This window comes from Rhinolophus ferrumequinum, chromosome 10 (assembly GCF_004115265.2).
Source record: "Rhinolophus ferrumequinum isolate MPI-CBG mRhiFer1 chromosome 10, mRhiFer1_v1.p, whole genome shotgun sequence".
NCBI classification, from domain to species: domain Eukaryota; kingdom Metazoa; phylum Chordata; class Mammalia; order Chiroptera; family Rhinolophidae; genus Rhinolophus; species Rhinolophus ferrumequinum.
Genome location: NC_046293.1, coordinates 3,249,528 through 3,313,479, shown reverse-complemented (window position 1 = coordinate 3,313,479; position 63,952 = coordinate 3,249,528). Strand labels below are relative to the sequence as shown.

General features: G+C 59.4%; 1 protein-coding gene and 1 long non-coding RNA gene across 2 annotated transcripts; both read right to left on the bottom strand.

The window, feature by feature from the left end:
* Positions 1 to 4,490: 4,490 nt before the first annotated feature.
* Positions 4,491 to 48,154, bottom strand: WNT7B (Wnt family member 7B). Its single transcript, XM_033116244.1, is given in 10 exon segments — positions 4,491 to 4,526; positions 4,528 to 4,569; positions 4,572 to 4,603; positions 4,606 to 4,626; positions 4,629 to 4,716; positions 4,718 to 4,813; positions 4,815 to 4,976; positions 10,843 to 11,114; positions 26,906 to 27,132; positions 47,786 to 48,154. Coding segments are annotated over 10 exon segments (1,059 nt in total). The 5' UTR covers positions 47,869 to 48,154.
* A 1,754-nt stretch (positions 48,155 to 49,908) lies between these two features.
* LOC117028090 (uncharacterized) lies at positions 49,909 to 52,563 on the bottom strand. Its single transcript, XR_004424065.1, has 3 exons — positions 52,139 to 52,563; positions 50,936 to 51,046; positions 49,909 to 50,660 (listed from the first exon to the last, which is right to left on the bottom strand). It is a non-coding gene; the product is annotated as an uncharacterized LOC117028090 (long non-coding RNA).
* Between the last annotated feature and the right edge of the window lie 11,389 nt (positions 52,564 to 63,952).

Genomic DNA, 63,952 nt, shown 5'->3' with positions numbered 1-63,952 from the left:
GTTGGGCAGTTCTGGAGAGGGGTGGCTTCCTGGCAGCACAGGGGGCTCTGTGTAGGGATGGGGTGGAGGGGGGGCTGCAGGAGACGAGGCAGAGGGTCAGGAAGAACTGCCAGGCCACACCAAGGAGAAAGTCTCTGCCCACCAGGGCCACAGGAACCCTGTGAGCTCTGGTCACCAGACAGAAGCTGAGTGGAAAGCCTGGGGAGCCCTAGGCGGGAGCAGCGTGGAGGACCCGATGCTAAAGCCCAGCTTGTGTAGGCAGGGGAATCCTCTAGACAGAGAAAGGGGAGCTGGGCCTGGTAGGGTACAGTTCCTATCCTATGCCCATTCTACAGAGGGGGAAACTGAGGCAGTCTAAGTCCTTTTCTGTCTCCTAGGCTGCCTCAGTGAGCAGTTGCAGCCCCAGAATGGGCTGCCATTCAAGGCAGGAGTGGGGTGAAGAGCTGGAGCCCCTAAGGTAAGGGCCAGGGATGAACCACCCCTGTCCCCAGGGACCAGCCTAGGGCCTGGCCTCCAGCACATCTGAACAAGCCAATGAGCAAGTGAATGAATGGATGAACGACGGGTGGTAGGGACGTGTCCCAGAACTCCAAGCTTTCTCGCCAGTGTCCCCAAATCCTACCCAGAAGAGCCCACGTGACCTGCTCCTGCCTCAGTGGTTCCATGCTCTCTAGGAGGAGAGCGGAGGGCAAGCCTGGATAAGAAACACCCTTGGCAAATACAGAAGCATAAAGACCTCAGCATGGCTAGGGGCCAGCTAAGAGCAGAGCGGGCCAGAGCCCAGGGAGTCTCTCTGGGGGTAATGAGCCAGGGTATGCAGGGCACAGGACCGCCCGGGGAAATGCTTCTGAAATATTAGCCTCAGAGGCGGAGCCTGGGGCTGGGGGGTCACATGGGCCCCCAGTCTTGGCCGGCAGTGTGGGCTCAACGCCTGGGGCAGGGCCCCTTGGAGGATGTGCTGGCAGCCCTGGGAGGCTGGGACTGGGGTTGAACTGGGGCCAAAAAATAAGTAGAGTCTGGGCACCGGGGCCGTGGCATTCTAGCAGCTCTTTCCTCATTCCTGGCCCTGTGGGAGTAGTCGGACCCTGGCGTTCCACTGTAGCCACCACCTCAGATTTGCTTACCGTCTCACGGGGAACCAGGGCCTCCTGCCAAAAAGCCCAGCCCAGGCCTGGGCCCCATGGTCCCTGCTGACCACTGAGTCCTGGCCTGGGCCACCTCCTGCTCTCAGATGGGGAAACTGAGGCCATATATCAGGCAGGACCACCCCAGAGACTGCCTGAACCTGGGTGTCAGGAAGAATGTTTCCCGTCTGTCTCCCCTTTTTCCACACCCTGGAGGGGCATGCCCCTTGGGAAAGCCCACATGGTGGCCCCTCCATCGGGTCTGGGGCCAGGCTTTGTGGGTGCCCAGGCGGGCACAGTGCAGACAGGGGCTGTTTGATCTGTGATTCCACCCGATGCCAGGCTGCTGGGACAGCGGGCAGTGGCCAAACCGGCCCCACCGCATGCCTTCCGGCCCTCAGCAGGAATGCCATTCATCCTCCTCGTGCACGGTTACCGCAGGCACGGAGGCCGGGCCTCCGGGGAGAAGCAAGCCTGGTGGCTGCCCAGGGGCCTCGGGCTGCCTTCCCACGGCCAGAGAGGGCAGGGAGCGCCCCAAGGGGGTGCTTGAGCCAAAACCCACCCAGACACAGCTGGATAGACTCACAGGGACCTGAGGCCAGCTGGGGTCAGAGGGGAAGGGAGACACTGGGGGAGACAGATGGGGCCAGGGTCTCTTGGTTGTGGGACCCCAACCCCAGGCTCCCCGTTCTCCTGAGAGCAGCCCCTACCCAGCCCCATAAGTCGGTTCTAGCACCAGGCCCCGGCCCCGTCTTCCTGCAGCCTGAGCCCAGGCTGTCCAGGGAGGCCTCAGCGTCCGTGTCTAGCCCCCACCAGTGGCCCGAGGGACGTCAGCGCAGTGCCAGCAGAGGGGAGAGGAAGTCAGAAAGGTAGGGGGACACGTGAGGGCCGAGGGGACTCGGGGCTCATTTTCGGTCGACAACACGTGTCTCTACCCCCAGGGGTGTCGCATGGGCTCCACACACACTCATGTCTTTGATTCCAGCTTTATTGGAGCTGTCGCTCCCCTTCAGGGAGGCCGGACACAGCCCGTCAGAAACCCACCGGCTCTCCTGAAGTGGAGGCACTGCAGGGACACGCAGCGCCTCAGCCACTACTGCCCCGCTCGGGCCACACTCACCCCCTCACCCAAGGGAAGGGCCGCTGCTGACAGACTGTAAGGGAGGGCGGGGTCTCGGCGGAGCGCTCAGCGGCCGAGGGACAGTGCGTATGACTCGGTGGCATCAGGGGCCCCGAGAGTCTGTTTCAAGCAGAAGGAGGAGCCTGTCTCAGGGGACAGCACGTGGCCATTCCCCCCCTCCCCAGTACCCAGTGTAGGTCACAATAATTTAAAAGACACTATAGACATTTTGACACTATATAACAATATAAGTTAACCAGGTTCCTTGGCAGAGGACACCGGGCCTGTGGACTCGGGGTTGTCCTGGGACCCAGGGGGTAGGGACGCAGGGGGGCATTCACGTTGGCCTGGAAGTTCCCAGGACAGCAGCTAATGGAGTATCCTGGCATCACAGGGGGCACACGGGGTGGGCACCAGGGGCCAGACAGTGTCACTCACCCCAGGCTAATGTCCAGTCCACTTGACTGGACAGTCGCCCGAGGACACACTTCCACGAGTTTCTGGGAGAAAATACCCTAAATTCAGGGTGGGGGGCACATAGGCAGTGGAGGGTGCACCAGAATGCACACCATGCTTTCTGGCGAGTGACTTCCTCTGTGCCTCAGTCTCTCCAGGGAGGGGTGGGAGCGTTCTCAGAGGACACCCCCAGCCCTGAGACCCAGGTTTCTGACCTCTTCCCACCCCACACATGATTTAGAACTGAGCTGGACCCCTTCCTGTTCCTGTCTCCCAGGTTTCGGGGTGAGTCGGACTTCCAGGGAGGGTCTGCATGGTATGGGACCCTAGGGGTGGTGTCTGGAGGGCAGACATCTGCTGGGACAGCAGGTGGGGCCCTGGCAGAGTGAAACCCTGGATCCAAGTTTTCTCAGCATTGGGGTCAGAGTGAAAGGACCAGGACCGGGCAAGGAGGCCACCAAGAAACCCTCAAAGGCACCCTGGGGGTGGTGCAGACCCCAGTGAGGCTGGCAGCAGGGTTAGGAGTCCTGGAGTGGGGCTCAGGCTGCCTAAGCCAAGGCAGGAACCTCCACTCGTGGCCTTGAGGTCCCTGGCTAGTGTTCCATTCTAGGCCCCAGGGTCCCCATCTGTCAAATGAGGCAAACACCCTAAACTATCCCCGCCCCACCAGCCCACCCCTGGCACAGTGCTATCCTGGGGATCCAGGCTGGCTCCAGGGTGGGAAGGGGCCTCTGTAAACTGGAAGGTGCCAGGCTGGCAAGGGGCTGGGAGGGCAACAGCTTTAGGGAGGGGACAAAGTACTCCTGGAACCTGACACGGGTGGCATTTTCATTTGTTTGATATGATTTTCTAAAAGAAAGAAAGGAGGCTGGAGGTCCCTGTCCGGGCTCTCCAAGAGGCCCTCTTGGAGCCGTGTTAGCTGCCAAGCTCCTGCCCAGCTCACCTGGGGACCACACTCGCACGGCCACCTCCCCCAGAGCACAGCTAGGAAGGTGCCGTGCACAGGGACGCTCCCAGGTCAGGGAGAAAAAGCGGAGGGCAGAGAGGCGATGTGTTAACACAGAGTACGGAGTTAGGACTGGCTAGGCCTTAGTGCTAAGAATCCTCTTCTGGTACTAAGAAAACATAAATAATTTTTGTCAACATCTGCCCAGGGCCCCAGTGGCTGATGTGGCCTGGGAAACAGTCTCGCGTGGGCCTGGCCATCATGGCATTTCCAAGTCTGAGCCACCAGGCGGGGGAGGGGGACACTCAGAGTCTTGTCACTTTGCTTTCCGGTGGTACATGTGTCCTTGAGATTCACTTTCCCAGAGAAAAGAAAAGGAATTCACTGGGCCTCGTCAAGGACACCAGTGCCATTGGCCTTGCCTTCTCGGCTGGTTTATGGGCACTGTTCTGCCATAGGGAGCGACAGGAATGGCAGGAAGGAGACCCTGGGGACAAGGAGAGGGTGACGGGCCCAGTGGGAGCCATTCTGCGTCCGGAGCCCCCACCTTCTCCAGCCACCTCTGCCCCCAGCCGGCCGTGTGCAGCAGGGAAGGCAAGGAGCCCATGTGCAAATGCATGCCGCCGGGGGGGGGGGGGGGGGGGGGGGGGGGGGGGGGGGGGGGGGGGGGGGGGGGGGGGGGGGGGGGGGGGGGGGGGGGGGGGGGGGGGGGGGGGGGGGGGGGGGGGGGGGGGGGGGGGGGGGGGGGGGGGGGGGGGGGGGGGGGGGGGGGGGGGGGGGGGGAGGGGGGGGGGGGGGGGGGGGGGGGGGGGGGGGGGGGGGGGGGGGGGGCTGCCGCCGGGGCTCACTTGCAGGTGAAGACTCGGTGCGCTCGCTGGCAAGGTGTTGCACTTGACGAAGCAGCACCAGTGGAAACTTGCAGTTTGCACTGCCAGACCTTGGTGTACTGGTGGGTGTGTAGCCGCTGCCGCAGCACATGTGTCGCAGTCGGCCCCGGGGGAGGTGCGGTTGCACGGCGGCCCTGGGTGCCCAAGCTGGCCCGGGGCGGGCCGTCCTCCTCCGCAGTAGTTGTGGCGACTTCTCGATGTACACCAGGTCCGGCTCCATGGTGCTTCTGGTAGCTGCGCAGCTGCTTTGATGCCGCAGGAAGGTGGGCTGCCGCAGGCGGGCTGGCCCGCACGACCTCCACCTGCACGGCGGCGTTGTACTTCTCCTTGAGCAGGTGGCCCACCTCACGGAACTTGGGCAGCGTGGTCCAGCACGTCTTGGTGGTGCAGGAGCCCGACACGCCGTGGCACTTGCACTCCAGCTTCATGCGCTCCTCCAGGACCTGCCGGAGACAGAGCAGAAGGGGGCTGAGAATGGGCGTCGCCGGGGCCTGGCCGCACCCCTGCTCCCACCTCCAGCCTGACCCCACTCTTCCCGTTGTGTGACCACAGTCTCCTCATCCGTTAAAGGGGGCTGCTGGCATAGGTCCCTACTGCACAGGGCCTCGTGAGGGTCCAGAGAGAACACCCAGAACTTGGTGGAGCTGGGCATATGTTGACCAAATGTGTTTCATTAAATTCTCACAACAACCCTTCAGGGAGCTGGAGGTCAATGCACTGGGAGGAAACTGAGGCTCGGGGCACCGTGGGGCTGGCTGCAGGCCCCAGGGCAGCAGCTGGTGAAGCTGGTGCTGGCACCTGCCAGGCTGGGGAGCAGGTGCCTCACTGTGGTACCAGGCCCCACAACAGTAGGTGCTTAATAGGTGCGGTCTCTCACCCGTCTCTCCCACTCCCCTGCCCTCATGCCTGGTGTTGGGTCTGGCATGTAATCGGCACTTAATAAATGGCTGTTCAGTGAAAGACCGGCGTGCACACGGAGCTGTGTGCACCACGTTTGCTGAAGGACGGAGGGGGAGGACGAGCCGGAGGTGAACACATGGGTCAGTGAGGCCCAGGCGTGCTGTCTGCTGCGACGCCGTCACCACCCGTGTTGTTCTTTCTCCCCGGCTCCAAGCGAGATGGGTGCAGCCCTGTGTTTTCCTTGGGCCTCCCTCCCTGGCCCCGGAAGGCAGATTCCCAGAGCCAGCCCTGACCCCAGGTACTCATTTACCCGGATCGAAAGGGCCCTGCCAGCGGGGCCTGATTAAAGATGGGGAATCATTAGCTGCGGCCCACGGCTGCCGAAGGGCCATTTGTCAGCTGTCCTGGCTCCCCCGGCCTCACTTCCGCAGCCCAGCCCTGAAGGAACTTGGCTACTCTCTGCCCCCGGGCCAGAACCCAGCCCTGGCCCAGAGGAGGAGACCCTAGCGAATGAATGAATGAAAAAGAGCAAGAGGAACATCACACAGGCCGGTGGCTGTCCCGGTCTCTCTTCCTGCCCGTCTCATGGGACCCTGGACTTCGGTGAGGACGTCAGGGGCTCACAGTCTAGTGTGGGAAACAGAAGGAAACCGACACACAAAACGGCAAAGTACAGGGGCTGTGAGAGCCGAACCCTGCCCAGTGGGAGGGTGTCTGGGGTGGAGGGCTTCCTGGAGGAGGGGGTACACGCACTGGGTGTCCATGGAGGAGCAGGAATTCATCGGACAAAGAGGAGGGGTGTTCCAGAAGGAGTGCAGCAGGAGCAAGGCCTGGAGAGTTGTCACCATCACCACAAAGGAAGATTTGGCTGAATGAGCATCCATGGGTGCAGGGGGGGCCCTGAGGCTGGTGGCCTGGAGTTTGGGGGGTGGGGTTCTCTGCTCTTGCATGGATGACATCCTGGGGTGGAGAATGGAGAGGGAGGAGGAGAGAGCGGGAGGGGGGAAGAAGGAGGGGAGAGGAAGGCGGAGGGAGGAGGGGGAAGGAAGGTGAGCAGGCAGGGGTGGAGAAGGACAGGCTGATGCTGTACGAGGGGAGAGCCAAGAACGGGAGGGCCCAGGGTCCGGAAGAGGAAAAGGGGGCAGGTTTGGGGAATATTCAGAAGTGGAATTGCAGGGCCGTGGGGTGTCTGGCTTGAGGGCACAGAAGTCTGGTCTGTGGTCTGGGTGGAGGGGGACACCCCTTCCGGGGAAAGCATATCTGGGCCTCCTCCCTGCTTCCTGCCCCCTCCGCACTCCTGTCCATCATAGTCGACATCTCCTTCCCTCCCTCACCCCCACCCCATAGTCATCTTTGCTTGGACTCCCCCCTCCCCTGAAAGCCATTCCCTCCACTAACCTGCCCTTCAAGGCCTGGAAACTTCCTCTGCCCTGGCCACACTGCCCACCGAATATGCCCCTCAGACCTGGAGGTGACCAGATGAACGGCCCTCTCAGAACCTCTAGCCAGGGAGCAGTTCACCCCACCCCAGGCTGTTGGCCCAGAAGATGCCTCCTTAGATGGGTCGTGATGGCCAGAGACTGGGCAGGGGTGTCCAGGCTAGAGGTTGTGCAGGCCAAGTGGTCCAGGCTTAATTGCCAGCAGGGTGTTCACTTGGCCTGGTGAACAGCAGCTGCCTCCCACCTCGCTGTGCCACCTGCCCCGAACCCCTTCCCTCTGCCCCATCTCCCCGTCCCCTAAGCCAGACAAGCCTGCTTGGGGACCCTGTGTAGCCAGGCCAGTGACAGTCAGCAGATGGAGCTGATTGGGCATCTGTTTGCAGAGCCAGGGGCTGCATCCTCGCTTGGCTGGGTCCCCCGGGCCTGAGCCTCTCCTGGGAAGTGATCACAGGATTCAAGAATGTGCCGTTTCTGTCTCCAGTGCCCTCAAGATAAGAGCGACAGCGAAGGTGGCGCCAGCCCCACTGCCCCAGAAAACCACCTGGGACTGTGCAGAGTGACCCGCCCTGCCCTGAGGAGCTGGGGGCTGAGCAGGGTCCTCCCTCAGCCTCGGTCTCCCACTCCTGCTGCCCTAGGTAGTGTGGGGTGCATGGGGGCTCCAGGAAAGGGCTGCCTTGGGGTTCTTTCTGGAATAGGTGTGCCCCACACTCTGGGAACAGTGTTTCATTATAGCCAGGTTTGGAGAGTCACAGGTGGGTGTACTGAAGTCCCGAGGGAGCCTGGGGTCTGGTGGAAGCAGATGGTGGGCAGGGCTCAGCCTCTCTGACCCTGGACAGCCAGGGATCCAGAGCCATGTGCCAGCCTCGGGTGGGCTGCATAGTGTCCCCCTCAAATACGTGTCCATTCGGAACCTCAGAATGTGGCCTTATTAGGAAATAAGGACTTTGCAGATGTGATGAAGGTAAGACTTGAGATGACATCATCCTGGACCAGGATGGATCCTAAATTCGAGGACACATGTCCTTATGAGAGACAGAGGAGGAGGAAGCACACATAAAGCAGAGGCCATGTGAAGACAAAGCACAGACTGGATGACATGGCCACAAACCAAGGGACACCCGGAGCCCCCAGGGGCTGGGAGAGGGAGCACAGCCCTGCCTACTCCTGGATTTAGGGCTTCTGGCCTCCAGACTGGGAGAAGGGATTTCTGTTGCTTTACGCCACCCAGTTGTGGGACTTCGTGTGGCATCAGTCAACTTGCTTTCCTCCTGTCTTGTTCAATTTCATGGCTCTGAGGAAGTGGGAGGGGCAGAGGCAGGCCTGTTCGCTCTGTAATGGGGGCCAGGGGGCCCCAGCACTGGGGTGACCCATGAAGGTCTGGACTCAGTTCTTATGGAAACGTTGAAAGCCATGCTCCATCCCACCGCCCTGATAAGCTCCGTGCTCCTGGGAGGAGAAGGACCCCGCCCCCCAGGGACACGGTGCTGCCAGCACCCTTGGCCTGGTCCAAGAGCTCAGACCACCTTGTGTGCTATCAGCTCCCTGCAGAGAGGCAGTGGGGAGCGGGAGACAAGGTGCATTGCACCCACTGTGCAGATGGGGAGACTGACTCAGGTCCTCACAGACCATCAGGGACAACACTGGCGGCTGACCACTTTATCGCCCTTTCCTACAGCTGCCCTGTCCCCAATGGGCCCTCACACTGTTGATCCGCTCGCCCTTGATGACCTGCTTCTCCTCGGTTCACAGAATCTTGGATCAGGGCTTCATCCCAGTGTCACTCCTCCCCCAAGTGCTGACCCTCCTCTGTCCTGGACCCCATCCCCAGCCTCCCTGTTCTCCTTCGCCATCTCCCTCGGGGCCCAATCCTGCCTATCTCTATTTCCTGATGCCTTTTTACTACTACTTGTCAGTATCCAAGCACCCCCAAGTCCCATGCCAGGCCAGCGTTGGGGTTCATACAGGACCTCAGAGCTGGATCAGACACAACCCCTGGGCCTCAAGCTGCTCAGTCCCACTCTCCCTCAGGGGCCTGCAATGGCACCTGTGCCCAAGAGGCCCTAATCCAGCCTGACTGTCACAATCCTTCACCACAAGGCCCATCCAACCATGCCAGCCTCCTCGCCCACCCCAGCCACCCTGAGCTGGGCTGGTGACCTCAGCGCACTGCACACGTGACCTGAGCCCCCGCCGTGCCTTTGTCTTTTGAGGGTCCCTTCATCCTTCACATCTCTGCTGCTCACGCAGACACATCCCCATGGAGCAGTGACCAGAGCTCAGGCCTCGGGGCCGCCATGGCTCTGCAGCTCACTTTGGGCCCCACTGTCCTCCTGTGTAAAATGGGGACAGTGAGACCTTCCTCCCAGGGGTGTGGGAAAGCCCCCACTTGGGACCCAAGCCACTACAGAGGCTCCAGGGGCAGTGGTTCCATTCAGGGCTCAGCTACGCTTCCTCTTGCAGGCAGCCCTCCCAGTGCCTCCAGGTAAGTGAATCTCGCCTCCCTTTGACCTCCCAGGCATAGGTCTCGATCTGCCTATGCCCAGAGAATGGTGTCTCCATACTATCTGTGAGCTCCTTGGAGGCAAAGACTGTGTCACTCGTTCCTTCATTCACTTCTTCATTTGACAATAATAACCGCCTGCTGCATCGCAACCCCATATCTACAAGATGAAGTCAAACCCTTGGCCTGACGTTCAAGGCCTGTTTGGGGCTGGTCCCTGCTTACGTCTCGAGCCCTGTCTCGCGCACCCCTCCTGCTCCCCCCAGCCTGAGCTATCTGTAGCCCTGACCCCCACCCAAGTGCCAGCTCCTTGTCTCGGCTCTGACATGTCCTTCAAAGCTCCACGTGGACATCACCTCCTCCACGAAGCCTCTGCTCCCCTTCCCGTCGGTCCAAGGGGCCCTGCGCCCCCCATGTGGACTCAGTTGGTGCTGGAGGAGCTCCCATGGCCAGGGTCTTGTCTTAATCCTTCCTGTCCCCTATGCCCAACCCAGCACCTCGTACCGAGAAGGGGCAGGGAGCGTTTGTTGAGTGAATGAATAAGTAACCGTCGCCTCAGCTATGGTCGCTGGGACAGAGGGCAAATTCAACTCCTCTTTGCCTGGAAAGGCAAGTCTGTCCCATGCCTGCAGAACCCCTCAGGCCCTGGTGCCCTGGGTGCAGCCCCCAGGGCTGGGGAATCAGACCCAGAGAAGCGTTCTGCTCTGCTGCCCACCCTATCTCGGGCCATCTTGCCGCCATGGCGGCTGCTCCTCCCAGCCCAGTATCTGGGGCCCTCATCTCCCTGAGGCAGGGCCGGCCGCCCTGACTTCCTCTCCAGTGTGTCCCTGCCTGAATGTCCTCCATTATCACGCACCACACTGCATCCCACCCCACACATGAAACAGCTACTCCTCAAGACCCCCCAGCTCAGTTTCCACCCTTCCCTAGGCTGTGCCTCCCTCCTGGGAACCTCCTTTCCATAAGCCTCTCATGGCAATCTGAGCCAAAGGCCACCTCCTCCAGGAAGCCTTTCTGGATATGTTGGCATGATCCCTCTGGGACCAGGACACACATTGGACTGTGGCCCGAAAGTTCCCCCCCTGCCCTTGGGCCCGAGCCAGTCCTGGGCCCACCCTGCGGGAAAACAGGGCCCCTGTCTCATCCCTGCCTCCCACCAGCTGGGGGACACCGGCACACACCATTCCTAGCCTCAGTTTTCACACCTATGGAATGGGAACAGTAAGGCCCGCCTGCTGGGAGGGTCACTGGTGACAGCCGTGCTCAGCACCACTCACCCCGTACCTTCCGGGTTTGGGTTCCCAATTCTCTCCGCTAGGAGAGGCTGGCAAAGTTCAGGGAGGTGGAGACACCAGGAACCAGCGTCCACCTTTGACACCTGCCCCGCGACGCCCCGCCCCTACCACGCCCCGCCCCGTGCCCTCCCAGCCACGCCCAGCTACGCCCTGCCCCGCCCCTTGCCGGCCCTACCTTCCTGCCGGCCTCGTTGTTGTGAAGGTTCATGAGGCGCCGCGCGTTCTTCTTGATCTCGCGGGCGTCCACGAAGCGCCGGGAGAAGTCAATGCCGTAGCGCACGTCGGCGGAGCAGCCGCCCCACTTCCAGCCCTCCGCCTGGTTGTAGTAGCCCTGCTTCTCGCGGTCGCACCCGCAGTTGCTCAGGTTGCCCTGGCTGCAGGCGGCGGTGACGGCATGGGCCACACCGGCTGCGGTGATGGCATACGTGAATGCGGCCTCACGGCTCCCTGCGGGGAGGGAACGATGCAGACGGTGAGGCCCCGCAGGTCTCAGCCTGGTGGGCTCAGGGACCCAGAGCCTGGCCAGGGTTCTGCTGCTGGTCGGCTGTGTGACCCTGGGCTTTGCACTTGCCCTCTCTGAGCTTCTGACTCAGCAAAGTGGGGTCCACACTTCTGCCCCCTCCCTTCTGCCAGCTTCCTCATGAACCAGCCAGTTCTACTGACCCCAGTGGGGGCATCCTACCCCATCAGCCAGGAACCAGGCAGAATCCGTACAGTTTGGAGCCCACTGGCCTCTGTTGCCACCTCCCTCTCTCTGACTACCCACCATCACCCCATCACCAGGCCTGGCCTCCTGAGTCTCCCTTCTCCTCCAACACCCCAGCCTACCTCAGGGGCCCCTGAACTGCCCAGACCTACGTGCCAGTCCTCCCTTTCTCCCTCACTCCCAAACCGCCTCCCTATCCCCCTCCCCCTTCACCCTCCCGACCCCGCCTCCAGCCACCATTCCAGAGGGGACAGTGAGACCTTCCTCCCAGGGGTGTGGGAAAGCCCCCACTCAGGACCCAAGCCACTACAGAGGCTCCAGGGGCAGTGGTTCCATTCAGGGCTCAGCTACGCTTCCTCTTGCAGGCAGCCCTCCCAGTGCCTCCAGGTAAGTGAATCTCGCCTCCCTCTGCCCTCCCAGGCATAGGTCTCGATCTGCCTGTGCCCAGAGAATGGTGTCTCCATATTATCTGTGAGCTCCTTGGAGGCAAAGACTGTGTCACTCATTCCTTCATTCACTTGTTCATTTGACAATAATAACCGCCTGCTGCACTGCAACACCATATCTACAAGATGAAGTCAAACCCTTTGGTCCCTTCCCTTCCTGCTAGGGGTCAGTGCATGGCCACCTGGGGACCTGCCGACTGCACAGGCTCTGCCCCCCGGGACCTGCACCGCTCTGTAAGAAGCCATCTCTCAGCACAGTGAATGGCTGTTTGAGGAGCCAGTGAGGCCGGCTGGCCAGGGACTCCCAGACAGACAAAGGGACAAGGACAGGGAGAATATGGGAGTTGACCTCTTTGGCTCTAAAGTAGGTCAAGATGATCTGAAGGGGAAGTCCATAGGGTGTGAAGTGGGTTATTGAACTCCTTGTTTGTATTGCCCAAGTCCAGCAGGGCCTGCCGACAAGCTCACACACCGAGGCTGCAGCAATAAACTAGGTGGGGGATCCCAGGAAAGGAGGTGACTACAGAGGGGCACAGGGACTCATGGAACCTCAAAAGATGCCCTAACCTGCTTCTGTGGTAGGTAGTCTAGGAAGGCTTCCTGGAGGAAGTGACGTCTTAAAGTCTGGGTTAGAAGTATGAGTTAACTCCCTGTGAGTGTGTGTGGTGTCAGTGTGTGTGTGTGTGTGTGTGTGTGTGTGTGTGTGTAGTGTGTGCATGTATGGTGTGTCTATGGTGTATACAGTCCTGGCCACGCCTAGCAGAAAGGTGCAGAGGTGTGAAACAATTTGGTGCTGCTAGCACTGGAAGTATGAGGTCAAGAATTAAAAAAAAAAAGAAAGAAGAGGTGATTAAGGTCTGAGGGAGCCAGACTGTGGCAGGCCGGAGATGTCCTGTGAAGCAGCTGGCACTCTGCGCAGGAGCTGGGCCAGATGCTGTGGGGTTCGAATTTGAGAGCTCCCTGGCTCCACGGGGGCCGGGGGTTCTGGGACTGTTTAGAAAGCAGATCAGCAGAGCTGGGGCCCTCATCACTATCGCTCACCAGCTCTCATGGCTCGCCAGCACCCGTCTAACCCTTCACGTGCATTCTCATCCAACTGTCACAACAGTCGTAGGAGGTTTCATTATTGTTCCCGTCTCACAGATGAGGGTAATGAGACACAGAGATGAGCCGTTAGTGGCTAAAGCAGGATTCGAACCCAGGCAGTGGAGTCAAAGCCCAAAGAGGTGGAGGGAGGGACTTGAAGCCTGCGGCTCAGGTCACTGGAGGCCATCCTGCCCCCAACGTGGCCTCTTTACTGCTAAGTGACCTGGGCAGGAGGAGACAGGAGAAGAGGCACACGGCACGCAGCCCCCTTGGGGAGGAGATGCTACATTTGGGCCATCTGTGGGCCTTGCGCCCAGGGGGATGGTGGTTAGCCAGCAGGTGAACGCTGGATGGGAGTTGTGGGAGAGCCAACCGGTCTCAGACAGGGAGCATGTTACAAGCTGGGCACCCAGCAGAGGAGGGTGGGCGGAGAAATGTCAGACGGTTGTGCAATCCTGCCAAGAGGCCAGGCCAGCGGATTGAAGAGTCCCCACAACCAAGCCCTGCCTGAGCACGGATGATGTGGGCGTTCCCTCAGAGGCCTGGAACCTGCCCGTGACCCTCTTCTTCCCCAAATGCCAGTCTTCCCAACAGGAGCCAGCTGGGGGACTCCCATGTCTTGCTGTCCTGACGTCCCCAAGCAGGAAGCAGGCTACGTAGCTGGGCCTGTGCGTTTGGAGGGCATTTCATGGAAACCTCCCTCCCGTCTTTGTGTGAGTTCCTGCTCCCACCTGGCTATGCCCATACCCGGCTCAGACTCTCAGTTACTCATCAGTTACTCACCGGGCTGCCACTCCCGCTAATTCCTTTTTTATTTGGTTTTAATGAGCCAAACCCTCTCGTCTCGCCATGGAGACAAGGTGGGGGCTACTGCAAGAGAGGCGTAGTTTGGGGAGAATCCAGGAAGGTGACATTAGGTCCTGGATTGAGGGGTTCCCATGCGCCCACTCTGCATACGCATCTTGTTTAATTCTCACAACAGCCCCATGCAGTGGGGGTGACCACACCCCAGTGTCCAGACCTGGACGCTGGCTCAGAGGGCCTCATAATCTGCCCAGGTCACAGTATGCCTGGGCGTGGAATGGCGGACAGGGTCCCCTCCCAAAATCACTCATGGGCCGTTTGGCCAGTCTGCAGAGAGCTGCCTGCAGGTCCTCCTCCGGGGCAAGCATGAGCGAGGGCTGAGAAAGACAGACCCTCCAACCCATGGGCCTTGCTTAGCAACCATCACTGGCTCCCAGGTCTCAGAGATGACCTCAAGGCCTGACCCCACCTGTCAGCACTACCACTCCCTGCAGCCTAGCTGGGCAGGATGAACACGTGGCCCACCTGTGTGCAGGTGCAGCTGCCCCCAGAGCACACCACTCCTTGAATAGAGGAACAGCCTGGGTCTCCACCTGCCCTGGTGGACGCCAGCCCTCCCTCTGTCTGGAGCACCCGCCCACATTCCCACATGTCTGCAGCTCCCCCACGCTCCTGACACTGCTGGGACAATCCCCTGCTCCCAGCAGCCTGGTCAGGGTGAGGTGCTCTCCTCTGGGCTCTTACCAGGTACCCTGTGGGCTACAGAGGTGGTGGGCAGGAGCCACATCTTCTTCTTGTGTGTACCCCCACCTAAGGTTTCCTGAGTCCAAGCAGACCTGGGGCTGGGGCTTTAGTCCCATTGCCACCTTTTATCCCCATGACGACCCATAAGATAGACCCTCATGAGGAGACCCATCTCACAGATGGGAAACTGAGACTCGACGGTGGGAAGTGATTTGCTCCAGGTGGTAGTGGCAGCAGCCACCTGAGCTCAGCAGCTGTTTCCGATGTGCCCGGTGATGGGGGTGGGGAGTTGGGTGAAGGCAGCATGGGTGGTCTGTTTGGGGCTAACAACTATCCTGGGGGCGCACGTTGGTCTCAGGAGGCCTTGGTGTCCTTGGTGGAATCAGAGCCCTGCCCAGCACAGACCTGCACCCCTAGACACTGGAGTCAGCAGCAGCATTGGCTGTATCCCTGGAAAATGCCAAAGGCAGGCAGGCAGGTCGCACATTGGTCACCCCCCACCCCTCGGCCCTCAGGAGCCCTGGGTGGGTCCCTGAGCACACCGGCCTTGATGCAGGGCCCAGAGTTTCAAGGACAGTTTGTCTCTGGTACCTGGCAGGTCAAGGTGAAGACCGTTAGCTCCGAAGTGCCCCTGAGCCGAGGGTTCAAGAAAGAGGGGGTGGGGAGGGGTGTGCCAAAGGCTGGGGCAAGCAGAAGAGCACAGGACCTGGAGTCTCACACCTGCTGTGTGGCCCCAGACAAATCACAAGCCCTCTCTGAGCCTGTGTCCCTATTTGCCAAGTGGGGCTCCAAATACTCACCACACTGCGTGGCCCAAGGAGCAGCCCTGAGAACAAACAGGACAAATGGACATCGGCCTCACCCTCCCTGAGTGGCCAGCGGGCCAGGGACGACCGGGCATCTCTCTGTGCTTGTCCAGAGCCTCCTGCCTCGGGCCGACCCAGTCAAACCTCCCCAACCACCCTCCATGCATTTTCTGGATAAATCCAGAACACAGAACAGCAGAGCCCTCAGAAACCACTGCCACGTGGGTAAACTGAGGCTCTGGGCCATTCGGGGCCCATCTGGCTCTGCTCTCTCCTTCCTATGGGTTATTCAAACTCGAGCCCTCACTGACCCTGCCGGGCTCCAGGCTCAGAGGAAGCAGAAGCAGCCCCCGCTCTGCTCCACACCCTCGGCAATGCCAGCCAGACCCACCACTCAGGGAAAGGGGGCCTAGTGTACCCATCATCCCCTCACCCCGACCCCAAGCAAGATCCTGGGGACCAGGCAGATCTGTGTGAACAGGACCTGGAGGGGCCAGGATGCCTCCTGAGCAAATCGGGGCCTGGGCAGAATGGAGCCCCCCTTGTCCTAGGGCAGAGCTGGGGCTATGCCCACCCCTCATGCCAGAGGCTCCTCTCACTGTCCACTCAACATGACTTGCCCCCTCCTAGTATCCACAGGGGGCTGGCACACTATTTTTAGAAAGCCACAAAAAGCCATAACTGAGCTCAAAAATGACCCGATTACCAGCAGGCCTGGGAGGGAGGTGGGAAAGGCACTTGGTTCCCTCTTAAAAGGGGAGCCAGAAATCTCAGTGCTGGGGAGTACTGAGCAGTACTACCCCACAAGGACCCTGAGGCCCAGAGAGGGGTACACACTACCTGAGGTCACACAGCGGCTCAGAAAGTGGGGGAGCTCCTGACATTCTGATATGATCTGGGACACACATGGTCCCAGAGAGGGGCTCAGAGTCTGACACCTCAAGTTTAAGTCCAGACCCTGAAGTTGGCCAATTGGGTGACCTCGGACCAATCAAGGGGCATTTCGTTCTCAGTTTCTCCCCCTGCAAAATGAGGATAATGGTGCTGATATGGCCAAGTCACTGTGCCAGACGGGCCCATGTATGGTCCCGGGGGGCACGCCTGGCCCCTGCACAGAGGGTGGCTGAAATGACCCTCATGCCCACACATGTGACACATACAACACACGGGCTCTCCATGGGCATACACACGTTTGGGCATCTGTCTGCATGGCCCTGTGTGTGTGTTCCCTAGGCATATACCTGGGCTCGTGCACGAATGTGGTTCCTGTGAGTGTGAGAGAACACGCACACCTGAGTCTGTGCCCGTGCCCACACAGTTCCATTCATCCTGCCACTCTGCCAATCTGTACTTGCCCCTTTTTTGAAAAGCAAACAAACACACAGCATTTTCTACAATTCAATAAGAAAAAAAGCAAACAACCCAATTAAAATTGGGCAAAGGATCCAAATAGATATTTCTCCAAAGAAGATATGAAAATGGTCAATAAGCACATCAACGTCGCTAGCCATCAGGGAAATGCAAATCAGAACCACCAAGAGACAGTACTTCTTCACTCCCACTAGGACGGCCAGTGTAAAAAGACAGACTGTAACAAGTGTTGGTGGGGATGTGGAAAAATCAGGACCTTCCTACACTGCTAGGGGAAGTCAAATGGTGCACCTGCCATGGAACAGTTCGGTGGGTCCTCAAAATGTTCAATATAGTTACTGTATGACCCAGCAATCCCCCTCCTCGGTATATACCCAAGAGAAATGAACACACGCTTCCACATGACTTGTAATGATTAGTCAAGGCAGCGTTAGTCACAGTAGCCAAAAGGTGGAAACATCCCAAATGTCCATCAATGGAAGAACGGATAAAGAAAATGTCGTATGGGATATTAAGCCGTAAAAAGGAGTGAAGCACCGAACCGACACACATTATGGCATGGACGGACCTTGAAAACACTGTGCTCAGAGAAAGGTGCCAGACACAAAAGGTCACTCGCCGTGTGAGGCCATTGACATGAAATGTCCAGAATAGGTAAATCCATGGCGAGAGCTGATGACTGTCGCCAAGGGCTGGAGGGACTGGAGGATGATAGCTAAGTGGTACGGGGTTTCTCCTGGGGGTGATGAAAATGTTCTAAAATTGGCTGTGGTGATGGTTGCACAACTCGGTGAAAACACTACAAACCACTGAAGCACACGCGTCAAGTGGATGAATTGTACGGTATGAGAATTACAGCTCAATAAAGCTGTTACGAAAACAGACAGCATTTGATGGTTTTTAAGGGATTGCGTACAACTTGTCCTACTGGATTTAAATCCTCACAGGGCCTCACCTCAGTGAGGATGTCCTGCTCAGAAGAGACAGGTGACTGGCCTGAGGTCACACCCGGTCGGCCACAGAGCTGAGATCTAGCCCGGGACACCAGGATCTCTACTCAGACCATGCCCAACCCACTAGGACAGGGACACCGAATGGTCCTGCCGCCCACCTCACTGACCAGGCCTGGGTCCCGGGGTTGCCTGTGTCAGCCCCTGGCACTCTAGTCACTGTCTCACTCCTTCCTTTCCTCACTCACTCTGTCAGCACCCAAGTGTCTCCCTAGCACCAAGCACAACCCACCCTCCCGACCAAACCCCAGAGTCCCAGGGGTGAGGCCCTCAGCCCCACCCATCCCCAAGCCCAAGGCCACGCATATAGCAGGGCAAGACTGACACATTGCAGCCCAGCGTGATGGGGTGGGAGGAGGTTCACAGAAAGTGCAGGCAGGGCCACCGTAAGAATCATGGAGAGGTCAGCAGCACAGGGTGGCTGGAGGCACTGGGGCAGAGAGCGAGCAGTGAGGGCCCCGCTCAGGAAGGGATGCTGAAGGCGGGTCCTGAATGAGAAGAGAAGTGAGCCGTGCGCAGGCATAGGGAAGAGTGTTCAGGCAGAGGGAACAGCAATGCAAAGGCCCAGAGGAAGGCATGAGCCGGGTGTGTGTGGTCTGACCCAGCAGAGAGAGTGGGAGATGGAGGGGGACACACTACAGGGACTCTGGGAGCCCAGGGGGAGGGTTTTAGACTGTATGCTAAGATGAGGAGCCCCTGGAGGGTGCTGCTGTGACTGACATTGTAAAGGACCCTCTGGCTGACAGTAGGGGCACGGTAGAAGCAGGGAGACCCACGAGGAGGCTGTCGCAAGGGTCAAGGTGAGAAATGCTGCTGGCCTGCCAGGTGGAGAGAAGGAGTGGCCAGCCTTGGGCCACAGTCTGAGGGGGAAGCCAGTGGACTAGCAAGTAGACTGGGTGAGGGGGTTTAGAGGAAGATGAGCCCCAGGGGGCTTCTGATGTGGGGCCTGGGTGGCGGGTGCGGCTGCCGCTGAGAGACAGGTGGAAAGGATCAGCTTTGGGGGAAAGAAATCAAGGAGCTGCCTTGGCCAGGCAGTCTGGGGCACCTGGGGGACAGGAGAAGGCAGGCGGGGCAGCTGGGCCCTCAAGGCCATCACCACCCCCAGGAGCCAACGCCAGATGGAACTGGGGCTCCGTGGTGACCCCGGCCGTCATTCATTCCCCAGATTACAGGGGGATGAGGCTCAGTGCAGTGGGTTCCAAAGCAACAGGTCACAATGGGGCTGCTGGGACTGCTGGGGCTGACGCGGGGCAGAGACACGAGACGGGGGGTCCCTGAGTCCTCCAGGCGCCTGCTGGCTGGTGAGCTCCCTGCTCATCTCAGCACCCACCCCCACCCCATCCGGCTCCAGGCTCCCACAAGCCTAGAAGTGGGTGAGAGAGTACTGCTCCCACACACACAGCTTAGGGCTGGAGAGAGTGAGGGCAAGGAGGCCAGGGGACAACCCTAGGCCACACAGGCAGTTCCTAGTGTCACCCAACTGAGCAGGTACAGTGCCCATGTCCAGGTTTTGGGGGGCATAAGGAGCTGGGGAGAGAAGCCCAGGGGCCCCGGGGGGGGCAGCGAGCCCCTTTTGACTGCCCATGTCCCTGCCTGGCCCCCAGGCCTCAGCCTGGGTTCAGTCCCAGGGCTGGGGGTGCAACTCCTTGCCTGAGCTGCCTCCCAGCACACCCGGGACTCAGGCTGGGGGAGAGTGTCCCGGGTGAAGCAGGGAGGTGTTGGCAGCAGCAGTGGGGGTCAGGCAAGCCAAGAGATGCCCCCAGGCCCAGCTAGGCCACAAACCCTGATTCGTGCACTTGAAGAATCGGAAGCCCAGAGCCCTGGATCACTTGGGTCCAGTCGGGCTCTGCCCAGTGACGGCTGGGCACGCTCCTCCCGCCCGTTTCTGCACCTGCCAAAGGGAGGTCATAACAGCACCCACCTCGCAGGGGCCTGGCAGTGTGAGCACATTAGTGCCACTCAGGGCTTAGGACGCCGGACACGGGAAGCGCAGGACACACGTGGCTGCTTTTATTACCCATCTCCGAGCAGGTTTAGACCCTGGGCCTGGGGCGGGCGAGTGAGGGTGGGAGGCGAAGGCCCATGCTGGTTCTGTGTGTGTGCACACGCCTGCGTGCACATGTCTCTGTGTGTGTCTGTCCTTCCCTCTCAGTTTCTGTCTCTCTGTCCCTCAGCCCCTCTGCGTCCCTGTCTTGCTGTAGCCCCACCCCAGCCCCCACCCGGCTCAGCTCCGGCTGAGTCAGTGTCTCCACGCTAAGCTCTTCCTTGCTGTTGTCATAAACAGAGCATTGGAAAAAGTCACGCCAGGTCCAAACACGCCGACACGCCCGCACCCCAGGCTTTTGTTCTGACCCAGCGAGGCCCTCACACGCTGCGTACAGCCCTCCAGGTGGGTCGTGCTCCAGCCGGGCATGGGGAACACCAGGCCCAGCGTGGGCAGAGCCTGGCCCAGGGCCACAAGGCAAGGGGCAGGGTCTGTGTCCTGAGCTGGGCGGGCTTTCCAGGAGCTTCCACCCCTGCCCCATAGCTCTGGGGGAGGCTGGGAAGGCCTCTCCTGCAGCCCCAACTTCCGGCAACCTCTCTTGTCAGGGAGGTCAGCTCTGGGCAGCCTGCCCTTGTGAACGCTCCCTGGTCCAGGCTTGCAGCAAAATTAGCAACTGCGTCTGTGTGGGGACACGATGGCCTAGTGTCCCTTCCTCCCCGGGGTCAGCACCTGGACCCCCACCAGGGTGCAGAGCTGAACTGCCAGGTTCAAATCTCTACCTCTTGCCAACGTGTGACTTGGGGCGAGGCGTGAGCCTCAGTCTCCCCACCTATGACGTGTAGACAGTAGAAGCCAGGATTTGTGAGAGTGGGCGTTGGGAGATGGCTGCAGTCATAAAAGAAATGATCCTCCCAAAAATGGTGGCAGGAGGAGTGGGGCACGGAGACGGGCTGAGGGCCGCACTGGGCCTCGCCCCTGGGAGGCTGAGGGTGGAAGCCTGGCCACCCCGTACTCTGTGTCCTGCCTCCCTTGTCCCCGGACCCCTTGTCCATGGAACCCTTTGGCAGAACCCCGATGTAGGCTCTGAGAAGGCAGAGGGCCTTCCTGCCCCCCATTCTGAGGAGAAAACCCCAAGTCCTAGCTGAGTCTGGGCCCCAGCCTCAGCCCCTGGTAGAGATGGTTGGACTGAGGCCCAGAGAGAGCAAGGCTGGGCCCAACGTCACACAGTGAGACCTGAGCAGCTGGCGCAGGTGGGTCTGCATCCCTGACAGTGCCCCCTGCCCCCGAGCCCCACCCCATCCCACGGCCTGTCCTGTCTGTGGGGGCCCTGCCAGGGAAGCTGGAAAATGCCCATGCTGGCCGAGTTCCAGGCAGCCTGTGAGAGGCCGTGTGAAGGGATCAACCACCGCTCAGCCCACGGCCCCTAGCTGCTCAAGGGCCCACTGGTCGGGCTTCCATGCCACCCACTGGGAGGCCTAGAGCCTGGTCACTCGCAGGTCACCTCGGGAACCGCCCCTCTCCAGTGCAAGCTGGCCTTCCAGGGCAGGGGACAGAGCCTGGGCCCACTTGGAGTGACCACAGCCTCATCACATCCTGAGCCAGGAGAGGGCTTGAGTGGCTTCGCCTCCTGGAAGGTCTTTCTGACTCTGACATGCAAAGCCCCAACCATCCATAGTGTCCTGGCTGCCGAAGCCCCAGAGCCTTGGAAATGTGTGTTGTGCTACCTCAGGCTGAGCCCCCAGCCTGGGGTAGGGAGTGACAGAGCCGACAGGACAAATAGGTGCTTCCCTCAGATAAGGGCCTGTGTGCACAGCCCAGAGCCATCGGCTCCCCGGGCCATCCTGGGTGAAAGGCTCCCAGAGCAGGGCTGGTGACTTTCACTCTGTCTCTGTCTCCCAGGGCCCTGTCGCAAACTTGACATTCAGCAGGCGCTCACTGCATGTAGGCTGAACAATAACCGACTGCCAAGGCGATCGGCCCTCACCGCCTTGTGCGGCCCCAGGCAGCAGCGGGTCAGCTGGGCTGGAGGACAGTGTTTTGGGAAAAGACAGTCAGATCTGGGTTCAAATGTCCACTCTGCCCCTGACCAGGGTGACCCTGGGCAACTCCTGACCCTGGTGACTGCCGTGCCACCCAACAGAAGACTCACACGAGCCACATAGGTCATTTCAAATTTTCTAGCAGACACATAAAGAAAAATGAAAATAACCATGTGAACTTAATTTTAGTATCCACTTTTATTTAGCCAATCTATCCAAATATTACCATTGTAACACGTAGTCAATGTAAAGATTATTAAAGAAATGTTGTACTTGCTTTTTCCTTTCAAAGTCTTCAAAACCTGAAATCTGTTGTGTACCTTAGTCACGGCGCATCTCAGTTTGCACACGCCACGTTTCATTCACGTGCTCCCCTGCCAGCCAGGGCCTGTGGCCGCCGGAGTGGACGGTGTGGCCCTCAAGCCCTTATCCCTCCTCGGGACTAATGCCAGGCCTTCCTGAGCCTGGTCTGCAAAGCCTCAGACAGGGGCCCGGTGTCCAGTAGCGCAGGACCTGAAGTCGCCCTCTGTCCTCCAAGGCCCCTGCCAGTGGCCAACTTGGAAGCCTCCAGACCTCCCCTCTCAGACACCTAGATGTGAGTCACTCTGAGGCCTCAGACTGTCCACAAATTGATGGCATTTGCTGAGCCCCTACTGCGTGCGGCTGGTGGGCTCAGGGCTCACTCCCAACACAAATGTCACCCATAAAGCAAACCAGTGCACTGACAGCGGCCCAGGGCGGCCACGTGAGCCAGGATTAGGGGCGGCCCTATGCCTGGTCATGTCTGAGCGGCACATGATGGGCAGGACTCAGTGTTCCATGGCCGCTCGAGGTGGGGGGTTGGAGCCCAGTGCAGGTGGATCCCAAGGGCCCAGGTGGGGGGGGGGGGCAGTGGCTGGAGGGCAGTCCCTCTCCTGCTCAGAACCTTCCAGGCTTTCCAGGCCACCACAGCACTCACAGGCTGGGTTCACGGCTCCAGCCCTGGCCCCTCCTCTGGCCTCAGGTCTCCTCACAGTCCAATTCGCCCTCCATGTTCCCACAGTTCCTGGAAAATACCATCTGCTTTCTGGCCTCTGGGCCTTGGTGCATGCTGTTCCCTCCACCTGGGGGCCCTTCCCTGCATTCACCTCCAGGCTGGTCTGGGTCACTCTGATCCTCCCTCGGGTCTCAACTGACCTGTCACCCTGCCAAGGAAGCCCTCGCCAACAGTCCTGACCGAATACGGGACCTGTTGGAAACACCCTGTCCTGCTCACGGCCCCTGGGGGCCCTGAGTTTCTAATAAGCATTCCTGGAATACCAGGTTCACCCCTAACTCTTGTGTTCCCCCTCCCCCATCCCATGGCAGAAGACAGCTGCGTTGAGGACACATTCACCACCACCCCCAGCTCATTTCCAGTTAACAGAAGAGGCAGGTCAGGAGGGGCCTGAACCACAGGTGTCACTCAATAGATGAGGAAATAGGCCTGGGGCAGGCTTGGGTGGCCAGAGGGTGGAGGCCACCAGGCATGAGGGGAGACCATGTCGGTTGGGGGAGGCCTAGTGTGGGCCTGGACTAGGGAACAGAGCAACTGGCACCTGGAGAGCCCCAGGGCAAAGCCAGTCCAGAGTCGTCACAAGAAGGTCTAGCTTATATGGAGTAGTGAGCTCCCCACCCCTGGAGGCATAGAAGCAAGAGCACCAGGTGCTGGAAAATATAGGGCTTGATTTGCCCCTGTAAGAGGTTTCCTTCAGCTCTCCAGATTTAGGCATAGCCCAAGGTCACAGGCAAGGCCTAAAGAGGGCCGTCCCACCCACCCAGGCCAGTCCCCGTCTCGAGGCCAATCATTAATTGGCATCGCTTGAGTGGCTGCTCCCACGAGTGCCCCCCGGCTTCCTGCCAGCTCAGGGCCCGGCTCCCATCCCGTGCCCAAGCCACCGCATGCCTCTGACAGGGGCTGGCCGTGCTGCCCGAGCCCACTCCCTGCTCGTGACTCCCAGCAGTGAGTCCTGGGAGGAACGAGGAACCTGCTCAGACCACCATCACAGCATCCAGGGGGACTCCGTCTGCCTACAGGACGAAGCCCAGAGCCCTCCTAGGTACGGAGGGCCAGTGGAAGACCTCGGCCTGGGTGGCGGGGAGCCCACCCAGCAGGGCAGAGTACAGGGAGGGCCCGAGGCAGGTGCTGAGCGGGCCTGGGCTGAGAGATGCGGGAGCATGAGGCACTAGGGATGTGACTGGGCCCGGCTGTCGTCAAGGAAGAGCCAGGCAGGGGTGAAAAAGCTTCTCCCGGAAGGAAGTCCCATGTGAATCAGCAGAGCAGAGGGGAAGGGCCTCCTAGGGCGAGAAGCAGCAGGAACAAAGTCCCAGAGGAGGCAAGGGGCCTGACATGCTCAGGGAAAAGGAGGGCGTCAGCTAGAGCTGAAGCCCTGGTTCTGAGTAGGAACAGAGGGAGGCAGAGGGCCCGTGCGGCAGGGCCTGCTGAGACTTCAAGCTGAGGAGTTAACTTTATCCTGGGCAATAGGGAGTTACTGCAGGTTTTAGAGGACGGGAGTAACATGGCATGGCCAGGACGGGGTGGGAGGCAGGAAGAGGCACTGACAGCTGCCAAGGGAGGGCTGGAGAGGCAGGCCCTGCCGTGGCCATGGGACAGTGTAGAGGGCTGGACAGGGGAGTAACACCAGGCTTCTGCTGAGACGTCTGGTTGGTCAGGCGAAGGCTGGACACGGGAGATTTAAGCAGCAAGATGCTGAGCGTGTCGAGCCAGAGGTTGCCGTGGGTTGGCCTCACTGTGAGGTCCACAGGGAGTGGCCATGCTGGTCTTGGCCCCCAGGGAGAGCCAACTGGAGCGGGCTGAGAGGAGCAGCGGTGACATAAGAGGAAGCCCAGGCGAGCGGGGCCCAACTAAGGAAGGGGTCTCTCAGCCACATGAATGTCACAAAGGCCTGGGCACTACTGGTGGGAGCAAGAGAAGGTGAGAGACGGGGACAGTGGGTGTGGACAGCTCTGCCAGGGCGCTTGCCTATGAAATGCTCATGAAAGTGAGGGGGGTGTCTTAGATGGGCTCCCCAGAACCAGAGCCCCAGACTCCAGGTGCCGAGGGAGCTCAGGGCACAAGGCGTACCTACAGCAGCCCCACCTCGAGGCAGGGGGCGGCCTGAACACTCCCCGCCTCAGTCCGTCCTTGGCTGCGGCTGCCCCACCCTGTGGGCAGAGCTGCGGACCCTCCCAGGTCCCCGTGGGGCTGAGGGCCAGTTTCCAAAGAGGAACAGGTGACATAAGAGGAAGTGAGCCGATAGCCACGATCCCACAGCCCCAGGGGCTGCGTGACGCTCAGTTAAGGTAACCTGGACGGGCACTGACACAGTGTCCCCTGGGGGGCAGGTCACTGGCGGGGCCAACACCACTCTGGGCTTTGGATGGTCCATAGGAGTCCGGCATTTACTGGGGTACTGATGGTGAGTCCCCCCGCCTAGGGCCCGAACCCAAGGAGAAGCTCAGAGTGCCCACGTCTCCCTCACCACCTGAGTCTCATATCTCAAATAAAGTCCAAGCTCCCAGCCACTGTCGGGCCATGTCCACTGCCCGTCTCTCTCGGCACAGCGAGGCAGCAAGGACTTGCAGGAAGGAGACCTGGACCTGAACCCAGCTCTGCCACGTGCAAACTGTGTGGCTGCAGGAAACCTTATCATTCCACTGGGCCTCGGTTTCCTCAGCTGTGCCGTGGGGGTACTCACAGCTGCTTCAGATCCCCAAGTCTCAGGGCTGAGGGGCCAGACAGACAAGTGGGCACCTGGCACCAAGCGGGCCTGGTGTCAATGCCCTCCCCACTACACTGGATGAGGGGGCAGCTCCACCTCCCCAGTTGGCACCTGCAGGGAGGAGCTGCACTTGGGTGGTGGGGCCCCAGGGAGGGGTGGGGCCACCTTGCTAGCTGTGCCAGGTGCCACCCACAGGCTGCTCACCGCAAATGGGCCCCCGGGGCTCTCCCCACGCCACCCCCAGCCCCATGCCAGGCGTTCCAAGCCCTGTAAAGCGCTGCCTCTGGCCTGGGTTCCAGCAGCTGTGGCTCCTTGGCTCTCTGGGACCGGAAGGACATGTTGTGCCCACACGTTCAGAGGCTCACCTGTGCCCGCAGGCTGGGGTCTGAAACAGGGCACACCCCACATGCCCGGTGCTGCACCCCTAATTACTACTCTCCCCATCCAACCCTCACAGTCGTCTAAACAATTCCTCATACCTCACAACGGTGTGACTGATTCAATAGCAGTTTATTGAGCACCTACTGTGTGCAGGCACTGGCAAAGGCACTGGGGACCCAGCTGAGGGCCTGCTCACTCAAAGCTCATGTTACAAATGAGGAAACTGAGCAGCCCTGAGTGCCATGCCCAAGGTCACACAGCTGGATTCAAATCCAGGTCAGACTCCAGAAGACACTTTTCCCTTTGAGCACCTCTCTGGGCTTCAGTCTCCTTGCTTGTAAAATGAGCACACTGGAGCCTCCCCAGGGCTGTGAGGGGACTGTACACAGGGCAGTGGGGCACAGCCAGCAGAGCTCTTGCCACCCCTGCCTGATGTGCTGCAGTGGCTGCCACTGGCCTTGGAATTGGAGACCCACCCACCCGCTCTCCAGCCGGTCACACTGCTCCGTGCTCCCACATGAGTCACTCTGCAGCATCCCTCACACCTCTGCTCACACTGTTCCCGCTGTCTGGAATCCCTGCCACTCGCGGGATCATGACAACAGCACTGCCCACGGGCCGGGAATCATGCACATCAAGCCCCCAAACAGCCCCATGCAGAAAATACTACTGTCCTCCCATTTCCAGGGACAGCAGTGGAGACATAGATGGAGGAAGGCCCTGGGTGCACACAGCAGCGGGGCAGCAGCAGGAGGGCACGCCTCCGACCCTGTACCCGACTGGACGCCACCAACCTGCCCAGCTCATGTCCATGCCAGGACGACATCCCCAGCCCCAAAGCCCAGAGCAAGGACCCTCGTCCACTCAGACAGGCTGGCTGCCATCGACGCCATCCTTGTCCCAGATGCGGCAATGCCCCAGAGGGCGAGGCCAGGTCTGAGTCTCCCTGGAATCCCAGGCCCCCACCCAGGCCAGGGAAATGCTGGGCAAAGACACTGGTCAGAGCGAGACAGCACAAGACAGCCAGCGTGGGCGGCCTGGCCTGGCTTTTGGCGGGCGGCCCGGCCCCCAGACCCCGAAGGCCGGCTGGAGGGTTCCCGCGAGCCGGGAGGTGCCCTTACCTACTCGGAGCTCCTGCCCGAAGACGGTCTTCTCCCCGAGGGCGGAGCAGTTCCAGCGCCCGAAGCGAAACTGGTGCTGGCACTCGTTGATGCCCATCTGCGCCCCCTCCCCAATCACAATGATAGCATCGGGCCGGCTCTGGCAGATGGCGCGCTGCCGCGGGGCCAAACCCGGAATCTTGTTGCAGATGATGTTGGCTCCCAGGGCCACGACGGATGACAGCGCTCTGCGGACAGACAGGGAGAGGACACGGAGGTGAGCGACAGTGAGTGTGTCCCCGACGCCCAGCACAAGCCAAGCTCTGCCCACCAGGGGACAGAACACAAATCAGTGCCCTCCAGGAGCCACTTTCCATTGACAGTCATGCGTGATCCTCACTCGAAAAGGCACACACAACCTTGAAATCGCAAGACGCATGAGATCACAGGACAAGTCCCACGAATCAAGAGTCCCACGGAACTGAGAGTCCCACGGAAGGCAAGAACCATGGTCCCCTGTGCCTCTGAATCAGATACACAGACCCTCTGGGGATGTGACAACCATCAACTCCAGACAGTACGCAGTTTCCCCCAGTAGCAAACCCCAACTCCCAGAACTGGGGCGCCCCCATCATTGTAAACCTGGCTCCCCAGAGGGTGCCTGGGCCGTCTAGCCCACTGAGCGGGCAGCTGGGCTGGGAGCCATGCCAACTGGATCCCGGTTCCACGTATAGCCCATGTGTGACCTCGGGAAGGCACTCTGCTTCTTTGAGCCTCAGTTTGCACATCCATGAAATGGGGGTACAAAACCGGTCAATCAGTCATCACCAGCACTGTATAGGCTCAGACCAGGGAGAAAGGCCACACACGTGAGGGACAACTGTTGTTATTATTCATTCATTTCTGGATGATGGGATGAACTCAGAGGAGGAAACAGGAGTTGACATGACTGAGCACCTACTGTGTGCTGGGGTCGGCAGGGCACTTCACAGCACCATCCTCAGAGCAGTCCCCTGAGGGAGCCTAGTAATTGTCCTCCAGGAAATGAGGCCTGAGACAGGAGGGAACCTGCCAGGCTCTGTCTCCCTTGTCTTGAGCTGTTATCAGCGTGATTGTTTGTTTGATGGGGTGAAATTCACATAACAAAGTCAAATATGTTGAAATGCACAGTTCTGTGGCATTTGGTACATTCACAACATTGTGCAACCACCACGCCTACCAAGTTCCAAGATATTGTCACCCTCCTGAAAAAGAAACCTCGTGCCCCTTAGCAGTCACTCCCCCTTCTCTTCTCCCCAGCCCCCCTCAACCACTAATATGCTTTCTGTTCCTCTGGATTTGCCTGCACTGGACTTTTCATATCAATGGAATCATGTCACACGTGGCCTTTTGTAACCGGCATCTTTGACGTAGCACAATGCTTTCAAGGTTCATCAGCGTTGTAGCGCGTACCAGTACTTCGTTCCTTTCTAAGGCCAAATACTGTCCCACTGTCTGGAGAGACCACAGTCTGTTTCTCCATTTGTCCCTGATGGACAGTGGGTTGTTTCCACCTTTCGCTGCTGTGAATAGCCCTGCTACGAACATGTGTGGACAAGTTTCTGTCTGAGTCCATTTTCAGTTCTTTGGGGCATATATACCTAGGAGTGGGGTGGCTGGGTCACAGGGTGGTTTGTGTAGCTTTTTGAGAAACCACCAAACCGTTTTCCACAGCAGCTGCCTCAGTTGGTTTGAAGCACCTAGAGAAGGGATAGCAACTTGGGAGGAGGTAGGGAAGTTCCAGCAGACGTACGGGCAACAGCTAAACTTCAGAACAGCACCTGGCTTCCAACAACAGACCAGGTGGCTTAGAGAGAGGCAAAAGGTGGAAGTGGGGGAGACCTGGAGGGGCTCCCCAAAACCGATGCCCACGGCCCTGGCCTTCTGCATGGTGACTTGCCTTCTACTCACTGCCTGCCAGCCCCTTTCTTGAGAGAAACGAATCTGTTTCTCCAGGGTGGCCAAGCACCCACAGCCAGCTGGGAAAGTCCCTGTGTGGTGTGAGCCCACAGCACGTGCTGCCACCAGGATGCCCAACCGACACTCAATCCCCACGGCCCGCCCGCCTCACCGGCTAATCTGGCCAAGACCCCCCTGGGTCTCCCACAGGCACAATGGGCAGAAACGTGGAGGCTGGCATGGAGGAAGGGCATCTAGGTGGGTGGGGCTGGGAGCGGGCTGGAACCTGGGGCAATTCAGCCCAGAGTAATTGTAGACCCTCAGAAAACCGACCGGGGAAATGAGATGTATGGGAACCCTGCCGGGCACCAGCCTCCAAGCCACAGGTCAGAGCCCGCTTTGGGTCCCGGACACTAAGAGCATGCTGTCCATTCCCAAATTCTAGCAGGCTCAGGCTGCAAAGCCCCACCACCTGGTGCAAGAACTCTGGCTGGGGCAGGAGTTTGGACAAATGGGGTCTGACTGGGGTGATCCCAATGGGACTCGGGGTGGATGCTGGGGGAGGAAACAGATCATTGTAGCCCTGGTGTCTGCCTCCAGGCGGCCACCCCAGTCCCAATGCCAGCACCCAGATCTGACCATGTCACTCCCCTGCTCCAAGCCCATCTGTAATTCCCCAGGCTCCTTTGCCTAGAACTGGAGGCCTCCTGGGATCTGGCTCCTGCTGACTCTGCCACCTTTGCTTGTGCTGATCCCTCTGCCTCGGAAGCCGCTCTCCCTCCCTTTTTTTGTCTGCAAATGCTATTCCCTCTCCAGGCCCAAGTGCAAGCCCCACTGGGCTCAAACCACTGGGTCCCAGGCACTGAGGACGCATTCAGCGGGGCACTTGTCTCTCAAGTACCGACCTTACCCCTGGTGTCACACTTTCCATGACCAGCTTTCCCGCCAGACTGCAAGCACTTCGAGGGCAGTATCCAGACTCAGCTGAATTTGGCGCCTGGGGACTGCCCCGTAGCTGTCCATGAGTGTTTGTGGAATGGAGGGAACAAATGAGTAAATACTCAAGGGTCACTTCTAAAAGAGTCCTACAACTCAATACAAAAAGGTAATCCAATTTGCAAATGGGCAGCGGACCTGAAGAGACATTTCTCCAAAGAAGAAATGCAAATGGCCAACAGCAGGTGAAAAAATTCTAAATATCACTCACTTTAGGAAAATGCAAATCAGAACCACAGTGAGGTGCCACCTCACACCTGCTGGGATGGCTCTGCTCAAAACAACAGAAAATGGCGCGTTGGTGACACACTGCTGGCGGGAATGTACAATGGCGCAGCCGCTGTGGAAGAGCTGGGAAGTTCTGCAAAAAGTTAAACATCAAATGACCATAGGACCCAGCAATTCTACTCCTTGGTAATAGATCCAAAAGAATTGAGGACAGATGTTCAAACAAAAACGTGCACACACATGTTCACAGCAGCACGATAACCAAAAGGAGAAAACAACCCAAATGCCTTTCAGTGGATAAATGAATAAACAGAATGTGGTCTCTCCATACAGCGGAATACTATGCAGCCATAAAAAGGAATGAAGTACAGATACATGTGACATGAATGAACCTCAAAAACGTGGTAAGTGAAAGAAGCCAGACACAGCAGACCACATACTGACTCCATTTCTCTGAAAAGCCCAGTGAAGGTAAATCCACAGAGACAGAAGGTAGATTTGTGATTCCAGGGGCTGGGGAGATGGGGTAGGGGAGTGCCTGCTTAACAGGTCTGGAATTTTCATCTGCGGTGATGACAAAGTTCAGGAACTACTGGATAGAGGTGGTGGTTACACAGCGCTATGAATGGACTAAAAGCCACTGACTTGCACACTTTAACATGTTTACAGTGACAAATTTTATGTTCTGCATATTTTCACCACAATTTTAAAAAATTCTATCTACGCACAGGGCTTCTACGCCCCGGCCATAGCGGGATTGGGGGAAGGAGACGAGAGGGGCCTTGCCCACCTCACACCCCACTTGTACTCGCAGTGTGCTTCCCCGGGCGTGGGGGGGCTGATGGAGTAGGTGGAGGGGAGCCCCAGCATGACAGTGCATGGATTAAAGGTGAACTGTAGACATCAGGGAAGGGAGTTATAGTGTATTTTGTGCCAGGAGCGTAAATAATCAAATATGGTTGATAATTCAGAAATAATTTCAAAATCGTCTTCCTTGGAATGTGGGGATTTTCCCCCTAACAATATTAAATGCTCCCGTTGTGAGCACCAACCTTGGACAACCGGCCTCTGTGCTATCTCGGTCCTTTGCTGGCAAGGTGAGCCTTGCTGTCACCATTTACAGGTGTGCAGACCGGAGCTCAGAGACGCTAGGGAACCTACCCGAGGCCACACAGCCAGGCTCAGAGTCCAGTCTATGCTTCCAAAAGTTAGGTGGAGGCAGCGCTGTGGCTCAGAGCACTGCACAGAGTAGCCGCATGACAAATGCTAGAAGACAGCCTAGAGTAGGAAAGCATGCCCACTTGTCATTTTCAAAACACAGCTTACATCCTTCCCTTGCTTACAATCCTCCAGGTCACTCATGAATTTACCCAGGTTTACGGACACATCCGTTGCTGGCATTTGAGGTCAGGTGACGGGTGTCAGCGGCCCTGTCACCCCCTCCCCCACAGCCCGCACATGCCTGGCCAGTCTGACCACTGCCCTCCCGGAGCAGGCCTGGCCATGCCACACCCCAGGTCTTGCCCACGCTCTTCCTTCCGCCTGGAGGGGAGGGGGCTCCTGATAGGGGGTGAGCAGCTTGGCCCTCATTAGGGAACCATCGGAGTGGGAAAAGGGATAAAAATATATAATAACTAAATAACTGGTGCTCTGGAGAAGGAGAGGTGGGTGGACGCAGGCAGCATCCCGGGATAATTGGCAGTTTGGGGGTGAGGGCATGCTATGGCACTCTCATCAAGCCGCCCCACGGGTGGAGGGGGCCCGGCTCTCACCCCAAAGTGGGAAGAACCCTCTGGGCAGCTTCCCGGCCTGCAGCTGCCCGCCCAGGTGTCCGGGGAGAGGCTGGCAGGGAGGTTCCGAGTGGCCTGCGCACACAGAGAAGCTGGGCGGGGCGCTCGTGTTTCAGTCACTGACTTTTTCCATGGAAAATTCTGCTCCAGGCTCATCCCCTGTGCTGTTCAGGGGCCTCAGGACACAGGCAAGATGCCAGGAGGAATGGGCAAAGCTGAAAGTCTGGAAACTTTCCTCACCCCTGGTCTGGGCCAATCCCAAGGAGGGAGCTCAGAAGAGAAGGGGTTTCAGGCCCTGCAGACAAGCAGCTCCCGCCTCGTCCTCCGGGGCTGTGGACAGGGCCTCTGATCTCGGGCCAGAGGGTGGGGAGGCCAGCAGAGGGCCTGGCACGGGGGTTGAACCGGGCATCGTGTGAGGCGGGGGCTGCCACTGGACAACAGCAAGATCGAACGATTTTCTGCTAGAGCCATCCCAAGGGGACAAGGGGTTCCAGTTGGGTGAGGGGCGGGGTGACCACTGCCAGGCGATAGACGGGTGCAGGAGTGGCCAAAAGGGTAGGACCTCTGCTGTGGCATTAGCCAGGTACCGGCCTACCCATCTGGCAGCCCCGTGGGGCAGGGGTGAGGAACACGGGTGCCAGTGCCGGCCTGCTTGGCTGGAACCCTGGCTCTGCCTCTTCTTAGCTATGAGACCTCAGGCAAGTTTCTTAACCTTTCTGTGCCTCGGTTTCCACATTTGTGAAATGGGAGTAAGAACGGGCCTGACACGTCATATTGCTGCATAATGCAAAGTACATAGCACTCTGTAGCTGGCCTATGGTGACAGGTCATCGGTGGTGGCCTTCATTAGCCCTCGTGGCCTGAGACGGGGGACCATTCCTGACCCTCATTCGTTGAGCCCCCAGGACCCAGCTCCCTGGTAGGGATCAGGGACCAGCTTTTGTCAGTCAGGGGGACTGATGATTAAACCAGCAGTTTAAGCCTGTGGGCATCCACATCAGCGGCTGCGCCCACCCCCAGTGGGTTCACTCCTGGATCAGCATTGCCCTCCACCCAGCATTTCACTCTGGAATCTATACACCCAAGACAAACGAGCATTTATCGTCACCAAGGACATGCACTCCTGTGCCCAGCACAAACTGGGAACAACCACCCAGGTGTCCATCCCAGGAGAATGACAAATAAATTGTGGTATGTTCACACAGTGGGTGCTACAGCAAGAGAAAGGGCCAGGAGCTGACACGCGTCCACGTGGATCATTCTCCCAGACACCACTGAGCGAAACCAGGCAGGAGAACACACGCTCTAGACCAGGGGTGTCCACACTGCGGCCCGCGGGCCAACTGCGGCCCGCGATCCATTTTTTATTGGCCCGCAGCAAATTCCAAAAATATATTTAGTTTACTTAAATAAACCAGGTGAGGCAATACGTACTTCATCTCGAGTGAGTGGCCCGGCTGTTTGTGTACTTTACCGCATATGGCCCTTGGTGAAAAACGTTGAAAAAAGTTTGGACACCCCTGCTCTAGACGGAGCAAAACACCCCTTCAAGACAGAATTCAGAACAGAATCACTGTGGGTGGGAAGCGCTCACTGGGATGGGTCCCTAGGAGCCTGCTGGGTTCTGGAATGTTCTCTATCCCGAGCTGGGTGGTGGTTAGACTGGTACTCATGTATGTAAAAATGCATTCAACTGTCTTCTTGAGATTTCTGCACTTACTTTATAAAAGTTACACCTCAATAAAAAAGTAAAATGTTGAAATACACAAATTTACAGGGCTGGCAAAAAGGCAAGAATGAAAATGCTAAGCTTTCTTACAAAAATTGAACTAAAATACACTTAAGAGATAAAATGTGAACATTCAAAATCATTGCTGTGTGCCCTGTGTGTGTGCCCAGCCTTAGGGGGTGCGCTGTGGGCTAGACCAGCCGCCACCTCCAGGCAGAGCTGGACCAGGCAGGCATACAGCCCAAACCCAGGCTCTCAGACACCCCGGGATCAAAAGGCATCCCTGGTCCTCTGAGGGCTGCCTGAGGCCTGGAGGGGCGGAGCTCTGTGCGGTGGCCAGTCTAGCTAAGACCTCCATCTAGGCCAAGCCCAACACCACCGGGGCCCAGCCTGCGTGGCTCCTCAGAGCAGCCCCCCGCTTTGACATCCTTGGGGAGCAACATCTGAGTCACTTCACAGTCAGGGATCCTGAGGCCCAGAGAGGGGTCAGATAGGGGAGCCAGAGTCTCACCTACACCCAGGATTAGAGCCATCCTTTACCCCCCGTCTCTGTGGAGGACACCCGTTTCATTCAGAAGGTAACTACCCTCCAAAGCCTGTCCCAGCAGCCAGGAGTCTAACCTAAATGCCTCATGCTGTTGAGTGCTAGGCGGCTCAAGGCACACTGAATATCTACTGTGCGCTGGATTCTGGGCTAAGAGGTCCCCTCAATGGGGAGGCAGGTGTTATAATAATTATTATTATTCACTCAGAATAGAAACCAGAGATTCAGAGACGTGCAGCCACCTGCCAAGTAGCTCAGGGAGGGAGGCAGGGGAGCAGGGTCTAGGACCCACACTTCCTGCCCCCAGACTGGTGAGTGCCTCATCTCCCCTAGCCGTGACCCTCAAAGACAGTTGGGAGAGTGGTCACTTGTCCACCTGGAGAGCCATCCTCCCCCATTGGTCCCTAGGGGCAGGCGGTTACATTGGAGCCAAGCTGCATTGCCCCAGCCCGGGGGTGGGGGGCTCCTAAAGGAAAGAAGCCCCAACTTGGGCCAGGTTGGAAGGAGTCTCTCAGACCAGGAGCTGAGTTATGGTCTCTCCCCAAACAGGACCCCCTAGGGCCCGCTGCTGGTTCCAGGATGACAGGGGCCCTGTCCTATCTGCACTGTGCCTGATGTGGGGTCATCGTGGAACTGAATGAATGACGGACAGATGAGCCAATGAGTGGAAAGGGTGGACCCAGCTCAGACACATCTGTGGGGGCCCTTCCAGGGACAGGGACCCCAGCTCGTGCAGAGAGCAGGACCACGAAGCTGGGACAGCCTCACTGGGGATGTGGGGGCGAGGCAGGCAGCTGGGGGTGCTCACAGCACACCTCATTTTCACTTGGACTGTTACTGGTCGATAAAAAAACAGCTTTATTCCCACTTTACACATGGTTGAGAAAATGTCAGCCTTCCCTATGAAGGCCCAGCACTTCAAGTCATGGGAGGTGGGCAGGTGACGGGATGGTAGAGACAAAGCCATCCCAAAGGGCCCTCCATAGGGCATCGATCCCCAGCATTGCCAGTGACAGGACAAGTTGTCTTTCTGTTTAAAAAGCCAGAGAGAAGTGGTATCATTGCTAGCCCAGGACCATGTGACAAAACAGCCTGTCAGACCCAAGGGAAGCCTCACACCCTCTGATCTGTCCCCAGGGCCTTCAAACTACTGTCATAGATGTGGTTGGCCGTGTATGGCAAGGAGGCTGCAGGATCTCCTTTTTCCTATGAATTCCCCAACAGCTGCCCCACAAACCATAGCCCAGGAGAGAGATGCCCCAGTGCGCGGCAGCTGGCCCCACCATGCCAGGGACCCCCACCCACCTGGCCCCAGCTCCTGCTCTGAGTCCTTTCCCTGGACTGGGCACCAACTCTACTGCAACCCATCCCCCACCATCAGGTGTCTGCATCGTGCAGCCCCTGCCCCAAACCAACCACAGGACCCCGGAAGTGTTGCCCAGGCCAGGACCAGGCAGCACTCAGGGGAGAAATCTGGCCCCTGCCCGCCTTCCCACTCCGCAGGTGGCACTACCACTCTTGAGAAGGCAGCCCCCTGGGGCCACCCTGCCCACCCACCCCCGCCTGCTCCTCCCAACACCAGCAGGACGATGGCCTCAGGACCTGAGTCAGGCCTCCCAGCCCTGAGCGGTCAGGGCCGTGAGTGTCAGTCGTGATGGCCGCAGGCTCATTCCTTATGGCTCCCTCCTACCCCATAGGACTCTGGGTTCTGTCTCCACACTTTTGCCCCAGGGTCCACCTTCCAGAGACGTGCCCTCCTCCCCAACTACTCCTCTCCTCACTGCACAGACCCTCCCTCGGGAGGCCCCAGGGAGCCAGAACTCTGTGCTGGGACCCCCTCAAGCTTTTCCTAATGCCATTTGTGGCAGGACCCGTGCACCCCACCTGCTACTGGTTCCCCAGGATGGGGATCCCCAGCATTGCCCAGCACCCCACTGGGCCCTCAGCTAGTCTTGGCTATGAGCCCCCACCCCAGCTCCCTGGGAGGTGAGGCCAAGCTGGCCAAGCTGGGCCATCCCCAGCCTCCGTCCACCCGTCTCTGGGCCCAGCCCTGGCTGCCCAGCAGCCAGTGCTCCTCCAGCCCACACTACTGGCCCGGGGCGCTTTGTAATTCTTCCTTCTTGGGCATCCTCCGGCAAAATATTTGAAGAATGTTCTAATTATCTGCGATCAGCCCGGGAGGCGAGCCTGGGTCCACTTGTCCAGGAAGTAACTCGGCAAATACCTGAGAGGGAGGCACCTGGCCCTCACGCCCACCCAAGGCCACGTCCCGCCAGCCTCTCTCTCAGGTGAGCTGGGGTGTCTCTGCAGCCCAGCAGGATCCCGTGGGGCAGCATGTGAGGTGGGGGGCTAATGATTGCCTCAATATTCCTGCTTGTCAAGTAAGGATAAGAATGTCTTCTAGGTCTGGGGTCACTCTGCAGAGCCCCCAAACCACTGTCACGGTGCCAGAGCTTAGTGCCAGATGGGTCCCCGAAAGCCTCCTCTGTGGAATGGAATAGGATAGATGGGAACAGAGCTGAACGCAGCTGGTGCAAGGGCCACTCAGGTCAGGCCACCTGTCCTTCCTCTGGTCTTCCGTGAATCTGTTCATCGCTTTCCCCTGCTGGAGTTCTGGGCCCAGCTCGGTGGGGAGCATGGGCCTTGGGGACATCCCCAGACCAGAAAGGTCACAATAAGGCTGCCTCAGTTTTCTCATCTGAATATAGGGGACAATCAGGCCTCTTTGGGCAAATGGCTTCTCCCTCTACTGGCCTGGGCGGGAAGAACCTGGACCCAACAGGGTGATGGTGGAAGGGCAGGGTGCAGAGGGCAGGCACGATCGCAGCCCAAAGGCCATTTGACCTGTCCCCTCACCTGCCCAGACGTAGGATCTGCACTTTGGAGGGAGGGACAGGCCAGAAAGTCCACCTTCCTGAGCAGCATCCCCACCCTGTCCTACCTCTTCCCCATAGTGGCCCTTCAGGCTGCGTGCCTCAGCCGCCCCACTTCACAGGTGAGGAAACTGAGGCTTTGAGACAGCACCCAGAAGCAGGGCTCCATAATGGGTGGGCAGGGATGAAGGTGTCCCAAGAGGAGGAACAGAGAGGCCTGGGAGTGGGAAGGGCCCCGATGGGCAATGAGGCCCCCCACTTGCCCTGCCTGCCGCGTCCACGCCTCATTTTCCCATCTGCGTAGTGAGAGGTTGATGCCACAATCTAGGTACCTGTAACTGTGTCCTAAAGAGAGTTCTCTGGGTCTGGGGTCCTGTGTTTGATTTCTACTCTGCTGCTGACTCTCCCTGGCCCCTCTGAGCCTCCGTTTGCCCATCTGTCCAATGGGGAGAACAGCCCCGGCTTGCAGGCGGAATCTCCTGCAGGCTGGCTCCCTGCAGTGTGGGGCCTGCCTGCTGCAGTTTTTCCAGGCCACTGCTTGGCTCAGCTTGCTGCCCGCAGTGTTCCCGGGGAAGAGAGCGGAGCGTCCGCCTGCTCCCTCGCGCCCCCGGCGGGCAGCCGCCAGCCCGCCCTCCCCACATAGCTGGCATTCCTAGCCGGGCATCCTGGGACCCCACCCTGGAGAGAAACCAGGCAGCCTGGGAGAAAGCAGGCAGTGAGCAGGGGGTCTTGGGCAAGACCGAGATGACTGGAGGTGGGTAAGCACACAGGGGGCCCTCCGCTCCCATGAGCTGGCACAGGGAGCTCACAGCTCAGGGGCCACAGGGAGGTCATGGCTAAGGGGACCCTCCAGTCCCCGCATCTGCTAAATCTGTGAAATCAGAACCTCACCAGTCACTGTGACCCCAAGACATTCACCTCTGACCTCAGAAACTTCCAGAGCTCTGCTGGGCATCTGCAGGCCCCATCAAGACACGCCTGGGTTCAGGCCACACTGGACCAGTAATTCTCCCTCCCCTGGCACCCTGCCCTCTCCACCAGCCAGGCAAGATCGCTTGGTACCTCTTCCTCTAAGAAGCCTGCCTGAGTTTCTCCTCCGCCCTCCCTCCCTCCTGGCATAAGCCACATCTATGCCAGTCTCCCGAGGAGGCCATTGGGGGCTGAGATTCAGCAACGCCTGTCTAGCCAGGCCATGGCCACGCTTCCTGAACCTCTTGCTGTGCCCTGGACCTTCCCCAGGCCTTATCCCTGACTTTTCTCCTGACTTCCCATGGTACAGATGGGGACCCAGATGTGGCCCAGAGGTGCCACAGTACCTGAGACAGCACAACAAGCTGAAGCCCAAAGCAGGAATGAGACCCCAGCCCTGGTCTTGGCCTTGACCCTGATGCCCCAGATCTGTCAGACACGGGGGTGGGCGTCTTACAGGCCTGGGTAACCAGGATGTCAACCTGAAACCTCAGGACAGATGAATGGACGAACAGGCGGGCGGAACAGGTGGGAAGAAGCTGGCAGGACCTGCTGGCCCATAGCCAGGCTGGGAGTCTGGGCACCTTATGCATCGGCCAGGCTTCGGCCTTCCTCACTCCTCTGGATGTAGTTTAAGCAGGTTCAGGCCAAACCCCTGTGGGCAATGGACTGTGAGCCGTCATCTCTGTGCAGAGTGCAGGTGGGGCCAAACTCGGCCCCGGGACCGAAAGTCAGACCAGTGTCCTGGAGGGTTCGCCTTCCAGAACTAGATGAGGGTGGACCTGCCTGGGCCACGCAGCATCTGAGTATGAGCCCAAGCCAAGGCCTAGCCCCATCTTGGCTTCTCCCCATTTGTCTGGTCCTGCCCTCTGCTCTCACCAAAGGTGGGAACCTCCTCTGGGCGCAGCTCCCTCCCCACCCTGGGCTTCTTCTGAGAATTTCTGGGCCCCCAGGACCTCCCAGCCAACTGCCTCAGCTCAGATGCCTTGAGACACAGGGTGCTCACTACCCCAGGGGCGCCCGCTCCGCCCCTCGGCAGGCATCCCGGCGGCAGTGACCTTGCCGATGCAGTGAGCTGAGCGGTGAGTGCTTGCTGGGCCCAGCATCTTCAGAACACCTGCCTGGCTCAGGGGCCCCAGGGCCTTGCCTGAGGTGGCCTGGGGACCTGAGCATGGCCCCTGACTTCCGTGTCAGATCCCAGTAAGGACAGGAGCAGTATCTCATCCAAGGCCACGCAACCACGTGGCAAGGGCTCGGGGTCAGAGCCAAGAGCAGGACCAGACCCCACTTCCAAGCTCTGCCCAGGCCCCGTCTGTTTCCTCAGCATCCTTCCACTGCCAGCTGCCCTCCAACCGCCTCCTCCCCCTGAAGGAATCTCCACCCTGGAAGGGAGGCAGCCAGGGAGAACCAGGGGTCGCGCTGGGCTCACACTCAGACTTGGCTGCAAACCCTGGCTCTTCACACCTCTCTGGGAGGGGCTGGCAAACAAGCATGTGGTGGCTGGCCCCTGGGGGTCGCTGGAGTCCCCCTGCAATGCCCACTCCCGGGGCAGGAGCTCGACCAAGAGGAGGGCTTCCCTAGCAGATGGAATCATCACACCTCACACCCTGCCTCGCTCCTGGAAAGGAAATAAGGGAGCATGAGGCTGGGGTATCTACCCCCCTACATACCTCTAGGGGCCACGGCCTACAGTAAAACCCTGTCCGGTCACGTAGCTGGCAGGTGGGGTCTGAGAGAGAAGACAGGTGGGAGGGAGCTCTTGGACAGCTCACAGCCCTCAGCCCAGCACTCACCCCAAGAGACCAATCGACTGCAGCCCCCATCTGGCATTTCCAGAGCCAGTGTCTGTGGGGTCCCCAGGCCCTGTGTAATGAGCCCAGAGGCCCTGTGTGCTCTGACCTGCTGGGGACAGGATGACTGACCAGAGCCCAAGGCTGCTGATTCCCTGTGCGGTGCTCCCGTTCCACCAGCCTGCCCAGCCAGCCCTGGGCTCTGTCCCTGCCACCTCCCACCCAAGGCACATTCTTTGGGCACCTTCCCCGAACTGGCTGCCCGGCACCCCAGCCTACTTCATGGGCCCAAGGCTCAGGAAGGTCACCCTGGGAATCTAGGCATCCAAACACCATGCTCCATGCCCAAGACAGCGCCCCCAAGGGGAGTGGTGACCCTGCTGGGCAGTGACGGAGGCCTGGTCCACGGGTGTGGCCAAGCCACCAGTTCAGCCCATGGTAGGGCCTGCGGTGGGCAGACGGGCACACAGGACAGGCACCAGGAAGATGGGGACAGCAAGGTGACGGATCTCGCTCCTTCTGGAGGGGGCGTGTCAGTAGCACCTGGAAATTCCCAGCGCTTGTCGCCAACAGTGACATCACCTGGGGAAGTCATCCAGCCCCCCCCACCCTGCCCCGTTCACCCCTGTGCCCACCGACACCCGCCGGGGACTAGCACACCAGGGCCTGGAGGCCTCTGGCCTCTGCGTCATTGAGCAGTGGGCCCTGACCAGGCCCAGACAGATGAGAGGTCCTCTGACCCTCCAATACATGTGAACTGGGCCCCCACTAAGTGCCGGTGCTGTGCTGGGTGCGGGGGCAGGGGTAGCAGTCACTCTCAAGACACCAGGGCCTGGCCTTGCAGAGCCTACGTGCTGACAATACGCCCCTCCTGCTCTGTGCCCCGTCAGCCCTATAGATCCTGCCTGGGAGGAATCATCGCCTGCCCGCAGCCCCCCTCCATCTCAGGCCAGCACAGAAGCAGCCCCCTCCCGTCTCCCGCCACCCACCACCCACCACCCACTGCATATCCAGCGTCTTTTCTCAGCTCAGGATGAAGCTGCATATCCTGCTCTGCTTCACACCTTCCCACCGAGGCTCCCAGGCCTGAGGCAGCGGCCTGCCACCTCTCCCATCTCCCGTCCACCACCCACCCCACTCTAACCAGCTCCTCGCCACTCCCTGTTCCCCCAGCCCACGCTCACAGTCAGTCATCCCTCCATCAGGAATGCCATTCTTCTCTCTAGCACATTCTTTAGGACCAGGTCAGAGATCACCTTCCATGAGAGGTCTTCCCTGGTCCAGCCTCACTACAGGTGGGTTAAGGGCTCCAGCTGTGGGTGGCACCAGGCGCTGTGTAAATGACGGGGAAGGGCCTGCCCAGTTACACCTGCACGTACCGCCCAGCATGTTCACCTGGCCCAGGGACTGTCCTAGATGCTGCGGTGTGAGGGACAGGCTCAGAGCAGTAGGGAGGGCTGGCGGGAAGGGGCAGAGGGGAGCAGGGCCACTGAGAGCACCTTGGCTCACCCAGATGGGGAAACCAAGGTCCAGAAAAGGGGCAGGTGGCCCCCAAGTCCACGGCACATGGCACTAAACATGCTGACCCCATGGAGGTCACAAGCTAGCCAGCTAGGGCTACCTCCTCACGATTCCTGGTCAACAGACAATTCTAACCACCTGAAAGATACGGTTTCTAGACCCATGTGAGATTACAGGCAGTGAGTTAGAGGGCGAAGGAGTTTTCAGGAGGTAGGAACCCACGTCAGCAGGACGCCCTGAGAGGACCCGAGAGCCACACAGACACGGGTTTGCATCTGGGCTCAGCCCCCTTGATCATGATTTAGAGCGTCACTGACCCTCATGCGCCCTACTTTGCCACCTCCCATGTGGGTGGCCCTGGTTTAGCCCCCCTGTCCTGACAACCAGAGAGCAAACAGTCAAATCGGACCCCAACTGGTGTGCACATGTCAGTCCTGCAAGAAAAGGCCTTTCCAGGGGGCCCGGAGTCCTCCAGAAGTGGAATGCAAAGCCCTGTGTCCCCGAGTTGGGGTTCCGGGGCGCAGGTAGTTATGTTCTGGAGGAAGTCTCATTCAAAAAGGTTTTTAAATCTGTTTTGCCACTTGTGACAGCGAGGGCCTGTCTCAGCTCTGGACCCCTCTGGACCCTGGCAGCACCAACGCCTGCTACGGGGAGGGTGAGCCGAGACTTGGGCCCACCACGCTTGTCCCTGGGCTCCTTCCCACCAGGGGGCTTGGCCCATTTGCAGCTCCAGCTGGGGACAGTGGCTGTACTTTTCAGCACAAGGAATACCTCTGGCCTGGGAGGCACTTGGAGTAGGGTCGGGAGCAGGACAGCCATGGGGCGGGGGCATCTGGAAAGTGATGGAGGCCTACAGGTGTCAACGGGATGGGAGCCAGGGGATGCTGACGCGGGCTCTTCCAGACCATGGCTGATACCCAGAAAGCTACAGGGTGGCGTCCTCCCTGGTGCCATTCTGGGAGGCTGGCAGGCTTTAGGGTCTGTGCAGCAACGGCTACTTGAGGACTGCAGAATTATCCTGCCTTCCACTCATAGCCTCAGACCGAGCCCTTTGTGGTATCCCCAGGGCCTCCGAGGCCACCTGCTCCAGCCTGAGGCTGGGAGAGGCGTTGGTGGGCAGGATTCCAGGCTGCACTGTGCTGCTGAGGCCGTGGGACGACCTTCTCAGGGCCTCAGCGTCCTCATCTCGTCCATGGAGTGGGCCAACCACACCACATGGCTGCTGGCACAGAGGACCCATGAGTGCTGGCTTCTCTCCAGGCAAGGCCCTGCCCCAGCATCCCTGGCCCTCACTCCTGCATCTGCTTGCATGCCTCCAGGGCTGGAGAGCTCACTGCCTTCCTGCCAACATCAGGGCTGGCCCAAGCCTCAGGCTCTCTCACTCAGAGGGTGAGGTCACCCTGGGTGGGGGACAGGACTGAGAGGGGTTCTAGGCAAGTGAAGCAGCTCTGGGATGGAGACGGGGAAGATGGAGAAAGGGAGGAGGGAGCGCACCTGTGCCCACCCCCACCCCTTCGGCCAGCCTGAGGGGAGGCCCCATCCCCGCGCCAGGAAAAGAGGACAAACGGTGGTTTTGTCCTTGGCCAGCGGGCGGCCTGCGCCACACAATGACCCTTTCATCAGGCTGAGGGAGCCCTGGGCCGGGGTTTCATCTGACAAGGGAGGACGCCCAGCCTCCTATCCCCTTGCTGGGGTAGTGGGGAGGGGGGCTGAGCCCTATCTAAGCTGGACCCAGGGCCATGAAAAATGGAGGCCTCAGGGGAGCCAGCTGAAGCCCCTCTCACTGCCCCAGGGGAGAGACGTCCTGAGAGATTAGGGGTCTGGCCACAGGCCTCACGGAGTGGCCCTGTCTGGGTCCTCTCCAATCCTGAGCTGACAGAGGGCCTGGGGTCCCACTCAAGACCTCTGTCCCATCCTATCCCCTCCCGTCATCACCCTCAGCATCTACTCAGAGCATTGGTCCAGATCCGCAGCTGGGGTCTGGGCTCCCACAGGCTGCATGAGGCTCTGGGGGACATGTTGGGGGTGCAGGGGGACAGGAGCAGGGCGTGTGACTTGCTAGGCTTATGTCTACCATGTCCCCAGGGGAGCCAAATGCAGAAACAACGTGCAGTCAGGGCTTCAAAAACCATCTCCCTCTGTGGTGATCTCCTCCCTCGGGGCACCTCCACCTGCTGCCTGCACCCCCTGGAACTCCTCTCCCCGTGGGACCAGCATAGGGAGCACTTCCTCTCTGAGGTGGTGGAGCTGGCTCCAGAGCCAGAGGGCTTTTACCCTGGGTTCTGGGTGACCTCAGCAGAGGCCCTCTCTGCTGGACTCTGGCGTCCGGTCTGCCCACCTCAGCAAGATGCTGTGAGCCTGGATGAATGGGCTTGACAATGAGTCTTGTGCCTTCTAGGATTCTCTCCCGTGCTCCTGTTTAGTCTGGGCCACTCCTATCCATCGTTCAAAACCCCGTCTGGGTATCACCTCCACCGAGAAGCCCTGTGAAACCCCTAGAGAGTTTTTCACTCTCCCCTGAACAAACCCAGCCAGCGGACCTTCCTCTGTGTCGCTGGTGGCCAGCCTCCCTGCTCCTAATAGCTGAGAATGACCCATCTCCTGAACACTTACCAGGAACCCAGCCGAGCATGTTTCTGCACTTGCTTGTTGAATTCTCACACTCACTCTAGGAGATTTGAATTCCGGTGGCCCCCTCTGTACAGAGGACACTGCTGAGGTTACAGGATACACCCAAGCAGTAAAAGGAGGAGTGGGGATGGGAACCCTGGATCTGGGGCCTCATGAGGACTCAAGGAAAACCTGGTTAGAAAATGGGCCACTCTCCTGCAAGCTTCAGCACACAGCTGCAGTGCCCCCTGTGGCCCCAGAGGAAGCCTTTGAGGACTCCCCCACCCCATCCCAGCCCTCCCTCCCCACACAGTGTCAAAAGGAGTCCTTTCCAGAATGCACCAGTCCCCCCTTTAACTAGTGGTTTACGAGCCTAGTGGTATCCACCCATCAGTGATTTCTTAGAGTTCTCTGCGATTTGTACATCCTGAGCTGGGGGTCCTTTGGGTACTGGGATTTTGTCAGGTTCCCTGAATCTAAACCCACTGTGTGCACCCCTACCCATCTCCAGAGCTGCACATGCTTTCAGATCCTGAGGGCATATGGGCCTGACCTGAGCCTACAAAGGAAGGCTCTCCATCCCAAGTGATGGAAGAGGAGTCCGAGGCCCAGAGAGGCCCGTGGACCTGCTCGAGGCCACACAGCAGAGCTCCTCCCACACCCTGACAGACACAGCCCTCCAGGCTGGGAACTGCTCCTCCCAAGGGCAACCTGTCCATGACTGAACCAGTGGCCCCATTCTGCCCCCATCAGGCTCTGATGCCACAGGAGTAGGCCTGATTCAGCGTCCCCCCCCAACCTCCCGAGTCATGCCCACAGACCTTATGGGGCTGCGGTGGACACCACCAATAAAGCCACAGCGGTGAAGCCGGGAAGAGGCCCAGCCTGGGCTGGGCAGTGGTGAATGCCCCCCACCCCCCACAGCCAGGTGGTGGGTGAGTAACCGCCCTGTCACCCATGACTCACTCAGCTCCCCAGAGCGAGCGGTCACCATGAGAGGCTCGTACCGGAAGACCTGGGGGGATCATTGAAGCCAACCCCCACATCTGGGAGAGGGAGGCCAAGACCGGAAGGGACCTGCCCAGGACAGGAGGCCAGCCTGGCCCTGGCACAAGGCCTCGGCCAGGCCCCCATACCAGCTGACCTGGCACTGCAGGCCCTCCTCTTGGCCTACGGCCCCCCACCTGCCCTCCCTTGGGCCTTCACTGACCCCCACTGGCCCTGGGAGCTTCTGCTTTGACAACAGAGGCACAGAGGAGGGTATGGCTGGCCAGAGCTGCCTCGCACAAGCTCAGCTGGCCAAGCTCAGCATCAGACAGGGGCTCAGGGCCCTTCCAGGCCAGCACACCCGTCGGACCCAATCAGCGGCAGGGGCCCAGGCAGGCATGCATCTGGGATTCGCTGTGCACGGACCACAGCCCAGGACAGCGAGCTGGGAGAGCAGCCCAGATGAAAGGGGCAGGATCAACTGCCCGCCAGTGTCTGTGATCCCAGCAATGGGATGCCTTCTGGAAAGTTCTCTGGAGCAGAAATAAGCCTCCACCCAGGGCCCCTCCTGCCCCAGGCATCTTCAGATCCCGCAGGGCAGACCTTCTTAAGCATTCCTTCAGTACTGAGGTGGGCTTACCATTGACCCCCCCCCCCACAGTTCTCAAAGAACTTTTGCCTCACCTGCCTTCAGGCTTCACTCAGCTCAGCTGACAGAGAGGGTCTTCTCACCATGCATGCTTTCATTCGCATCACCTGGGCCCCACTCCCACCCATGGCATCTTATACATCCGGCTTAGGCCCACCCAAACAGGGCAGGGAAGACCCAGAGACGCCTGGAGCCTCCCTCTCTTGCCCTTGGGAACGTCTGAGTTCATCTCTGTTCGGGAAAGGCTGGCATCAGCACTTTCTTCCCCCTGGGGCTGCAGGTTAGGCTGGGCTGCCTGGAGAGTGGGGTTGCTGAAGGCAGGGCAGGAGGCAGAGTCTGACTTATGCCCCCACCACCCACTCTGGACCCCAGTACTGGCCCAGGAACTTTGGGAAAACTTGCCTTGGGAGAATTCTGCCAACAAAGCTGGCAGTGCACACTTGTGGAGAATGAGCCTGTGTGGGCACAGATGGTAGTCACTGCAGGCCCAGATTTGGGGGACCAACCCAAAAGGAAAACTTGGGGTCTACAGAGGTATACTGGCCACCACCTGCCCCAGAGCCCCTCAACTGCTGCCTTTGCTCCCCGTTCTCATCAGCTCCTGAGCCCCTTGCCCACCTCCTTCCCACAGATTCTCACTCCAAGCCACCACCCCCAGGACTCCAGGTTTCCCACCCCTGGACGGACACCTCCCCATTAACTCCAAACCTCAGCCAGCTGGCTCCAAAAATGATTTCTTAAGCAGAGTAGCTGCGGATTCTCTAGCAAGGCTTAAGACTGAGATTCTGGGCAGGGGGAGGCTCCGGACCTACACCTCCGACCTCTGAGAACCTGAAGCTGGGATTCCAAGGAATCCTGGGCTGATCCATTTCCCGGGAAGGACGCCATAAACAGGACTCTCTTTCCTAGCCTGAGTCCCCAATGATCAGGCGGTCCCCACCCGCCCCGCTCGCTCCCTGCCCGGGGCAGCCTGCCTCCCCCCCACCCCACCCCAGGCGATGCCTCCGCAGCCGGGGCTGCCCGCCGGGCCTGGAGCGTTCTCTGCGCCCGGACCTTGTAATTATGTCCCACAGCCCGGGAAACCGCGGGCCTCGCAGCATCTGGCTGTGGTTGCGAACTTTTGTTTCAAGATGCGCGACTATTTATAGAAGGAAAACTGGTAGGATAGTAATTTCCTAGGAGCTGGAGAAGAAATTGGCTGCGTCTCTATTAAATGGGGGTGGGGGAGCGGCGATTTATTAGGACTACGGCCGCTCAGGGGGAGGAGGTGGCGCAGGGAGCGGGAAGGCAGCGGCTGCCCCCTCTGGCCGCGTTAGGCGACCCCGGACGTGGCCCGCGTGTAAAGGAGGGGGAGGGGGAGGGGAGGAAAAAAGGGGAGGGAGAGCTAGCTCTGAGGTTTAATCAGTAGCATCCAGCTTAAATTCCCCCAAACGGCGGTTCCATAAATCAAACTTCTTTTTAAATCAGAGGCCAGAGCATATGCGTCCCATTAGGAATCCGGCGAAGCCACCACTGCGCCGAAGCACCCCCTCAGCTCCCTGGGCCCGGCCGGGCCCTGCCTGGAGCTGCCCGGAGCCTCTCGGGCACTGCTGGGCCGGACGCACTCGCGCGCCCACGCTCCGCGCGCTGCCTTGGCCATAACACCCAGGCGCACCTCTGCTGGCAGCCCGCGCGCACTACGCTCCCCCTTGGCCCCAGGTGAGGAGTCGGCCCCCGTACAAGTCAGGCGGCCCAGCTCGGCGGGAAAGCGCTAGAAGCCGCAGCGACCTCGCAGGGTAGCTTGGCCGCTGTCTGGTGGGGCGCAGCGTGCACGTGTATGCCAGTGTGTATGCGGGGCAGTGGATACGTGCGTGCAGCTCTCGAGTGTGGTACGGCCGTGCGGGCCGTGTGGATTTATATAGGAAGGGGGATCCCGCTGGTCCAGCACTCGGCTGGGACGCGCAGGGAATCTCCGCGCTGCCCGCGCGCCCTCCGGCCTTTGCGCTCGGTGCGCGCAGCCTCGTCTTCAGGGGGCAGTAAGGCCTCTGCGAGCCACCTTTTCACTGACCCCAAAGCCGGAACTTGTCACTGCCGAAACTCTCCCGCTCCCAGATCCTCCACCTCGGCGGCTTAGGCCGGCGAGGCGACCCAAAGTACCCCGACTCCCGCGCGCGCCAGGCACCCGGCGCCCCGCCCAGAGACCTCACCGCCGAGTTCCCAGCCCTCCTGGCTCCTGCACTGAAGGCTGGGGAGGGAGCCCCCCGCCCGCCCACCCCGCGTGCGGCCCGCGGCACTCACAGGTAGCTGCCGCTGGACAAGATGAGAAAGATCTGCGGGCAATAGACGGAGAGGAGCGCGCTGCGCGGCGACAGCAGGAGCATGGTGGGCCCGCGCTCCTGGCGGGGCTGAACAGGCCCAGCGGGCAGGGTGCCTGAGCCAGCGAAGCCGGGGTCTCCGCGGCCCTCCCTGAGGTAGGGCGGCGGCACCCGATGCTAGGAACCTGGTCGCGCGGGTCCCGGCGCTGCGGTCGCCGGTGCCCCGCCGCCAGGGCCGCGCATCTCTCTGGGGCTGAAGTGCGGGGTGGGGGATTAGGAGGGTGGGCAGGGGGCAGCGGGTACGCCTCAACTGCCGTCTGGCCCTGCGTCCGTCGGAACCGGCTCTGTCACTCGCTCTGGCTCACATCTCCAAGTCTCCCCAGGCGCGCAGCTGCCATTGGCCGGGCCGCCCCTACATCCGCCTCCTCCGCGGGCGGGTTTTTTAAAGGGGAGGCTGACCCGAGCGCGCTGCGGGAGCCGCCCCCAGGGCTTGCCCAAACTGTCTTGGCTCGGACCCCTTCCCGCAACTTCAGCGAGTCACACAGCTCCGGCCTGCTCTGGAGGGTGCACCTGGGGGGAGCACCACGGGATAACCATGCGGGGGCGTGCGCTCCTCTTGGGGGCTGTGCTCGGCAATGTGTGCTCTTGTGTGCATGCATGTGCCTGCATGTGCCTGTGTGTGCCTGCGGGAGCGTGGGCGCGTCTGTGAGGGCGCAGGTGTGTGCGCACAGATGCACTGTGTGTGCTGCACCTCTACCTGCGTGTGTCCCTGGTTCGGTGAGTCTGTCTGTGGGTCGCACGCACTCACTACTATGGCCAACCAGGCCCCAGCCTGGCAGGGCTCACCTGTGCACATGCGCACTAGCGTCTCTGCAGGGTCTTGCCTGAGTCTCTTTGGAGCGGCTGACGACGGAACGTACCCCTAACAGGTGCACAGAGGCCCCCAACTCTGGCTTCCCCACCTCACTACTTTTGCTCTCCTTCGAGGGCTTGATTGGGATAAGTGTGGGAGGAGCAGCTCCACAAGGACACACTTTTCTCAACAATCCTTCTTCCAGTGACTTTTTTTTTTAAGCCCAGAAACACAGGTTTTAAGTCCCACCTCCTATTGTCTGCCAAGCCCAGCTACACAGAATATCCCTGTAGATGCAGTGTAGACCCGTTAAGCTGGGGCAAAGGCACAAAGCAGGAAAGATGACAAGAAAAGAGAGAGGTCCATGCAATATGACTAGTGGACCCAGGGGGAGTGGATTTCCTGGCTTCTAGACCTGGTGTGAAGAGCTAGCTCCAGGAGGAGGGGCTGCCTCACCCCTTCATTCCTTTGGGGTTCAGGGCTCTCAGGCCCCTCTACCTCTCCTGGCTCCAAGATCAGGAAGCAGGCATGGAGCAGGGCTGGTCCTGGGATTTCATGACCCCCGTTCCAGGGGACAAAGTGTGCCCAGACTCCAGACGACTCCTCCAGGGCCTGGCTCAGCCTCCTCGAGGGCTGAAGCTCAGAGGCTGCTCAGTCCCCAAGTGAGGCGCTGTGATTCCCCAAAGCCATTTGTTTTAAAAATTGCTCAAAATCCAAGACACATCTGGTTTGGGGGCCCCAATCACTATAAGCATTGGGGAGAGCCGAGTTCTCCATTCCTGCTGGTCTGGGAGGTCCCCCAGGGGCTGCACATCTGCACTGGCTGAGGGGCACACGTGTGGGGGTCTGCATGTGCTCGGGTGTAGGCTGGCAGGCTGTGATCATGAAACACACAATTTCTGATATTTGGCTAGGACTTTGGTGGCCCTGAAATCCCAGCTCCTCCAATTCTGAGGCCCCAGAATACACTATCTGAAGGCGTCCCCAGGCTGCCTGCAGCCTCTGTATCATGGTCATTAACAATAAGAAAGGCTTGGCTGGTGCGCACAGCTGTTTATTGGGACCTCCCCCAATCCCAGAACAAAGGCCCGCAGGGCTAACCTTCACAGTACCCAGTGAAAGAGGTGCTACTGTCACCCCATTTTTTCCCATGAAGGACAGTGGGCTTGGAGGTCAAAGAGTTTACCCGAGGCAACCTAGTGAGGAGAGGAGGCGTGACCACCGCACCTGATCCTCAATGCACTGGACTCCCAGGTCATTTAACCCCTTGGGTCACATCCGGGCCCCGCTGCCCCCTCTTCCCCACCTTGGACAGCCAAGATGGCTTGCAAAGAAAGCAGGCCCCTTCACTCCCACAGGGGTGGGCAGGGGCTGAACCCCCCCCCTTAGCAGATCCCAGTGGTTCTCAGGTTTCCTGGATGTGGTTCCACAGGGGTGTTTGTGGAGATCTCGTTTTCTCCTCTCTCCCCAGGAGTGAGAGTATGCACTTTATGGGGTACACCAGGGGGAGGAGTACCCCCTCCAGGGCTCCTTGGTGGAGGCAGAGGGCAGAGCCAAGGCACTGCCTGGCTCTCTTATGCATTCCGAGAGGCTGGCACAGGTGCATGGGCGCACAGACTGCCTCACTCCCTGGGCTCTTCCTACTCAGGCACTGGCCACCATCCTTTTCAGGATGGCCAGAGCAGCAGTCCCATTTACAGAGGGGAACGGGAGGCTCATGGGGTGGGGTGGGGGTACTGCCCAGTCACGTTGACCTCCAAGCCCTGGAATCAGCCCTAGGAGCCTGGGTTAGGCACCAGCTTCAGGTCCTTGTGCTGCGTGGTGGTGAGGTGGTGAGGGTGGTTCATAGAGCTCTTCCTACAAGCTGGGGGTGGGGGAGGGCGGCTGCTTTCAGATGGTGCTAGAAGAGTGGTCACTGGTGGAGGTCAGAGCCAACTCCAGTCCTGGCTCCGCCACTTACTTCTGTGGACAAGTGACTTGGCCTCCCTTGCTGGGTATCCTAATGCTTAAAATGGGAAGAGTAAGGGTACTTAACTCCGGGGTGGCCAGGAGGGGACAAGGCCTCAGTACTGAGAACCAGACAACAGAGAAAGCTTCATTAGGGGGTGCCCATTACTTTGGGGGGCACAGTAGGAGTAATTGCAGGGACTGCTGGAGAGTTCAGAAAGCAGTTGCCTCCCTCCCCACCCCACCCCACCCCACCCCACCCCCAGCAGACTGGATGCACGCATCCTCTCCCATAAACAAACACCCAGGGACACAGCCTACACACAGACTCACAATAAACAGAGCCACCAGCAACCGCAGACAACCAGCCGGGCCTGCAGAACTGAGACTGGGACAGGGGCCTTCCAGCCCTGCCTCTGCAGCCACCGGCCTCAGTTTCTCCATCTGTAAAATGGCGGAGGGGGGATGGACGAAATGATTCTCAGGTGGAGCTTCTACCTTTCTTCCCGGGAAAGCCGCGTCTCCCCAGGCGGCACCTGGCCGGGCAATCCCGCTGGGCTGTTCTCGCAGGCTTTGCCCGCGGCAGGGACTCGCCTGCCTCCAGCGCTGGCAGCGCACAGTAGGCGCGCAGAGTGCGGTGAGGTCGGGGGCCGTGGGCGCCCCCGACGAGGCGCACCGCACCCCTTCACGGTCACACCGCGGCCCGCCCCCGCCCCCCCACTTCGAGCGAGGCCGAGACAGATTCTGTCTAAAGGAGATCGCAGCTCAACAGGTAAGGACTCGGCTGGGTTCAGGAATGTGGAAATACGACTCGGAGCAGCTACTGCTGCGAGCGCGGCCCGCCGGGCGCCCGCCCGCCGGGCCGCGCCAGGGGGAGCGCGGCGATAGGGGGCCGGGCCGAGGGCCCCGGGAGGGTGGGGGAGCGAGGCCCGGACCGAGCCCGAGGCGGCCGGGCCGGCCGCGCAGCCCATCCCGAGCCAGCCGGACGAGTTGTCAAGGTAATTTCAACACGTCCGGGTGATGGATAGAGACGAAGGGCCGTGGCGGGAGCCCCGGCCTGCGCGCTCGCGGTCGGGGTGCGCGCCCCCCGCCCGCCCGGGCCTCCCTGGCCGCCGGACGCCCCCCGCCCCCCGCCCCGGCGCGCCCTCCAGGCGGCTAGCGCTCAGGCCGGGCTCAGCGCCCAGCGCAGCCCGGGGGAGGGAAGGCGCGTCCCACCCCCGGGGCCTGGAGCCCAAACAGGTGAAAGTACGCGCCGGGCACGCTCACCGCTACCCGAGAGCCTGCCTGCGGCCGCCTGCGCACCCGACTCCTTCCTCTAGCCCTGGGCTGGACGCCCCTCGGGAGAACCCGCGGCTCAGGGGCTCGGCTGCATCTTTGCCCGGTTTAGGCGAGGGTCCAACACACAGGCCAGCCCCGGATCCCCGAAAGCTGCCCATGGCCTCCTCCGGTCCCCTGCCCCCGCGGAGACCTCCAGGAGGCTGCTTCTGCTGGCAGTCCCGACCCCCGGCGGCGGCCAGTGCCCACGGGGATACTCACCCGAGCTTCACGTAGAGGACGCCAAAGCAGAGAAACACGTAAAAAATCCACTTGCGAAAGTTTCTGTGCATGATCCAGGGAGGGGGGCTGCGCCATAGACAGCGGCGGCCGGAGGGGACGCGCGGGCCGAGCGGGGAACAGGCAGGGGCGGGGGGCCTCAGCGGACTGCTCTCAGCCCGCGCTGCGGCTCAGGCGGCTGGCGACGCGCGGGCACTCGGCGCGCGTTGCCACCATGGTGAGCCCGGGGCGCCGACGACGCCGCGTGCGCCTGGGGGAGTGACCTGGACTGGGGGCCGCAACCTCGAAGCAAGGCTGAGAGACCGTGGGGCCCCAGGAGCGCCGGCAGGAGCCCAGGCCCAAGCGCGGCGGCCGGGCGGGCGCTGCCTCCACTGGGCGCAGCCGCCTGGGGCCGTGCGCGCCTCGCCGAGCGCCGCGGCGGCCAATGTGTCCGCACTTGTCGGCCTCCCCAGGTGACTCGCGGCCCCGGCAAGCGAGCAGCGAGCGAGCGAGCGCGCCCCAGGTAGGAGGATCCGCCTCCCGCCCGCCCTCCTCGCTCGCCGCGCGCTCTCTCTCCCTCGCTCCCCGGTTCTCCCCTCCCTTTTCTCCTCCCTCCCCCGTGACACACAGACGCATCCACCCCTCGGACCCCCCTCCCCAGGCCGGCTCCCTTCCGCTCGTCCTACCCTGACTGGGTGGGGGGAGGGGGGTTGGGTGCGGAGGTGGGGGGGTAGGCCGCGGGGGAGGGTGCGGCTTGGAAGAGACACCTGTGGAGGGGCCAGCAGCTCCTCTGCGCCTGCGGGGATGGAGGTGGGGGGGGGCGGGGAATGGATGGTACAGGTCGTGGTGGCCACTAGGCCTCCAGTTTCTAGTGGGGAAGAGAGAGACCACCCAGCCATATCGCCGTTCTGGCGCGCTTCCCCTCCCCCCCAGCAATTATCCACAGGGGGTCCTCCTGGGCCACACCCTTAGCCCAGGCAGCAAAACCTTCCCTGCAGACCTCGATCAGAGCTCTCCCTCCAGCACCCAGGGTCGCCCCCCCGCCCCCACCCCGCTGTCAGCACTTCTAACTCAGTAGGGACAGGGAAGGGACAGGCCTGGCCAGATACAGGGGGATGGCTCGGATGACCTGCAGAAGTCGTTCGGCTAAGCACCATGATGGAGACAGTTAGGAGGGTGTTGAGGGAGATTTCCAGGCTTTGGGGAAGGCTCCCGGCCCTCAGGGGGTTCCCTGCCTCCCCTCCCCCGCCGCTCCTGGCCCCCAGTCTGCGCTGTCTCCTGTGCAGGGCCAGGCTCGGTGTTCATGTTCAACGCCCAGAGCGCGAGGTCAGAATGGCCGCGGCGCCTCGCACACCCAGAGTGGTCTGGCTTGGCTCAGTCCTGAGCAAATGGGCACCGGTGCCCCGCAGATCCTGCTGCGTCCAAGCCCTATCTGTTCCGAGGGGGCTGGACGGCGGCCTGCCCCCTAACTGCTGTCCTGGCTAGGCTCCTCTCCTGCTCCCTGGGTGCACAGCCCTCCGTGGGTTCCAGCGTACGGCTCGTAGAAGAGTGGATGGAATTGGGTAGCGCTTGGTCCCCAGGAACTGCTGAAACCCAAGACTCGCTACAGTGGGAGTAAGGAGGTGGGGGAGGGGTGTTGCTGCCAGCCACCCTTGGTCCCACCTAGCCTAGCCGGGTCGGGGACCTTGAGCTCAGAGTCTACTTCCCCCGCCCCCTGCAGTCCTGCTCGACCCCCTGCCCCTGATCCCCTCTTAATCCTTCCAAATCCCCTGAACCTTTGCCACGACCCCAATGCGGGCCATTCCTAGGCTCCTAGATGGGGAGGGATGGGGGTGGAAGGTGTGCAGCTGTGCGGAGTGGGGCAGGTGGGGAGCGTTCCCCGATGAAAGGGACGTTGGAGATAATCATAGGCAGGGAAATTGAGGCACACAAAGAAGTGAAATGACAATAACAGCCTCACCTCCGAGTGTCCCCAGCGCCCCGAATGTCTCCCCATTTCGCGGAACGGGAAGCTGAGCTCTGGAAACAGGAGGGTCAGGGCCGAGCCCTCGTAGCTGGTATCGAGCCGGGCCGGCTGGTAGTGGGGAGCTGCGGGAAGACCTCGGGCATGCGGGCCGATGCTGCCACCCCGCGGTGACACTATGGACGCTCGGAAGCGGGGGCCAGGAGCGCGCGGGAGCTGGGGAATCACGGGCTGCTGTGCCACTCTGGGCCCCCGGGCTGCAAGGCAGGCAGTCTCCTCACCTTGGCACAGCGTCCGGGAGCCACCCCATCCCCCCACCTCCACCATCCACAGTTATTGCCTCCGTTAATGGGGCGAATCCTCAGGAGCTGTGGCGCTAGGGTAGGTCTTAAACAACCACCGCAGTGGCGGCCTCCCCCTATCTCGGCACTTTGTTGGCCCCAGACCCTGGCTGCACCGACCCCCATCCGCTCCTGGCCCGGGGTCAGGTTGACTCTGAACCAGGAGGGAGGGGTGGGGCCGGGAGATGAGAGGGTTACAGCCGGTGGGTGGGACGCTTGAATTGGGTCATTGACTCAGCCTGCCACTCTGTGCCTCGGTTTCCCCGGGAGAACTGGAAGTAGAGCCTTGCTTCTGGGGACACGGAGGGACAGCGGCTCAGCGTCGTACTGCCCCCTGCCGGCTGCGGGAGGGAAGCAGCGCCGGGGAGAAAGGTCAAAGGGGCAGGTATATATAGCAAGGCCAGGTTCAAGGACTGCTCGGGGAACTCGGGCCAAGTAGCTCCCCCGCACCCGGCTGGGTTTCCGTTGGCGCACGTTCTCCCCCCTCCCTTCTCTCTCTGTCTCTGTCTCTGTTTCTCTCTCTCGGTCTCTCTCTCTCTCTCTCTCTCTCTCTCTCTCTCTCTCTCTCTCTCTCTCTCTCTCTCTCTCTCACACACACACACACACACACTCGGAACAGAAGCAGCTGCCTGGGGCGGAAGGGCGGTCGTGCCTAAGGTTCCCACCCAGCCTGGGCTCATTCCAGGGCTCAAAGACCTGTGTGACCACAAGCAGGTTCCTGCCCCCCCCCCTGCCATGCTCCTCCTCCAAAATGGGATTACAGCTCCAGTCATCCTGAACAGGATGGGGGCTCCAAGGGTCCTGCATCTATTTAGAGGGAAAGATTGTGTGGGAGGAAGTAGAGGGGGCCCTTCTGCCACGGATGGGGCTCAGGATCCCCTTCAATATGGAGACCTGCCAAAGCCCAGGGGGCAGAAGTCTCCAGAGTCAGGGCATCCTGGGGACCCAGACGCACCTTAGGCCACCTTTGGGGTTCGATGGGGCTCAGCTACCCCATTGTGTGTGACTTCAATGTCTCTCAACGTCTGCAACCTGGGTTTCCTCATCTCCATGTGGGGTAACAATAGCACCTACACTCCCCATGGGGTTCTGACAGTTGAATGAGTTAACCTGCGTAAAAGGACTGGACAGTGACTGGCACCCGGTGGGGGCATTCAGTCAGTACAGGTTCGCCTGGCGTCTGTGGCCCCTGCCTGTCCCTTAGGCTCATCACATTCATAAGCCCCCTTGTTCTCTCCTCTCTATCCCCCTTGTCTTTTCTTCTGTCACTTGAACACACCAAGCTAGTTCCTGCCCCAGGACATTTGTACGTGCTGTCCCTTCTAAAGCAGTGCTCTATCCCTGGTTCTGTGTTGCCCCAGCTTAAATGTCCCACACCGGAGGGGCCCTCACATTTCTCTCCCCAAAATACTCACTGATATTCTCTATCATAAAACTCTGCTGTACCTTTTGTGATACTGAGGACAGTATATCACTATTTGTTTCCTGTCTATCACCAGCCTATAAGCTCCATTAGGACCAGCTCCACATCAGCTTTGGTTCCTTCCCTATCCTCAAGACATAAGATTGAACCTGGCATATAGTAAGTGTTCAATAAGCAGTTGTTGAGTGACTGGCTTTCCAGGAGGCAGCTGGCATCCATGACCTGCAATGTTGCAAGCTGTGGAGAGCAGAGACCTGGCTCCTTTGAACCTTGATTCTGACCTCAACCACCATCTCCAGCGTCAACTGCACCTCATTCGTGCTGCCTTTCTCCTGCCTCACTCTTATATCTTGTCACTGGCTTCACAGACAAGTATTTCCTGTGCCCCAACAATTCATACTCGGGTCACACTGAGCATATATTGGGCCCCTTCTAGAAAAGGAGCATGTGCTGGTCGGTTGGACCTCACACAGCCTTGTGAAATGATGCTGCTGAAGTCATTGCATAGATGAGGAAACTGAGGCAGGGAAGGACGTGCTTGGCCGAGGTCACACGGTTGGTGGAGCTGGGATTCAAACCCAGGCCCATCAGGCCCAGAGCTTGGACTTCTTTCGCTGTAGTCTCAGCCTCTAGGGAGGCAGGGCCGGTGCCTCATGGAGGGGAGGATACACCACATTTTGCTGCTGGGAGCCCCCAGTTCAATTGGGGGACACTGAGTGTGGTGAGAAGCCAGAGGAGAGGAAGCCGTGAGGAAGATGCTGATGGACGGGGCAAACCCCAGGGGCAGTGAGATACCTAACAGAGGCCTGGAAAGGAAGGGAGGTGCGGTGGGAAATGCACGCCCGAGATGTCCTGCCCTAATCTCAGGGACTGTGAATATGGTGATAGAATGCCCATGTTATGTTCTGTTACATGGCAAAGGATGTGATAAAGTGACTGATCAATAGACTTAGAATTCATCAAACAGGGATTACCCAACTGGCCTGGCCTAATCACATGAGCCCTTCAAAAGCAGAGAATTTTGCTTGTGGCAGTCAGAGAGATCTGAAGCACAGGAGGGATTTGAGGTGCTCTGCTAGCTTCGAAGATGGAGGAGACCTTGTGTTGAGGAATTCAAACAACATCAAGGAAATGAGAGTGGCTCCTGGCTGACAGCCAGCAAGGAAATGGGGACCTCAGTCCAGTAGCTTCCCCCAGCGCCAACGAGCCTCCGAGTGAGATCCAGCCATGCCCACCTCTGGGTTTTCACCTGTGAGACGCTGAGCAGAGAACTCAGCTATGGGACTTGCTGGACTTCTGGCCCACAGAGCTGTGAGACAGCAAATGGATGTGGCTTTAAGCTGCTAAGTCTGTGCCAATCTACTACCATACAGCAATAGAAAACAAATATAGGACAATTTGGACATGCAGACTTAGGGAGCAGAAATCCAAATGATGGACTGGTGTGAGCAATGGCTGCTGGGTGCCGAGAGGTCGGGAGCAGAGTGAAAGATGAGGCCAGAAAGAGGCCCAAATGTCAGGCTGAGGAGCACGGATTTGATTTGATGGGTGCTGGGGAGCTATTGAAGACTTTTGAGGGAGAGAGGGCCTCCAGATGTGGGCCCTGAATGGAGTATCTCAAGTTTTCCTGACCCGACAACTCCTACAATCTCCCAAGACCTACTTCTCCAAAGTGTCCTGGGGAAGGGGTGTGTGAATGTGCTCAGTAAACGCGCAGCTGGCTCTAGAGGTCTGCGTATTTGGGAAATGCTCCTTTTGAACACATGTGTGCACCGTTGACAGTTCTGAGTCCACATCCCAGATCATCTTTGTGTACAAGGTTTTCCAGTGCCCCCTTGCGGTTCCCAGCCCTGTTAAGAGTGGGGGGGTGCCCCCCGCCCTCCACCCTGTAGGAAGGCGAGGCTCACTGTGGGAAGGGCAGAGCACCCTCTGGTGAGCCTGGGAGAGGAGGTCGCGAGAGACAGAGGCGTTCCAGAAGGAGCCCTGCGGAGGCTTCTGGGTGCCCTCCTGACCACCCTGTGCTGCTGAGGACTCCCCAAGAAAAGGGTAGACAGAATTCAGCCTTCCTGGGTGAGAAGGAGAAGCCCCACAGGGCAAGTCTCAGAGCTTGACAAGATTCCTCAGGGCATGCAGGAGCCCGGAGAACCAGAAGGAGTGAGCACCTCAAGCCGGCATTGGTGCACCAAGAATAAAACATGCAGGCTGCCCTCAGACCTCTGTCCTCCATGGGGGTATGAATTCAGGCGGTGAGGCACTTGATGGGGGCTCAGGCTCGCCTCGTTAATGAACTCGCTGTTTGGCTCAGAGGTGCCAGGGGCTGGGTCGGTCCCTGCAGAGAGAAGGATCATCAACGTCACCTTGGTGACTGGGCTTCCCTGCCTGTCTTGTCTCAAACTCTCAGGTGGGTGACATCACCTCCATTTATAGTTACTGAGCAGACAAAGGAGCAGAAGGGAACCCACACCTATGTTGCATTGTCATGTGAGAGAGAAATCTACCGATGTGTGTCAATCCACAGAGATGAGGGGTTGTCACAGCTCCTCGTGTGACTTCCGCTGACTGATGCAGACCTCATCTGTGTGGAAGGGTGGGCTCGCTCCCACAGGTATGACACCCGAAGCCAGAGAACCAACAGTTGAGGCTCAGGGTGGGGGACATGGCCTCGCAGCCCTGCTCAGACTTCTAGCTTACAGTGGTTTCTGATGAGCCTCTCCTGCTGCCTGCGAATACACCTGCTGGGATAAAGAAAAAGCCTTATTAAGAGAAATGTACCCTTGTGAAATATGCATGTGTCACCTTCCCTTCAGCCTCATAGGTGATTTTCCTCTGACTAGTCAGAGGCATCCACCCTGCCCACAAGGGAAGTAGAATCTTATAGCCGTCGTGTGTAGTCCGCAATTTGGTCTTACCTCTGTGCTTTTTCCATGTTGCTCTCCATCTGGAGTGCCTTTCCCTCTCCTTCCCTCTACCACTTAACAGCTTGACTCTGACTGCTGACCTCCTGAGACCTTAGGCTGGGTCAGGCCGTAAAGGTTGCCAAAGGCTAGGCCAAGGTCTTGGAACTGGTCTTTCTAGCAAGGGATGAACCCTGTGCACTTGACTGCCTGTCTAAGCTGGGGTTCCTCACCGGCAACACCAGGGACATTTGCGGTTGGATCCTTCTCCATGGTCGGGGCTGTGTTGCACACTGTAGGGTGTGTAGCAGCATTCCGGCTTCCACCCACTAGATGCTTGTAACACAACCCTCCCCCCAGTAGTGACAACCCAAAGTGTCTCCAGACATTGCCCAATGTCTCCTGGGGGCAGAATTGGCCCGGCTTGAGAACCACAGGACTAAGCTGTGGGGTTTGGACTTTTGGGTGTGATGGATGCAAGTTCTGTCCATCCTGTTGCTTGGACATGCCCAGAACGTGGCCTGGTCAGCCAGACTCTAGTGAGGTTCCAGGAATATCTGAGCACACATGTAGGGGAAGCAGAAAAGTCTAAACAAGCAATTTCCTTTTAAGCCGGTGATGCGGCATCCATATCACTCTGCCTGAACCGCACTGACGCTGCCTCTGCCCACATTCCACGGATGATGGCTGGTCTATGGCCACGCCTAGCTGCAAGGAGGCTGGGAGCCCTAGTCATAGGCTGGGCTGCGAGCCAGGACCAGCTTCTACTTTGCAGGACAGGTGGGCACACAGACCCCCACCAGGGGAGAAGGAGACAATGGATTTTGGAGGAAAACTGGCAGCTCCTCACACCCCGTTAGACTCCGGTCCCCACCACAGCACTCCCACACCCTCCCTGACTACTCATTGTATTCCCGTGGGCCCCTCTAGGCCTTTGACTCCACAGCTCCTTAGCTTAGTCCAGGAGACCTTGCACCCAGGGTCAGCTCCTGCACTGACCTGCCCCGTCACCCCACTGCATCATGTGACCCACTCAAACTGTATGCAGGCCCCCAAACCGATCATTCCTCTGGCTTTCACACATGTTGTTCTCTCTTCCGTAAATGTTTTTCCCCATACACCAGTTCCGATTAAGTTTGGCTGCATATTCTAGCAAACGTCGAAACAGCAGTGGTTAAATAAGATAAATGTATATTTTCCGTTCCCATAATAGATGTCTAGAGGTAGATACACCAGGTCTGGTATAAAGGCTACACATGTCACCAGGGATGCAGGCTTCTGCCAGCTCGTTGCTCTGCCTTCCAGAGCATGTGTCCCTTCACCTCAGCGTCCAAGATAGCTGCTAGTCCAAGAGGCCTGCCATCATACTTGCTGCTTTCCAAGGCTGCTGGGTGGAAAAAGGACCAAATAAGGGCATGCCTCTCCCCATTCTTAGACACTCCCACTTAATTCTCTCTGGCCAGAACTTGGTCACATGGCCGTACCTAGCTGCAAGGGAGGCTGGGAAATGTAATCTGTGCGGTAAGCAGCACTACGCCCAGCTAACATTGGAGCACTGTTAAAGAGGCGGATTGGGCCACACAATCACCGACTTCTCCATACCCCATCATCTGCTCAGGTGTCCCCTTCCTGAATCCACCCAGCCTGTGGGCAACTGATCATTCAGACCTCCTCCTTGGGGGCTGAGCTGGGCGCCAGCCTGTGGCCAGCCTGTGCTGAAGGAATAAAGGAGCTGGTGGACACCCCACCTCCCCACCCCCAGCCAGCTCCGTTCATAATAAGAGGGTTGAGTAAGACCTGATCTGGGCTGATCTGGTCACAGCCGCCGCCGACACAGGCCGGGCAGGTACAGGAGAGAAGGTCATTGTCTAACACAAGCGCATTCATCTTTTCCTCATCATCACTCTGCCGCTGCATTTAACTTCATGCATTTTTCATGCCTCTTAAGCCAAGTGTATTCTTTAGAAAACAGGGCTGAGTCACTTTCCCAGCCTCTCAGGGAATGACTGGCCAGTCAGTTGGAGGAGGGGAAAGCTCATTTCTGAACCAGGAACTTGGCCTTAAGAAGCTGGCTTGACTGCCTGAAATGTAATTGCATCTGTAGCCATAATCCTATTTACCAGATTGATCTCCGAAAAGTAATGGGGTATTTGTTCTTTGTCTTGGACATCAAGAGCCACATCCCCAGGGCTGACACTGACTTCAGCCATGCCTGGGAAGCTGCATTCTGACCCACAGCCACATAACTCACGAACAGCAAAGACTGACTCATGGTCAAAGTACTTGGTGTGCATCCCTTGCTTTAAAATTGGGAAGATTTGCAGCTCAGGGAGCAGAAGAACTCTAGGGCCACCCAGTGGCCAAGGAAGGATTCCAAGCCAAGCGTGCTAGTCCCAGCTTCCAAAGGGGTCCCCCTAGGTTCTTGCCCCACAACCCCTCCAGTAGCTACAGCAGCCAATCCAGCATCAGATGCATGGCCTGGGGTCCATGGTCAGGCCACATGGACTTCCTTGCCTACACCCATCCCTCAGTGCAGGGCCCCAGAGAGGTGGGACATCTCCTCAGCCCCACCTCCATGGGGACTCCTCATCTCCTAAAACACACACAAGCCACAAGAGGGCAGTGCCCAGGGTGTCACGGCAGGCTCCAGTCCTGGCCCAGAAAATGCCTTTGTATCTCACAAGCTCTGGGCCTCAGTTTGTTCAGCTGTGAAATGGGAGGCTGTCGCCTATGCTGAGGCCTTGGCCAGTGCTGGTGCCCTGTGACCCCCTCATCTAGGCGGCGTCTCCATAATGGTGGACAAATGGATGAGTGAGTGAATGAACAAGAGAATAAATGAACGAGTGAACTAATGAGCGAATGAATGAATGAAGTGATGGACCCGCCTTGGCCCATCAAACCCTGCTTCCCTCCTTGGCCCCTGGGGCACTCTCCTGCTGCCCCGTCCCACCTCCACTCCAGGTTTAAGAGAGGGAAATGCAGGCAGATCAGAGCTGGGTGCCTGAGGGAACTCTGGGGCTCTTGGCCGTAAGAGCTTCCTTGAATCTGCCTCTCCTGATTCTCCCTGTGGCACTAGGGGGAGCCTTTCCTCCCCGAGGAGCCTCAGCTGGGAGAGTACTGAGTGGCTTAAGGAGAAGACATGGTCTGCAGCACCCATCATGGTGCTGGGGTAGGCAGCTGTTCGGGGGTCATCACAGCTGGCTTCTGGGTTCAAGGTGATCGAGCAGAAAGTGGGGGGAGGGGCAGAATCTGGGGGCAGGGACTGTGGGCCTCAGTTTACCCATCGGTGAAACAGCGGCCACCTCCTGTTTTGTCAGAAGCATGACGCCCTTAGCTGGGGCCTGGCATCCACTAAGTGCCCCAGGAAATCAGAGGTTTCTTGCCTGCGAATGACAATAATGGCAAACACTAGGGCATTTCCAGAGTGCCTGTAACATGGAAAGTGCTCTGCATGGTGACCCCTTCTCTTCTTCAGAGGAACTGTGCCCAATGGAGGGAGCAGATGACACATGGGGATGGCAGCCTGACCTGCATCCTCCTCCAGGTGAGCAGCTGGGACCCCTATGGAGGAATAGGGTGGCTCCTGAGAACAAAGCTCCACCTTTGAGAAAGTGGATCAGGCTGACGTACCTACCCCATTCCCTGGCGCCGAGACCACAGGGACTAATGGCAGCTCCCGAATGCCCCACTGTGTTTCACTTCGTGCGTTTTTCATGCCTCTTGAGCACCCTGCGTGCTCGGTGCCCCCTGCCCTCCCTGCCTGCTCGGTGATGGACAGAAACAGGATGCAAAGGTGCCAGGTGTGGCAGGCCCTCCCTCCTCCTTCCCTGGGCCTGGAACTGGGGCTTTCACAACATTCTCCCCAGACCCTGGAGAAGACATGGGAAAGATTTCGGGGGGTGGGAACCAGAACGGTGCAGAGGCACTCGCCTCAAACATGCACACCTAACTGCTGTCCTGGCTGGGTGGAGTCTGAACCTGGTCCCCTCGGCACCGGGCCTGCAGGAAACGGATGGAGCCTGACCCAGGAGATCAAAGAACAGGAGTGGGACTGAATGCTGGCTGGGCGCTAGGCATGTCATTGAATTGTACTGGTTCTTCGGTCCTGCCCACAAGGGCGCTGGGCTGCAGCCATGTGTGGGGCGTTTGGGGCTGCTGGGTTATCAAGGCAAATGTATGACTGTGATGGTTTGGAGGGGACCCACCTGGCAGATGCATCTTTGTCCAGGGATGGACCTTTTCTGGTCAAACTTTTATGAGCCCAGAGAAATGGGTGCAGACTTTTTGAGGCTCTGAGACGTCCACCATTCCCCCTGGGTCCTGTGGCCCAGGCCGTGGGAATGTGGAGGACACCAGAGATGGGGACAAGCTGAGGGACCTGCTGTCCCATGCCATCAGGGAGACTGTGGGCCTCTCCGGGCACAGCATCCTCACTCATTTAAGACAGAGGGCCTCCTTCACCAGCACTGGTGGCAGCAGGAGGAGAGAGGACCACCAACTGTGATGGGTGGGCCATGCTGTCCAGGGCCCAGGGGTCCAGGGAGAAATCAGAGGTGTCTGCCCTCCAGGGGAGATGCCACAAACAAGAGCCTAAGCTTGTGGGAGCTCCATGGAGGCCTGCACCAGACAGAGTGTTCAGGGAAGGCTTCCTGGAGAAGGGCAGCCATGGCTGAGCCCTGAAGGGTGAGCCAGGCAGACAGTCCAAGAAACCATCTTCAGGGTGGAGGGACCCACATGAGCAAAAGCACGGAGGTGTGCGACAAGGCCTGCTCCGCTGGACATGGTGCTGGCTGAGTGGCTTCCTTCCAGAAGTTTCAGGGTTTTGATCTGTGAAATGGGGTGACAGTGCCCGCCTGCTCCCCGGGCGCCTGCAGGCATCTCCCTGTGGCTCCCAGGAGCACAGTCCCTGCACTGCGCCCTCGTCAAACCCACTTGCACTTGGCCCTCAGCCCGAACTCCCACCACCCCCTCCGGCCACATAGACCATTCCTAGTGACTCCTCATGTTTTATTTTGGGCACACTGCCTAGAGTGCCTTCCCCAACCCTTCTCCATCAGGAGACTCCTGAAACTCTTCTTCAGCCCACTGAAGTAGCTAGCCTCCTCCAGGGAGCCCTCCTAGTTGTCCCACATAGCCTTAGACACTCCTTCCTCCTGGTCCCCATGCCCCTTTGCCCTCCCATCTCAGCCCAGATCT